The 72089-nt window shown below is 39.1% G+C and overlaps 1 long non-coding RNA gene across 2 annotated transcripts; it reads left to right on the top strand.

Moving 5' to 3' along the window:
• Positions 1 to 30744: 30744 nt before the first annotated feature.
• LOC130607283 (uncharacterized) lies at positions 30745 to 60698 on the top strand. 2 transcript variants are annotated; one of them, XR_008974207.1, is made up of 3 exons: positions 30745 to 30976; positions 31105 to 31203; positions 60547 to 60698. It is a non-coding gene; the product is annotated as an uncharacterized LOC130607283 (long non-coding RNA). The 2 variants fall into 2 exon arrangements; XR_008974208.1 differs by lacking the exon at positions 60547 to 60698 and adding an exon at positions 50152 to 50285.
• The last annotated feature ends 11391 nt before the right edge of the window (positions 60699 to 72089 follow it).

Below are 72089 nucleotides of genomic sequence, written 5' to 3'. Positions count from 1 at the left end.
CCCTTCCAACTGTCCTGGGTTTAGCAGTAGCAGTCAATTTTTCTCCTTCTTAGTAGCTGGTGCAGTGTTGTGTTTTGACTTTCATCCTGGGAACAGTGCTGATAACACCGATGTTTTTAGTTGCTGCTTGGTAATGTTTACTCTGACCAAGGACTTTGTGAGTCTCATGTTCTGCCAGGGAGGAGGGGAAGCCGGGAGAAAGCAGAGACAGGACACCTGACCCAGGCTAGCCAAAGAGGTATTCCATACCACAGCACGTCATGCCTGGGGAGGTAACTGGGAGTTATCCAGAAGGGCATGGGTTCTTCGGGATCAGGCTCGTTTCAGCAGGTGGTATCGTATTCTCTTCCCTTGTTATTTTATCATTATTATTATTAGTGGTAGCAGTAGTGATCTGTGTTATACCTGAGTTACTGGACTGTTCTTATCTCAACCCGTGGGAGTTACATTCTTTCGATTCTCCTCCCCATCCCTCCGGGAGTGGGGAAGGGGGTGGAGGGGAAGGAAAAAAAGAGGGAGGAAAGGGGGGGAGTGAGTGAACGAGCTGCTTGCCTGGGTTTAAACCACAACACCAACCCAAACCAGTCTGTGATTCATTCTGTGATTCTGTGTGATGTAAATAAAGTACAGGCACAAAGTAGGGTGTAGTAGTAGGATTTTGCATTTTACCAAAATATTATCCTTATTTAGGGACTAGAGGAAAAGAGCTGGAGATACTAAAATCACAGTGGAAGTACATTTCATCTGAACTTTTTACTTGTTTGAAATGTCAGTACTTATTCCAGAGCTATCAGCCATCAGAGAGAATACTCACAAAGGTTTTTCTCCATCAAGTTAGTCATATGAAATCGTTAGCTAAGTTTTCACACTTCTTTCTAGCATGTAGTTAAATACTCTAGTTAGATTGAAGTAAAATTCTTTGCTACAGATTTAGTGGTTCCAAAGGTTTTCATTCATTTGAACAGTTACTGCAGCTATCCTCTTCGTACACCCTACGCCTTAGACTTTTTCCTGAGCATCCATCACTGATAACCAGTGGAGACAGTACAGTTAGTGTCTTCGTATGGTCCTTGAATTCTTATGATGGGCTACATCAGTCCAAATACATCTATTTAACATGATAAAACCAACATATTTCTCTTGAAAACTCATGAAAAGCAATCATCTCAAGATGTATTCTTAATGTTGTTTTTTTTCATTCCATGAGACTTTTAAACAAAAACGTATTAATTTATTGATATTAACAAATGCAGACTGATAAATTTCTATATGCTTTGTTTTAAGAAGGAAAGACAACACTGAATTCTAACATGCTGACCTGTAACACAGTACATGGGAATGTGTTGGTATTTTTAACAAGATTATGTTAATAATGATAATAATACACTAGGTCTTTAAAAATATTTTGTAGTCAGGTATCGAAAGTTTAAAATAAGCCTGCAAATCTCCATTCTCTCAGTAAGCTGGACCTTCTTTTCCTTCCTGGCTGTCATTTTCTTTTCTGTCCTTACAGATCCACACACCTGTCCCTGTTGTCCAAGACATTAATGTTTTGCTGGGTTCTTCTTTTTCATGTCTCTGCAGTTACTATCTAAATACCAGGACCTCTTCCTGTTGATTAGTATTGTCTACCCTTTCCAATAGCTGGTAACTAGATTTATTTCAAAGGCCAATTAGTCATTAGTTAAATTTCAAGGACTCTATCAAAAGGCTAATGTTTGTATCTTCAGACCTGTGGTCAGTTATCACGACTTCATGGTCTAGGCATGATAATGAAAAGATAGTGCGTTCTCTGAAGAGCTTGCAGAATAAACTGCAAGTGAAGACAGGAAGAACAAAGTAACAGGGGAATTATTGATTTGCCATATTGTCCGGTTTTTGCAATGGGAAGCACTTGAGTGAAGAGCCTGGTGTGTGTGAGACTCTTTCATTACAAGTGACAGCAGTATGCCTAGCACGCACTTTGTGCCTACACCTCTGAATCAAGCCACTGAGCAGCAAACAGTAGAGAGGCATTGCCACAGTTCTGCATCTGAGCTCATGAGCCCTGCAGAGTGAAATAAACTAGAAGCTATTGACATAAAACTTAGACCAAATTTTTCAGTTCTGGAAATTGCTTAATTTGTATAGCCTAATAAAACTGGTAGTAGGCATTCTCCTTGCCCTTAAGGTAAATGCAACTGCAATGTAGTGTAAAGATAGCCATGCTAGATTTAAACTGACTAGACACGACATTGCTAGCTACCTAACGAGGAATCAACATGGGCCAATTAATTATTTATTTACCTTACTTCTGAGATGGCTTTTGCAGACCATGAAGATATGGCACAGCTGGGCTGCTGTCGGCATCCTGACGCCAGTGTTAATGCTAGAAGGTGGATATGGCAGGGACAGGGCCAGATAGCTGAGAAGGACATGCTGGCCTCTGGGACACCTGTACATGGGACAGTACCCATGAGGAAAGGCTGAAAGACAATGGCCTAGCTTCACAACTCCAGTAGTTGTGGGCTCCTCAGTACCACTTCAGCCATTAGACCTTTCCCCACCTCAACCACATGCTGTTCTTTGCTTCTGTCAGCACTCAGACCTTGTAACAGCCCAGAATATATTTTCCCCTATCCTTTTGAGAGCAGTCCATAGCTTGAGAATTGCTTCAGACCCTCTGCAGTGCTTACCAGGAAGCAGCTGGTTTTCCCAGTTGCCAAGCTAGTTTCTTTAGAGCTTGCATTTCTTCATAGCTTGAGCAGACCCATCCCTTAGCACTGCATTGTGTGCGTAACAAAAATCCCCAGCCAGACCTGTTGAGAAATCTCTTAAGTATTTCAATAAACAGTTGTCTATGATAGTGCAGATAGTGAAACTCCTATTCCAGATTCTTATTTAGTGAGCCCTCTGTGTTGAAATGCTTAAAAAGGTCTTTTATTCTCTTGTGCTTCACTGAATTTTCTTTCTTTAAGGTGGATGCTTATAGAAATGATAAGCAAAACGATTATAATTGCTTTTTTGTATATAGAGACAACGCTGATTTTATTTTCCTCTGGCAGTGAAGTATTATTATTAAAAGTTGCTTGATTTGATTTTTTCTTGCACTTTTAAAAATTTCAGCAAATGCTGAATAAATTTGTTTGCTTTCTGCTGAAACAAACATCTCACCAAACTCAATGAGGGAAACCCTAAAGGTGGATTATTTTATTTTTTCTTTTTTTTCATTTGTTCACTATTGAACCGTAACTTTCATTGGATTTGGGAGAGTTGGACAGTGTCAGAGGGTACGTCCTCATTTTAAAACCTTGAAATCCTTCACATGGACAGCCATTTTAGCTAATGTAAATTGATAGACAAATGTAAATTCCTCATGGGAGGCTTGGCAGAGCCTTGACAGGAGTAACCAGATAATCAGACTGAAAATCTGCTGCACACAGAGATCACTCTGAGCACAAAAGTCTCTTCAGACCAAAATGTTTGTTTGCTGTTCCAAGGTATATGTTTTGAGATCTTCGAGGGGCGGTGCACAGTCTCTGCTTTTCTTGCTCTAGTGGAGTTTGCAGCATTGGTGTGTACAACACATACTGAAAAGTGTTGTATAAAAAAGGCTGAGATCATATGTGACAGAGAATTTGGTAGAACTGGTGCATGTAAAAAAATTGCCCAACTTTCTTAGAAACTAATTCAGAAGTTAATAAATTTTATGTCCATTTGCCCTGAGTTTTTCTGCTTATTGTAATATCACCAATGTTTTAAAAATTCGGTATCCAGCTCTATAGGAGTTGCTTCTCTCTCTCCCTCTCCCTCCCTTTTTTACTTCTAAGTCAGTAAACTATGATGTATGTGTCTCTCCCTGAATAACGTTATTATATGATGCTGCTGGAGCCCTGAATAGCTTGGCTGTGGACTGCTGAACCCTTTGAATGTAATTGTTTTAACACCATGAAATGAAGTAATGCATAAAATTGATAATAAACGGATATCTCTCTGCCTCTGCATGCAAATGAGCACTTAGCACCAGGGCACAGATGCCACCATTGTTTCCCCCCTGAAAATGACAAAGTAAGTGAAAATATCTACCAAGAGCTTAGAAAGTACGGTAGCTGCATTTTCATTATATTTTAGAATTTCACAGAGTTGAGAAAGCAAACTCTCCTGCCAACATTCAGAAAGGGGCTGGACAATGCCCGCCTGTAGTACACTGGAACATACAGTGAAGCAAGGTTTTGTTGATTTTTTTTGAAGATAAAGAATATAGCTATTAGTGACTCTCTTCCACTTTTGTGTTTTCAATTTTACAATCTCATTTTTGTTTTTGAAACAAAGACTGTATTTTTTATCTCAGTGTCTTGCCTCCTCCACCTCCTCCAAAAAGTACAGCTAGAATTAATGTGTAACATCCATTAATCTGCAGTGCATATTAAACAGGCAGATTTGGAATAACTTGGGTCTGGCTACAGTTTTGGGTTTAACCTTCGATTGTTTTCTAATTTATACTTTTAGTTAATAAATATATCCAGGAACTAAAATGATTACTTTGTTGTAGAAGTGTTGTTCAGCTTCCCTTTTTTTCTCTTTCTGCTTTAACGAAACGGTAGAAATCCATAAAAGGGGGGTATTGTTTTATGGATTAATCCTCCCATTTTCAAACAACTGTATTGCTGTTCATTTCATAAAGGAATCTTACATAAAAGCCTAAATTAGCTTATCACATTTTTTACCTTTGCTCCTAGGCTAACAGTTTGAAGTTTCGCATTATGTTATTCAACTATGGTTACATAAAACAGTCCTAAATAGCAATAGATTGTATTCATGTTTGAAAACAACATAATTTTCACATAGGTTTCTTAAGAGTGCAAAATTTGCACTCATCTTCTAGCTTTATGATAAAGTTATCACTTGAGTTGGTGTTCAAAGCTTTGTTGAAGTCCAGACATCTGATATTTGTTGACTCTGCCATATCTGAATATCTGCTGCCTGTTCATAGAAGACTGCCTCCTTTTTCCTTTTTCCCTTTTCCCTTTTCCCATTTTTTTTTTCTTTTTATACATTGCTTTATTCGTAGCTCCAATACTGTGTAATTTCATGTCTACCCCTTCCTCCCTTCTGTTATCTCCTCCCCTGCACCCCAGTATCTCTGTTCCAGTTTGGAGCCTCGCCCTTCATCATTAAGTTCTCAGCATAGCCCTGTCTGTGTGGAGAGCGATTCCAACTCTGTGAGGTACCCAAAGGTGATCTTTTTAAAACATAGTTGATTTGAAGAGCCAAAGTTAAATAAAAGCTTCATTTTTTGTTAATTCAGTCCAACTGTAAGCTATTACTGAAAAGGTCAATCCCATTTCTGATTATTCTGAAATTTCTATATTGAAAGTTCTGAAATGCATTTGCCTAACATTGAATGAATAGATGACATTATTTCCCATTTAGAGCCATAAAGAGGTATTTAGTTAAGCTATACTGGTTTTGAAGACTTTGGCTGAAATATTATAGCATTATTTTAAAATTTAATTTTCATTTTGCCATATCATAAGCATTTCTCTGTGCACGTGTATGGCGTGTCCAGTACTGTTCTCACAATGCAAAATGAGAAATTTGTCTCATGAGAAACCTATAGAGAATCATAATTCTGGATTTAAAGTTAGATCAAATTTCCACATCCTTTCATTTCCAAGAATCACTGAGCAAAAGGGAGACAGCCTATTAATAAGTTTTTTCAGTGTAGAATGATTAATGTAAAACCAGGATCTAATAAGAATAATTAGCAAAAGAAGGTATTTGATGGGAGTTCCTCAAATACCCCAATCTAAACTTAAATGCCAGAGATGTGAGAAAAAAAAACACTTGTGGTCTTCCAATAAGGAATTAAGAAAATATACACAGTGAACAGAAACAAAAGTAATTTTATGAAGTGTTCAAGTAACATATAAATAATGAATCCTTGAACCATATAAATCTCATATCATGTAGTTGATTTATGCTTCAACATAAAAATCATTCGATGCATTATGCACGGCTTTGATATAGAACTCTGTGAAATATGATGATACTTCCTTGAAATTCTGTTGCTTGCTCAAACTTGACCCTCCATGTAAAGCTGAGGGACAAAAAGAAATCATCTGCATTAAAACAGGGAACAATGTATACATAAATATATTCTGCTCCTTCCCATCATACCACACCTGTTCAGAAAATATAAGTGTCCCTTGTCTTATGATATGGCAATCTGGACACCTTCTCAAATAATGGTCTAGGAGTCTAGCCTAACACTAGTTATATCAGTAGGCTCTTTCTCTGCTTTCTCAGTTGTGGATTTGAGAATCTCATCTCATTATTTTAATCACCCTCCACTTTAACCTAGAAATAGTATCACCAGTTCTGATAAAATGAGAACAGAATTATTACAAATTTTAATCACAACTGAAAAGTTATCAGGCTAAAAAACAGTCTTTGGTATCCTGTATGTTGTTTTACAAATATATATACCTTCAACACCTTGTTTGCACAGTGACACCAAATTGTTGCCTGAATTAAAGCGTGGCAACAGTACATATAGCAGTAATGAAGTAAAGAATGCTACACATCTAACAAAATTCAGTTTTACAACTTTTCATGGAGTATTTACCTAACAGTCAATGAACTTTGTTTCATTATGAACTCCAAAATAAGATGCATTCTTCTGTTTGATTCTCACTGGCATTGTTCAGTTCTTCCTTAGAGATTATATTTGAGACAAACTAGTGTTGTTGGCAGGCCATGGACTTGTGTGCCATCAGTGATAACAATGCTTCCTTTGTCTGACTTGGTTGTATGTTTATAAACTCTTTGGGTTCTCTTTTACTTTGCATGCACACAATACCAAGCATAAGGAGCTTTCACCTAAGTGAGACTATAAACTCAGATCTCATCCTCAGACATTATAGATTGTAAAATAGCCCAGTTATAAGGAGTTCTGGTTGGATGTGGCTTTGGAAGAATATTGGCTTCAGATGGGTTGAGGTGGCTATATGCGTTCTCAGGCATACAAAAACCTATGCTCAGGGACGTAAGCATGCAGGTTGAAGGGTTCAAAAGCAGAGATGTGTTACAAGCTGTGCTGGCGGTTACAACTATACTGCAAAAGAAAGCAGAAGGCTGAAAAATGAAGTAATGTGCTCAGCCTTTATCCTACTATGCCTGCTTGACTAAGAAGCCTAATGACAACTCTATGTATTTTAAAAAAGCAGAAGACTGAGACAAAAAATAGTATAAAACAAGAATAACTCAAACTAAGGAACAGTGATGCATATTGTCTTTCCCAGTCTTATGTTCTGCAGATCTGTCTGCAGAGTGAGAATAATGAGAATACAAATAGTAACTCTTTGTCGTCTTGTACCTTTTGTCTTTTGTATGTTTAAGTCTTCATAAACTCACAGTATGCCACCGCCTCTCTATAGATTTTAAAAAGCTGTAGAGTTACTTCCAAAAAACATTTACATTCTTGGGCAAATGGTAGGGAGGATTTTCAAAGCAATTTAAAGGAGCTTGTATCCAAACTCTCCTGAGAATAGCTTCAGCCTATATTAGTTTACATTCATGTTATTTCAGATTATTTTCAAGACCAGGTTGGACGAGACCTTGGGTGATATGGTTTAGTGTGATGTGTCCCTGCCCATGGCAGGGGGGTTGGAACCTGATGATCTTAAGGTCCTTTCCAACCCTAACTATTCTATGATTCTATGATTTTCAGAAGCTTAAAAAGTAGGTATTATCTATTCTTGTCAGTGGCCTAGGAGGTGTCAGTGAAGCTAGTACCATTGATTAGCCAGAAAACATGTTGGTATTTCTAAGAACAGATTTTGCTCTTTTTGAGATTAATGTCTAATAACTGCAGGGGCAGTGACATGTTTTACTCTTTTCCAGGGTACTATGTATTATGCCTTGACAACACTGGATTAATCCTAGCTGAAAGCACATACTTAGCTGAGGCACTAGGGAAAGGAGGCTAGTTTCCCCAGTTTATGACCAGAGAGAAGGATTCCCATTGCAAAATAATTATTCAGCCAAAATATTTGAGTTGCCTATAGAAAATATCCAGCTGTCCTTGTGCATTGGCTGCAGAAGATGTCTGGGAAATGGACTCTCAATTTGAACATCTATTCTAGTGCTTGGATAAGGTTCATCCAAGCCACAGCACTTAGGTCTCTCCCTCTCTTATGGCCTCTACACTATCTAGCCACTTACTGTCCTGTTTTCCTCTATACCTGACCAAAGAGCATGGGCTTTCAAAGTTCATTATCTTGCTTCTGGCAGATGAGCCCAAACAACTGACGCTCCCCTTTCATTACTGAGGTTCTTTTGCATTACCTGTTCTACCTAATGTATTACCTTTGGTTCAATCCAATTTTGTTTAAATTACACTTTACTAAAGTAGTAATTCAGACATGTTCCACTTTGGCTTCACTCCTACATTATTGACATCTGTAGGAGAAGCAGCATTAGATCAATGCTTATCACTCTTCATGGATTTTTATGGCCAAAAAAAAGGTCATTGTGATCATCTCTTCTTAACTGCTGTATAATATTAGCCCATAGTATCTCACTAAGTAAATTGTGTTCGAAAGCTCCTACCCTGTTACAGTCAGTGGGGATTCTGTCATTCTCTTTAAAGCAAGCATGTTCCAGCTTGTTTGGTTTTAAGAATTTGAGTGACAAAGAAACTCACATCTTTTGCAGAAGTGGTTTACTTCTTTCTGGAAATACGGTGCTAGAAGTCTTGCTTACACAACAATCTTGGCCTGAAGAGCCAAGTAATTTAAGCTCAGTTGAAAATACTTTATGTTCATGTGAATTCATTTCATTATAACAAAGCTCTGTCTAAATCCCAGGAATTTTATCACAGCATATACATTAATTAGTATTTTCAGTGACTTTTTCTATATTTTAGAGACCAGAATAGAGTTCTTTGGAAAAAAATAAACATACACTGTATATTTGCATTTCATGTTATTTCTTCCAAACAGGTATTTCAGGACAGTCTCATTTCAAGCACTACATTTTAGAAGGAAAATACACAGAAAAATACAGAGCTTATCGTCCAGTTCTTTAGTTTGGATATAGCTCAATCAATCACGTATTTTCAGCTGGCAATAAACTTTATGCTGCTAGTTTGCTAGCTTGCTTACTGGAATAGGTATTATCATTTTCTCTGATCCAGCAACTGGCAATTTCATGAAGAATATGGTAAGCCCTTGTTTAGCTCCCACCTCTGCCTAAAGTGCTTCATTCTACAGAAAATGGCCATAATCCTGAAGTTTTAAAGACTTCCTCCCCTCAGTCTTCACTGTTGGTGTCAATTCAGTTTGTTCGAATAGCCAGACATTTATTGCTACCCATCTCTTCCACCTTCCAGGTGACTTTCAGAACAGGGAATTAATTTTACTCTCAAACTCGGGGCAATATTTTGACCTAGCTCACCCAGGAGATGGTGAGACTTCATTAAAAGCCTTCTGTGAACCAAGCAGGCAGCAGAAATTAATTGATTCTTCATCTTAAGTGCCTAGTCAACATGCTAGAAGCTTATCATACACTGGATATACAATTCTTTCATTATCATTAAGATAAGGGGGATGAAAGAAAGGAGGGTCCTGGGCCTGGCAGTGTGATACTCTGTTGTGAAAAGCACTTCAGCTGGCTTCCACCAGCAGTTGCTTTTATTTCTACACATAAAGAACTTCAACAGAAAAGCTGAGAGCTTCCTCCCTGCTTTCCCCTCCTTTCATGTCCAACCCACCAGCAGATAGTGTCATCCCTGGGCAGGAGTAGGGAATGTGGTTTCCAGGTCCCTAAGGCATGAAACAAAGCTGAAGCCAGATTTCCTGCAATGCTGGCTAGCTATTGGGTAAAATGCAGTAAAATTCCTATTGGAAAGGGAAAAAATGTGGCAAAATGCACTTTGTGTGGCTTGATTTTTATTAGCCAAACTATGGCATCCACTAATCACCTGGTTTTATTCCTAAATCTACAGTGGACTGACTGAGTCAGAGTTACAGTGAGTGGTGCATCCTTTCTGTCACTGCAGGAAGTCTCTTAAAGTACCTGCTTTCTCTGAAGGTTTATCAGTAAACCTGTTAATAAAATCAGGGTTTGTTGCTTGTCTAGACTCTTAATTTTCATCAGTATAATAACTAATCTCGTTTAAAATAAATAAACCTCATTTCCCCTCATATTTGTATTATGCAAAATGAAATTGTCTCTGGGTATCACCTGTATGTGCTTAAACATACTTTAAACTGCTGTGACTTTTGAATTTTGTGATTAAATGTAATTGTGATTGATTACCTACTGCCAGTCTCACCTGACTTCTAGAAATCTCATAGAAATTATAGCTTTCATCTCAACAAGAATTGCCAGTTAAAATAATTTGTAATAAGCAACACTTTCCCCTTATGTATATTCAGTAATTCTAAGAGAAGGACATTTTATTGAATGCCCTTGATGCATTACTGTAATGGAAAAAAGGAAGGCAGAGCCTACTAAATTTTCCTCTCTGGAACAAGATTGATTCAGTCCAACTGTATGTTGTTTAATACACAACTCATTCCATTCAGTGTAATAACAAGAATGATCTCTTCCAATGAGAACTATTTTCTTGTTGGCCACAAGAAGAGTGTAGACTTTCCTGGTTCATTAAAAATAAAAGTCAAAGAAAGATTATATTTAAATGTGTTTATAGCTGATTACTTCATTTTCTCATAAAATCATATGTACAGTTTTAAGCCACCTGTGTCACTGGTGACATGTACAACCACAATTCTAATGACATGACAAACTTTCCCTCTTCTCCCCTCCTCTTGGCCCTACGCAAAAAGTCTTGATTAATTCCTAGTGCTATGAGGGGAAGAAACTGGGGGAGATCATTGCACCTGGGGGCAAGTAGTGGCAGCTGCACTTCAAGATCATTTCATCTTTAGAGAAGATAGAGTTTAGTCCAGTTTCCTGAAGCCCACTTCATAGCCATTGCAAATGTAGTGAAGAAGTTTATTCTTAAGTATTAAAAAAAAATAAATAAAAAAGTAATCCATTTGTCAGGGTTCTTATGAATAGATGTGGACCTAAATGTGAAAAATAATCTCCTTACACATACAGGTAACTATTGAAGTACTGGATAATAAGCCTTATATTTACCTGATGCCTTCAGCCTCTATTCTGCTACACAGCCAGAGGGACTTGTGTTCTGTCATGATTGCTGAGCCTGTAGTAGTTAAATGGGACTTGGAGCCCTTTGAAAATCTAACTCTGTACTTGTGCATGCAGATCCTGAAAATCTTGATAATTTTTAATCTAAGAAATGTGCTTATACCCCTGACTGGAGCAAGGTTGTTCCCATTTTTTCAGTCTTGCTTTACACTGAAGTCGCTGTTTCTTGAATCAAAAAGATGCCTCTCAAATGACCAGAGTTCCTGATTTAGTGCTTTGGCTCACATGTCAAGACTTGAAGGTCCACTGTGCTTTAGAAAAGCAGGAATAGTATCCAAGTGATTAACCTTGGCTTTGTTTTCCTGCTCTCCACTACTTTTTCTTAGAGGACCTAGGTACACCTAGGTGCGCACTCTGTACAAATGGTGCAGTAGCATTTCAAACTAATGTATGTTTTGCTGTTGAAACCTCCAGACTCTGCCCCATATACACAGTATGCTTGAAGATGTGAGAAAGACCTTCTTTTTCCTATAAAACCATCTTAAAACTTTATTTCTGAGCCATGTCTTTGTTTTGTTTTGCTTTCTGTTGTTTACAGACTTCAACATTTACTCTAACCAGTACAAGACTCTGAGGGTAAATACATCTACAGTATATTTTTTTTTTTAATCTTTCTCCATCTGAAGGGGAGGTTTGTTTGTATAAATTTATTTTCTATGAAAAGTTTAAAAAATGTTTTGACGTACACTAATCCAGGCAAGGTTAGGAGCTTCCATGGAAAAAATAGCATATACTAAAAGAGTACTTGGAGCACCAGAGTATTTACTTAGCACAGTGCTTTAACACAGACAGACAGTAACTAGCATTATAAGTCCAAACAGGGCTGGAAGATCATGGTGTATGTGCAGTTGAGTATAATGAGTGCTACATGATTCTTCTACTCCAAACTCCAATGCAGCTGAACGCAAACAGCTGAACACTTCTTAGAATGCATTGGCTAGTAAGTACATCTGGACTGGGTTTAGAGGACATTTCTTGCTGATACAGGTTGACTTCTGTGGTCTCTTGAGCAACAGGCATGTACAGGAAGATGTGGCTTTCATGGATCACTCTATAGTTTCAACTTTTAGTGTACTTTCAAACAACGGAGGTACTCAGAACAGATAACTATTGCAGAATTTGCCTTCAAAATTAGCTAAAGCCTCTGTATAGACTTTTCAGGATGTGTGACTCTGCGTCATGGGACAAAGGACACGAGAAGGTGAGGGTGTATTGATCTGAGCTACTTCTTTCCCTCCCCCTCCCTCAGATGGGGCACCGTGGAGTCAAAATAGGCTGTACAAGTTGCTGAAAACACTGAGTGCTTATATATGTGGAGATGTGATAAGTAGCTCTAAAAGGGAATAAAAATAGTCTAGACATGGTGGCATGTAAGAGAAATACAAAGTGAAAGAAGAAGAAAATTTGTTCCCATACAGTAAGGAGGAAGTGAAAGTGGCAGGCCTAATTTTACTTTTAGACAAGTCTGCTGATTCCCCATGCCAGGGTACAATTAAAAAATAAGCTAGCAAAGTTCAGCTTCTGAAGAATATTTCAAATTTTAGACACCAGCTTATCTTAACTGCCACTTTTTGTTACTTTCCTGTCCTTTGTCTTTGAAATCTTGCCTTATTTTGCTCTCTGGAACTCCAGCTCTTTTGGAAACTTGAGAATATTTGAATTGTGTATATAGTGCCCAAAGGTTACCATTATGCAATTACAAAATTGAGGTATAAAGAGGTGAAGATAAACTGAGAGATAACTATGAGAGTTTTCTCCACTTTGGGCCAGCAAAGGGATTTTCATGGTGAGTTGTGGTTAGAAAAGTTACTTTGGGAATAGTTCTTTCCTTCAATGAATAGATTTATTTATTAAAAGAAAGAAAATTAAGTGGGAAGAGAATGAGAAAATAGTTCCTCTGGTTTTACTTCTGCGTATCTGAAACTACTTTGTTTCCCTCAGTAACTTTATTTAGAGTAAATCTACCTTGTGTTTGGTTATAACTATCACAGCATCCAGCCTTGATTTGAAGCAATCAGGAGATGGATAATCCACCATTTCCTTTGGTAGTTTGTTCCAACAGTTAATCATTCTCACTATGGCTTATTTCCAATTGGAATTTGTCTGGCTTTTAGCCATTGGTTCATGTTATTTCTTTCTGCATTAGATTAAAAAGGCCTTTACTACCTTGTATTTTCTTCCTGTGAAGGCACTTATGTACTGTAATCAAACCACCTCTCAATTTTCTTTTTGGTAAGCTAAATAGATGAAGCTCTGTAAGTCTTCCACTGTAAAACAGTTCCTTCAGGCCTCAATAAGTTTTGTGGCTTTTTATCTCACCCTCTCCAATTTTTCAATATACTTTTTAGAAAGTGAGCACAAGCTCTGTGTGCAATATTTTCACCTCATCCCCTAGAGACATGGCCCTAGTTGCCCTCATGTCTCTTCTGTTTATTCACCCAACAATTAGATTAACATTTTTCCACAGAATCAAAACAGAAGCTCATTGAGTTGTGTGCTCACCATAACTGTCTATGCCCTTTTTACAATAACTCCTTAAAAAAACACAGTTCCACATTTCTATTTGCTACATATCCCACTTGGAATTGTCTGTATTACAAACTAGACTCAGAATGCCAATAGATTCAGGTCACTTGTTCTAGAGGCCAGCCAGCCTCCTCCTCACCTACTAATTTGCCAGAATTTTTGCTATCCACAAATTTTAACCACAGAAACATTTCCACAAATACACAGTTCTTCAAAGCACTCCAAGGACCAGACACTTGGTCGATTCCTTATGCTCTGAATATGGACTTTGATTAAGGTGTTTGGCCAAATTATACATTAGATTCCCTAAGAAGAAAGCTAGGTTCCTCACGAAAAGTAACGCATAACTAATTAGATGCAACAAATATAATTTCTACTTTTAGTTAAGTTTATGAGGCCAGTAAATATTGCTAATTATTTTATTTCCAATAGCGTCATAGCACTAGATGTCTTTCAGTTTCTCAGACTCTCCTTCAGTATTCTCTCCTTGAATTCTGATATATAAAAGTACTTTTAGAAATATATTAGCAATAAAAGGAGGGCCAAGGAGAACCTCCATCCTCCACCGGATACTAGGGGAAACCTAGTGCCTGTAGATGAGGAAAAGGCTGAAGTACTTAATGCTGTCTTTGCTGCAGTCTTTAATAGTGACACCAGCCATCCGTAGGTTACTCGGTTCCCTGAGTTGGATGGCAGAGATGGGGAGCTGACTGAAGTCCCCATAATTCAGGAAGAAATGGTTAGCAACCTCCTGCTCCACTTAGACATATACAGGTCTATAGAGCTGGATGGGTTACACCCAATAGTGCTGAAGGAGCTGGCAGAGGAGCCTGCTAAGCTACTCTCCATCATCTATGAGCAGTCCTGGTCTAGTGAGCAGATCCCAGAGGATGGGCAGTTGGCCAGCTTGATGACTCTCTACAAAAAGAGCAGGAAGGAACACCCAGGCCTGTCAGCCTGTCCTCAGTGCCGAGGAAGGTCATGGAGCAGATGATCCTGAGTGAGATCATAAAGCACGTGCGGAAAGACAGAGGGATCAGGCCAAGTCAGCATGGGTTCATGAAGGGCAGGTCCTGCTTGACCAATGTGGTCTACTTCTACAGTAAGGCGACCATGTGGTTGATGAGGGAAAGGCTGTGACCATTGTCTGTTTGGACTTCAGTAAAGCATTTGGCACTGTCTCTCACAGTGTCCTCCTGGAGAAACTGACTGCTCTTGGCCTGGATAAGAGGATTCTTCACTGGGTTGGAGACTGGCTGGGACTGAGCCTAAAGAGCAGTGGTAAATGGCATTACATCTAGTTGGTGACCATTTACTAGTGGTGTTCCCCAGGGCTTGGTACTGCAGCCAGTGTCTTTTAATATCTTTATCAATGATTTGGATGAGGAGATTGAGTTACCCTCAGTAAATTTGAGGATGACACCAAGTTGGCTGGGAGTGTTGAGGGTGTGAAGGCTCTGCAGAGGGATCTGGACAGGCTGGATCAATGGGCTGTGGCCAGTGGCATGAGGTTCAACAAGGCAAAGTGCTGGGTCCTGCACTTGGGTCACAACAACCCCATGCAACACTACAGGCTCGGGGAAGAGTAGCTGGAAAGCTGTTTGGTGGAAAAGTACCTGGGGGGTGCTGATTGGCGGAGCTGAACATGAGCCAGGTTTTGCCCAGGGAGCCAAGACCAACAGCATCCTGGCCTGTATCAGCAACAGTGTAGCCAGAAGGACGAGGGTAGTGATCATCCGTCTGTACAGGGCACTGGTGAGGCCACACCTGGAATCCCGTGTTCAGTTCTGGGCCCCTCACTACAAGAAAGACGCTGAGGTGCTGGAGCGGATCCAGAAATGGGCAACAAAGCTGGTGAAGGGTCTGGAGCACAAGTCTGATGAGGAATGGCTGAGGCAGCTAGGATTGTTTAGTCTGGAGAAGAGGAGGCTTAGGGGGGACCTTATCGCTCCTGCAACTACCTGAAAGGAAGCTGTACTAGTGAGGTGGGGGTTGGTCTCTTCTCCCAAGTAACAAGTGATAGGACAAGAGGAAGCAGCCTCAAGCTGCACCAGGGGAGGTTTAGATTGGATATTAAGAAAAATTTCTTCACAGGGAGGGGGATCAGGCATTGGAACAGGCTGCCCAGGGAAGTGGTGGATCACCATCCCTGAAAGTGTTCAAAACCATGTAGATGAGGCCCTCAGTGACATGGTTTAGTGGTGGTCTTGGCAATCCTGGGGTGATGGTTGGACTTGATGACATAAAGGCCCTTTCCAACCTACTTGATTCTATGATTCTGTGATCAAGTCCATCAATTTAAAAACTTCTTTTTGCAAGTAATATTTTGTGTCCTTCTAACTTATTTACTAATGTATTACTTCCTAATGCATCAGACTCATGTGACACAATTTATCTTGATGTTTATGTAAACAGCACCAATGTTCATAATTTAAATTAAAAATTATGTCACTGTGAAATAATAATACCACTTCTTTGCTAGGATTTCTTTCTGGTGAACTTTAGAGCATTCATCCTCACTAGTTTTCACTTCTTCACCGTTTCATCCACTCCTTAGTCCCCAGCATCCTTATTTTCTATTCTAAAATCTGTATTCTACTAATATTTACATTGGGTTTTTTTGGTTTTCCTCTATTTTGTCACAGTATCCTGTTGTAGTCGACACTTTTACCCTATTTTTAAAATAAGATGGGCTTTTCCCATACTGATTGCCATGGAATCTGGGAGATTTTTTTGCCTTCTGATAAAGCCTGTTCTTCAAATTTTGTTCACATTTTTCTACCTATATTTTAAATCCCCTTTTTTTTCTGGTAATGTCCATCTTAGCTCTAGGAGATAAACCACATACGATTGCACAGTGCCCTCACCTCTCACTATCATATTAAAGAAAGCTACAAAACAGTGAAGATAGAGTCTTGTTCCTTTTTCATCAGTACATCTTACAAGTAGATCAAGAGAAGTAAACTACTGAGTCTGTTCTTGGCAGATGCTATGCTGACTCACTACCACATCTTTATACACTTAGTACTTTTACCTACCCACCTTTTACTTGGGTTTTCTCCTCATTACATTACCCAGTGAACAGTAACTTCAGCACAGGAGAACCTCCTCTGTATTGCTGGCCAGCTGGGAAGGGATCAATGAACTGAGGTGCAGATGTGCCCTATAAGCCCCATCTGGTCATTCAAATGGAGGAAATGTGCTTTGCTGAGTTCATTATTACTAAAATATAATAGTTTAAAAATATTTTAAGTTTACCTTTGGAAGGGAAGGTTTTTATTTTCTTTTATGGTTCTGCACATGCAACACTGTAGGCTTTGCTCAAAATGTTCTGTAGTACTAACGATCAATGCTTTGGCCAAACAGCATGAGCAACTCCACCCCTGCCAGCGTTTTTATCTATATGTCATTGAATTAGACACTTCTGTCACTGTAATGACAAAATCCATCCTTTACCTAATGGTCTTTGTTGACTTGCCATGTGGCCACTAATGTCATTTTTTTGTATATGTCATTCATATGAGGAGGCAGGAAGCTTTCTATAAATTTATTTGCACAGGATCTAGTTGTTTTGCTTAAAAGAAAGCATGCTCATTTATAGTTGATGGGTGGTGTTTCTTCTATTTTTGCCACTCTAATTCCATCTCAGGCAGGTGATCGTGCTTCTTTGCCTGAACATTTACAAATTAAAAATGAAATTTACAAAAGCCTTTACTTATTTTTTCTCCAAAGCTCCATTTACAGACGTGGTCACAGGAAGCCCAGAACAAGTCAATTAGATTTAGATGTAACTAGCTCAGACTTGGGATAGGTTTCAGACCTTTTTTCTTTTTTTTTTTTTTTTTTTTGGGGGGGGGGGGGGGGGAATGGGGACGTGAAAAGTTTATTCTTATTTTGAAAATAAAAGTCCTCTGGTTTTGCCACTGGCCGATGATGAAAAGTGTCACCTTGGGATGTGAGAGCTTTTTGTCTGTTAGGACTGTGTATTTCCAAAAGGAAACTCAGTGTGAGAAGGGACATTTGGTGGAGCAGACACATAAACTGTTGAATTTGTCAGTTTTGTGATGAGTGTCCTGGGTTCAGCTGTAACAGTTATTTTTTTCCATCTTAGTAGCTAGTGCAGTGCTGTGGTTTTCCCTTTCCCATTTTAGTTTTATATTCTCTCCCCTTGTTATTTCCCTTATCATTATTATTATTGGTACCGCCATGTCATGGTGGTACCAGCTCAGACTGAAATCTCAAAGAGTAAGAGTTGGGAAGATCTGTTTTTTCTTTCGATTATGAAGGAAGATGGTAACAAGTTCCACAACTCTTTTTGCATTGCCAAATAAACCTGAGAAATCTGTATCATAGATATTCAGCTAAATAGAAATAAGAATAATTACAGCCCATGTAATTATGTATGTCACACTGGCTTACGTTTGGCCTAGTTAGTACAAAAAGTCTATGCTCAGAAATGCGAACCATATGGAGCATGATACTTTTGTCTCCACAAAAATTAGTTCTGACATCTAACATGAGTTTGTTTTCTAAATCTAACCAGCCTGAACATCCCAGCTTAAATGTTGCATATGATTTGGTTTATAGAAACACAGTAATATAATTAGAAATGGACTCAAATCAAAATGATAGAATTGAATATTGCATACCGCAAACTTTGGTTTCATCTGCGTTTGAACTTTTCACCTTGGACCCAACTCTCACTAAACTGTAGCATAGCTGACTTCATTTTATGGGTACAAATTTGCCCTTGTAAAACTCACACTCTCATTCTATCACATACTTAATTTACAGTGGAAATCTGATCACAGTCACCTCTAATTATCTGATTTGCAGCACTACTTATTGCACACAGCTTATTTGCAGCACAGCTTATTACTGAAGGGCAAAAATAGGCTGTAAACCTTACAGATGCAAAATACATATAGCAGCATTCAGAAACATGCTAGAATTTGGGCTTTTGGAAAACCCTCAAACTACTCTGGAGTTTCAAGTGGCTTGTTCAATGTCAAAACCTTGGTTTGTTTCTTTAATTTAAGCCAACATTTTCTTCAAGACAGACTTAAATGGAAAGCATATTTCTCTCACTGTAGGAAATGCTGAATTAAATACCAAGGATGGAAATCTCTCCAGAAAATGGGCTGGCACAGGTGGCTGGTTTTTGGACAGGAAGATGAGTCCAATATTTGCTGTATTTTGATCTAAACCCTCTCAACATTGCAGTACTTCTGGCTTTGTTTAGTTATTTTTTTCAGTGTCTTTGCTTTCAATGTAGCATCTACAACTGTGCTTCCAGGTGCAAAAGAGGACAGAATTCAGTGGTTTTGCTCTTACTGCAAAGCTCTCTGGTCACCCCTCCACCCCCCTGCTTTTTTCCTACCTCTCTCCCTGTCTCTCTTTCCCACATTTGAATTTCTCTGTGCTCAGCCTTTTCTTTAATGTTGCTTTGTATTGTGGCTGGATTTCCACCCCTCATTCTCTTCAGTTTCACTTAACTGAAACATTAAGTAATCCTGAAGTTCTGCTATGAATTCTGAACCACTCCATTCAAAAATCAACCAAAAAAAAATTTGTCTCTTCTCAGCCAGGGGATGTGATATAATTTTTTTTTTTAAAGTTTCTTGGGAGTATATAATATCATATCTCCAATTTTAAGGGATCCTATTTGACCACCTTTGTAACTTTGCAACTCAAGACTTCTCACTAAGTGCACTACACAGAAAACATGCTGAACTTCTGCTGCTCAGTGGTCTTAGGCTACAGTTAGATTTTTAAATTAGAATAAATAAAAGGCCTGATTCTCATTTGTGAGAGATAAAAGGAGGATCAGCTTTGCACTGGTTTGGACAACAACCTTTGAGACCCTGAAGAAATGAAAAAAAATATAAATCCCATGGAATCAAAAAAGGACAGGGATTTTTTTTTTTCTTTACCAGGGTGGTGTGTGCATGTGTGTTCTTGTGATAAAGCTGTGAAGTTTTTGGCTGCCCTTTTCTGGCTTCTGTTGTTTTCTAGGGGCTCAGTGGGGTAGATAGTTTGTGCTGTGACAGGACATGCCAACAAATTGCATCACTTCTGCCTCGGTGGCCGAGGACAATGACATGCCATATGCCCATGGCAAGAAATGAATGGGGCTCATTTACACTGGCACTGGGTGCCTTCAGCCCTGTCAGTCTTCAGAGGCTATCCATGGCAAATTGGAAAGTAGCACTGGAGTAGCAGCAGCATGAAGAGATACAGGCTGAAAAGCTTCCAGCATTCATAACTTTATGAACAACATGCAGCTTTGAAAGGCAAAAAAAAAATCCATGTGACACCTTGGACGCGCTTATCCCATCCTTTTGCAATTTAACCTTTCATTCTCAGAAAGAGAGTCACCAGTTGATTCTCCCTGTGATTTGGGGTGGTTTTTTTTGCATGTCACTAAAAAAAAATAGAAAATTAAAAAAAAAATCTTTGAGTAAATTCCAGCTGCAAAGAGAAAACAAAAACACAGTGGGTGTCATGCTTCATGCATTCAAAATAGCTTCTCCGCTCAAACAGACTGCTGCAAAGATTTGCCCCAAAGTTGACCCCATTGCCTCTAGTTTGCACTCCAGCAACAACAAAACTCATATTTGACCTCTGACCTTCCTGGCAACACATCATTTGTTTCCATGTGTTGAAGCAAAGGATGATGGGTGATGATTAAAGAGCAATGGGTCTGTTGGTCTGAGACGCTAATGAGGATGAAATGAGAAGGTCAGCGATCATCCTCACATGGCAAACTAGGACATGGAGCTAATCTGTTGTTAATTGTCCTTTACATTTGTTTTAAGGACAGTGGCAAAGATAGGTGGCAGTCATATGTCTCCCTTCTTTATAATCTCTGTAATTAGCACATGAAGTAGTTAGGCTTGCCTGAGGAAGCCTGAAATGTGATTGCAAATGGGTTATTTTATTTTGCTATATTTAATTATTCCATTTCCAATTTGCATTACTCCAGAGCTGGCCAAGGGTGACTGACTGGCAAGTGTGGAGACAGAAATTGGCTCTTTTTTTTTCCCTTTCACACAGGTGACAGTCTGTAAGCTGCATAGTGCATGGTTTCTTCTCCTATTTTTCCCACTAGTGGATGTCTGCCTAAATGTGCTGTGGCTGCTCCCATGGCTGTTAGGCTGCTTAGATTTCTGTGCATCTTCACTTCTCTCCATTTGGCCCATTACCATTCATCTCAAAGTTACCTAGATGTGAAGCAAGAGCATCTGGTCTTCCTGCACTGACTGCCTTGTAACTTCTGTGCCCTGTTGGCCGCAGCTGACATTAAACTGAGAAAGCAGGGGAAAATACCCTGCTCCCTGAACCGATCACACATGCACAAGCTTGTCCTGTAAAATCTCAGCAGCCATAAGTTAACGGGGAATCCTAATTAAACAAGGTATTGCTGGTATCAAAACAAATCCATCTTCAGGACGCTGGTATTTTTGGCAGACCCGGCACTAAAGATGTTGGATACAAACACTTTTCCATTACAAATCCATCTGATACATTCCGGTGAAAAAGGGAAACTAATAGCTCCTATCTCCTGTTTTGCTGATTCTTTTAGAGGAAAAGAAGCCTTTAAGTACGTGTTTTACATTTTTTGATGCTCAGAACACAATTCCTCCTTCACTTCATCTGCTGCTAACTGCTCCTGGTACACAACAGCCCTATATATTATAACTTGTTTTGTCAGCTCTGCTGAGAGAACGTGCAATCCCAGTCTCAAGGTGGTGTCATTTTGGTAGGGTTTCTTATTTTTATTTTTTAGACATATTCTCCCCCTGCACAACTGATGGGTGTGCTCAGCCTCTCAGAGGGAAACAAATCTGCTAGCCAAATGGCAATCAGCTGGTGAGCTAAAGCCTGAGAGCTTTAAAGTATTTGTCTAGTGAAGAGTTTACTGCAGTGCTAATCATAACACACTCATTAATTACTCATTTGGATTAAGCAGAAGGGTCAGAGGAGCCATCTTGACAATCCATGCCTATCAGTGTCCTTTTCCTGCCAATTAGTACAGAGACAATTTCAATGGCTGCAGCCTCTGCTTTTACACCTCCACCACCACCTGCTTTCGCCCTTTATCCTGCATAGCACATTAGCCACAACTGACAGCCAGCACATGGGCTTCAGTTTCAATGCAGCACCTTGTCAGGTATGAGCAAAAAGTGGATTACAGGCTAGAAAAGAACCTGGGCTAGGAACCAGAAAAACACTAGTCTCCACTTCCTTCTCCAGGATTTCTGAATGGGAGTCTTGAAGTGGATCTGTTTTTCTATCAGCCTTTGGTACAATGAGAATGGCCATTGTAGTGATGTGATTTGTGGTCATCAGGGCTAAACAAAAGCAGAATCCCAGATGAAAGGAGCTGAACAGCTGTTCTGCTGTTATAGCACACATAGGAGAGGAAGGGTGAGAAAGCTGGCAGGGTGAAATGGCGGATTTCATGTGAGTTGATTAGGCATGTAAGTTGCAAAGGAAACAGCATACCTGTCCTTGCACTTTCCAGAACAAAAAGAACATCCTTAGAGCTGACGATACATTTCAAACTTGGAGGCTATCCAGAAATTCCATGCAAACACCTCTTACAGTCCTGTATCAGGAAGCTCAGCTCTCAAGATCCGTCTGACATGTCAAGAGTGACTCTATTGGTCGCAGGAAAATTATCCTCAATTGGTGCCAATGCAACTGTTCTCCTTTTTTCACATATGTTCTTTTTAGGAAAAACTGACTGGAAATTTAGAGATTCCTGATCCTTCTGCACTCCTGAAATACATACTCCGTTCTTCAGCAAATTCTGGACTCCCTTTGAAATATGTATGTTCTCAAGTGGTCTCAATACTTCATTTAAAAATGCTTCCATCTGAGGAGCAGCTCTGTAGAAAGGGACCTGAGGGTTCTGGTGGAAAACAAGCTCAATATGAGTGAACAGCATGCTGCTGTGGTAAAGGAAGCCAAGAGGATGCTGGGTTACATCAAAAAGGGCATCACCAGGAGAGATAAAGATGTCATAATCTCACTCTACTTAGTGCTTGTCAAGCCACGCCTAGAATACTGTGTGCAGTTTTGGTCCTTGTTATACAAAAAAAGATGAGGACAGGCTGGAGAGGGTCCAGAGAAAGGCCACAAAGATGATCAAAGCACTGGGAAAGCTGCTGTATGAGGAAAAGCTGAGAGAACTGGGTTTGTGTTCAGTCTTCAGAAAAGAAGGCTTAGATGAGACTTTATCACCATGTTCCAGTATTTAAAGGGTGGCTACAAAGACGGTAGAGACTCCCTTTTTACAAGGAGTCACATGGAAAAGACAAGAGATAGTTGGCAAAAGTTACTCCTGGAGGGATTCCAACTGGACACAAGAGAAAATTTTTCACAATGAGAGCAGTCAGCCAGTGGAATCATCTCCCCAGGGAAGTGGTGGATTCCCCAAAGTCAGATAATTTTAAAATTCAGATGGACAGGGCCACCTTGTCTAGGTCATGCTTTACCTGGAAAGATTGGACCAGATAAGCACTGAGGTCCCCTCCAACTTGGTATTCTATGATTCCATGATTAAACTATCAACAACAGATATCCTAACCTAACCATAAATATACTTAGACATATTTTCTTCTGGTGTGTTGGCTGCTTGATCTTCCCAGCAAGCGGTGGGCTACCTTTGCCTCTGGTCAGGGCATGAAATCCAGGTAATTGTATACTGACCTTCTGCCCCAACCTTTTAGTTCACAGGCATTGCTCAGTTCTCATGCACAACTGTCTCACAGTTGTAATGGAAACCGTGATGTCTCAGATGCAGCTGCTAGCGAGTATTGCCAGTTTAATGGCACTTAAATTCTTTTCAAACTTTCTTCTTTCTTCTTTTTTTCAGCCCGGAGAAGAGAAGGCTGTGTGGAGACCTCATAGCAGCCTTCCAATACCTGAAAGGGGGCCGATAAGGATGCTGGGGAGGGACTATTCATTAGGGATTGTAGTGATAGGACAAGGGGTAATGGGTTAGAACTTAAACAGGGGAAGTTTAGATTGGATATAAGGAAGAAAATCTTTACTGTTAGGGTAGTGTGCCACTGGAATGGGTTGCCCAAGGAAGTTGTGAATGCTCCATCCCTGGTGGTGTTCAAGGCCAGGCTGGACAGACCCTTGGGTGACATGGTTTAGTGGGAGGTGTCCCTGCCCATGGCAGGAGGGTTGGAACTAGATGATCTTAAGGTCCTTTCCAACCCTAACTATTCTATGTTTCTATGTTTCGATATTTCTTTCACCACTGAGGAATAGCTTCTTTTCATACACTCTCTCAAAGTCTTACGTGGACTCCAAGTTTGGCTAGAGATTAACATGAGAATTCAGGATATATAGAAAACTATTGTATTTTACTAGTTCACTGATTCAGGGGAATCAGTGTTTTTCTGTGTAAAATGGAGGTGGAGGAATATGGTCAGGACCAAAATAACTCTATTTATATGTATTTCTTTGCATTCATTCATTAATATCCTCTACTTCCTGTCATGCTTTATCCCTATATTTTTTAACATTGAACCTGCGTGTGTTTTAATCACTTAAAAGCCAACCTCATTCTTTTTGTTTGACAACTCAGTCACCTGAAATGTCTGAGCAAATGAATCCCAGGGTTAAACAGTAGGGCACTGGCCTGAAGGCATTCCTTGTAAGCTATCTTTGGCTTTGGAGCTTTCATCCCTTGGTTTCTTCTCCTTGGTTCACAAAAGGATAAGTGTTTTAAAACAAAGTTTCACCTTAGAAGCAGAGAAGTAACTGGGTGATAAAAGCACAGCATAAATACAGAAGCCAGTGAAATTCCTTTGGGATATACTTGAAGATTGTTAGCTTACCATGTTGTCCAGGAGGACTGGTGGAGTCTTGTAAATGTGCATAGATAACAGACTGAGTGATTGGTTTAGTACTTTAAACTAAAACTTTGATTTTAAGCTTTAAACAACTCCTTCTTGAACACAAGTAAAACCACAGTTAAAAAACTGCAAAGCCAAATCCTGACGGTTTAGAAACAAATATACTGGAAGAAAATTACTTGCAGTATTAGCTGCGCATTTGTAAAATACACACAACAGTTCCTTGAGCTGTTTGCAGCAGAACCATGTCGGTGCCTCTTCCTTCACTGAAGAGTGCCAAGCTACTTACTTACTACTCAGATAAACTTTCAGTAACTGGGATTAAACCACAAAGACTTTGAAAAGGTAATGATTCAAGAACTGTAAGCAGTAGATGAATACATTTTGCAAACAAATAACTTGCCTGGGATTTTTTCAAATAAAGAGAGGGAGACTTTTCTTTAGTAAATTACTATCTGAGAACCCTTTGCTCATACCTGCATCAACCGTACTTGCTGTATCCGTTCAAAGCAGTGCTTCCACTCGAACACATAAAAAAACTAGAAGTCACACAGAGAAAGCATTGGCCACTTCATAGAAACTTTTGATAAAGGTAAATCACATGCATATGCCTATCTCATGAACTCTCCTCTGTGTTAATAAACAGAATATCACATTCAAAATAAATTTATGCCTGTTCCAAGCCACACATCTCAAAGGAAATTACAGTTTAACTTCTGTAACCATGTCAGAGGCACATTAAGTGAGTAATCTGCTTCTTTTCTTTGACATAAATCAACTCTAGCCTTAAAAAAAAACCCAACAAAATATAACTTTTGCACCTTTATCTGACAAACAGCAGGGTTTCAAACTGTTGCACCTTTTTTTGCAGGAAACTGAGAAAGGAACAGAATTTGCACATCTCTGGATGTTAGCCTAAAAATACTGTTTCCTTAAATTCAGTAGTTGTTTATCAAATATTTCTACTAATCAGCCTAAATATTTTTGCAAGACATTGGCAATTAGTTCACTTAGCAGAAGCTGGAATTCACAGGAATTGGGAGTTCTACTGACAGCATGCCCTGCTAGGCTTGGTATACTGGCAAAGGTAACTTTAGTCAGTATGAAGTCAAATTAAGTTGAGATCTTCCCTGACACTACAAGGGAATTCCTTAGAGATATGGGAATGTATTTTTGTTTGCTGCATTTTGTGACCTGAATGAATTTCTGTTACTAGAAAGGGACAGTGACTTGGACATCCAACATAAAGTGAAGTAGGCTTCTAGGTCCTAGATACTCAACTACTGTCAAAATAGGAGACATCTGAACTCAAGGTGTTCAGAAAAGTTCTTACCTGCCTGGAGTTCAGCTTCAGGCCCAGGTGATGACAACCTGGGCATCTTAGTGCCTGGCTTACACCTTAAGGTCAAGCAGTCATTTGATAGTGTACAAAAGTGGTCCCAGGAGTGCAGCCCTTTCCTAGAAGAAAACATTTGACCATGACTTTTCTTTTTCTCTCAGACTCAGCGTATTACTCCCTGTGTAGTCATATAGCACATCACAGGAAAGATATTCCTTTTCACTCCTCCACAAAGTATTAAACCCTGAAGAGGTGAAAGATGTGCGCTTTAAGCTTCTTGGGCTTTGATGGGACTCAAACCAGTCTCTGCCCTATTCTAAATAAGAGATTCTGACCAAAAGCACACAAAATAGATCATATCTCAATATTTAACTGAGATGGCACTTTAATGAGAGTCTAAGGCAAAACGCCTAAGTAGGGAAATACTTGTGAAAGAGGAAAAGAATTGCCGTTTTCCCCCTCATCTGCTGCTTACCCAACCCTTAATAAAAAATTGTGATTTAAAAAAAAATCTTAAGAGAACATTGCATTTCACTTTTTCTAAAAGGATCTGTTGCCCATGCAAGTGAAAATGATGCTACCACCACCCTTCCATCGCTACCATGATTTAAAAGAGTGAGCTTGTTCTGTGCAAGCAACAGATAGAGAAAAATATCTTTAATTAAAGTTTCTGGGCTGCAGACCACAGGAAGAAAAAAAAAAGGACTTCCACCCAAGTTAGGTCTCCATTTGCCAGGAAGAACTTTTTAAGACATACCTACTTCTGCAGCATTTCATATTGGCTGGGTCTAGACAGCTCTGTCCTCACTGTGGGGCGATTACTATTCTACCATATAGCTAGCCCAATCATCTAGAAACCTATTACTGATAGTGAAAACAAACATCCCTTGAATCATTAAAAAAAAAAAATTAATTACCAAAACTAAATAAGAATTAATAATAACAGTTTAACTTACTCAGTAAAATTTAACCGATTAAAAATACCTATGCAGTGTCATTGTCACACACGTCACTAGTGGTTTGGATTCTCTCTTGGTTATCTTTGCGTAAAACAGATGCTTACAGACATGATGCCATGACTAGCATCAGGAGATAAAGCAGAAGGGCTGAGCCAGTCTCTCACACCAACACTGCCAGTGTTCAATGAACACAGGTTTCCACAGGTCTTCAGTTACAGGTTATGAAGGAATTCACCCAAGGAAGGACAAGAAGAGTACTAACAGCCCAACTCTTCTATATTTCTTAGTGGGAACCTCATTTTGTTGGAACAATTCTGGACTTACTGTCACAGACCAACCTCATGCAAGAGCAGCTGGTAAATTTGACCCATTATAACCAGATTGACCTCACATGAATACCTCAACTCAAGAAAAGCTATTCAGCAGTTTTAACGCCAGAGACTTAATCCTCCAAAGTTGCTCTGGACAAATGTATATGGCTAAAAAAATTTGTGTACCTGACCTAAAATAGATGGTGTGTATCAATAGTACACAGATTTTCTAGACATTTTGTACTTTTACACTGATATGAACGTGCATTTTTACCTTTTTTTATGCTAGATGCCTACATATGTAGACCAGGGTATGTTTGGTGGAGAAAGAGACAAAGCACAGGTCTGTTTTAACTTCCTTGTCTAGACATTAGGCTTCTATTGAAGCCATTTAGCAAGTCCTTTCAGCTTAATAAGACTGCTGACTTTCATTGTCAATAACTCAATAACAAGCAGGAGCTATAGCTAAATATACATCATCTGTTTTTACAAGCATTCAGGGTGGAGGCATCAATGAATTGCATTTTCAAGTGCTTATCTTTAGAACACTTAACCACCAAGTCCCAAAAACATTGCTGAAGTCTCATCTAGAGACTTCATATCCTCTGGAGACTTCAGAAATACTTTGAAACAGTCCCTAAAAGCTATCTGAAATTAGTTGCATTACAAGTGTGGTTGAAAATTACATACTCTGTGCATTCAGCAAGATACAGAAGCACAAGACTGGTGTTAGACAGTTTTCTGGAAAGATCTTTACAGGCAGTTAGTGCAGACTGCTTATAATTTCCTGTGGTAGGTTCCCATGCATATGTGTGCTGAGAGATACACAGGTTGAAGCAAAGACAAATTCTAGAATAAGCAAATATCTGATCTGCATCCAAACCCAGACTTAAATTGTTTTGTAATAAGCAAAACTGTAAAGCAATTTCATTCTCTTAAACTTCATGTCTCAAACTTTGTGTTCACACACAAGCAGCACAAGCTCTCCCTCTCATCCCCTTTTTTTTTGCTGTGCATTGGGTAACTAGCTGCACACTGCTCGCTTATTTTCCACAGTTTTCTTGAGACCAGCACATCATCCTTCCATCGCTGTAGAAAACCTGGTGTACCATTAATCAGGTTTGCCAATCAACATGCAGGGATGAGCATAATGTACAGACACACTTAATCAGGTCTACTATACTGTTAATCATGTGTATGCTAATAGTTATGGAGGATGAACCATTTAGGACACTGGCTTTCTGTTCTGATTGGCTGTGTTTTCTATCTGTTAACTTTCCCCTCTTATTTTGGTTTTTTTCCCCCCTCTTTATTCCTTCCACCCAAAATTTTGACTGCTGAAATTATTTCAGTAAGGCTACTCATATAATTAAAGATATATTTAAGTAATGGGGGAAAAAATAAAGAAAAACAGCGAACAAAATCATGGACAGATTAAAATGTTAGATTCACAAGCTGATAGACTGAAAAACTATTATTTTTTATATAAAAGAAGCATACTTTGCTTCTTCAGAAAGTGTTCTTGCTCTCAAGAGCTATGAATACAAATTACAATTTAAGCACCAGACTATGTTAATTTCCAAGATAGATTCTGAATTTGTGAACTAACTTTTAATGGCAAAGGATCTGAATGTATTCCCTTTTGGTAATCAAAAGCAAAATATAGCAGTAACATTCTTTGGCCGTTCACTGGAAAGTGGTTGAGAGAGAACAAGTAGCAGCCAAAAGTAATCCCTCAAGCAGCCCTGTAGTTGAGAGTTTGCATACAGTCAGGGCTATCTATGGCAGGGCTGAAGGATTCAATCAGAAGGAAGTGTGAAGTGCTTAGGAGAAGGGGTGGGGAGAGAAGCTGAGTGAGAGGCACAGAAAAAATGAGCCTGCCAGTGGTTAATTGAGCATATAGATTCCTAATGTGTCAGGCACTACCCTCTCGGATGAAGGATGACACTTTTTAGGGAGCATCTTCCTTTGTTACCATTTTAAGACTAATGAAGCCTGCAATTCATAACCCTGATGCTGGGTACTTATCTGCTGCCAGGGCAGTCAGTACAGCAGAAGACTATAACTTTGTGTGTACAGGTTTTAAATATATGGTTTGGGGGCACATAGCACAGAATTGTTGTGTAAACAGTTACAGCTCTAGATAACACTTCTATAAGGGAAAAATAATTTGCAAATGCAAGAACAGATATCTGTCATGTAGATAATTTCTAACATCGGGAATCTTAAGTGTTTAAGAGAGTATATTTTGTATTTTTTCTTCATCTCTTTAGTTTTTTTGGGTTTGTTTTTTGTTTTTTGGGGGTTTGGTTTTGTTTTGTTTTGTTTTTTATTATTATTTAAGTGAACCAGGCCTGTTTACTTTTATAGTCTCTACGCAGCAAGGCTCCATTATACAAAAGTTGTGGGTTTTTTCCCCTGCCTTCAGGTCACTTGTTAATGAGCTGAGCACTGGGAGAGGATGGAATTGATTACAATGGGATACAGGCAGAGACATTGCCTTTAAATTTCCATAGAATTAGAAGAATGAACAAGAGAAAGAAGTCATGTTTGTCAGCAGTCCATGGAGATGCTTTTCTGTGGAGGTTGATGAGAGCACCTTACAATCGGTTGGATAAAATTTGGGTGCCAGTTAGAGGAGTTCTGGGACCCACCTCAACCCCACCTTGTGTAGTCTCTGACCTCCTTAACCTCCGCAGGGCTTCTTTTATGAGAGTTCCCAGCCAGATGGTCGAGTCATCAAACCTTTATGAGCACAAACTCCTTTTACCACTTCACAGCTTCTTCCAGCCTAAAAGCAGGGAGGGTAGACGTGTGAGGGAAAGAAGCTAAAAGGTGTTAAGGATAAAAACAAGACATAGGGGTACCTTCTTTCTGGGTTGGTAACTTAGTGTGATGTCTGTGGTTTTGGCACTCCCTGCCTGTGTTGATGTTATTATGAATGTGTTTACATCTTCCAGTACAAAACACTTAAATGGAAAAGCACAGAATTATTTCCTACCATACACGTTCATTTTATTACACTGCTAAATGAGCATTTAGATTTTTTTTTTTTTTTCAATTTCTTCAGTTTCTGATTGTTTAGGACATTTTAAATCCATTTGGTTTTGGTGGGTTTATACTGCTAACAATCACTGCTCTGGTTTCAGAGGAGTGATCTGTAGTGGCAGAAAATGTTACCTACCTTCATTGGCAATAGGTGACTTAAATTACATGAGGCCTAAGCCCAGCAAAGTGACCTTGTTAACTTTATGAGAACTATACTCTGGTTTCCACCTGCATGCAAGGGAAAAAACCTCACTTATGAGGAAGTCAATTTCCAAGCACTTCTCCAAGAGGAAAGTTAACTCAGTCACCGATTCCTGGATTTAAGGGTTACACTTTTCCAATTAGAGAACACACACAGAACAGCAAAACGTGTAAAACTGCAACATTGCCAAGACATGCTATAACCATCCTTTGATGCACAGAGCTAATTTTAGAACCTTTGAAATCAATTCTTATCAGTAGCAGGTAAAGTCAAAAATAGAAGACCCATGAATCTGGGTGAGGTCAGACTCCTTTACAGGTTCAGGTTGATTGGTTTGCAATAAAACCACTGAGATCTGCCAGTTTTTAATGAGCTTTTCTCTGAAGAGGTGAACTTGTATTTTCACTGGGGGTTACTCTTGAGGGTATGTTTCACATGCCTGTCCTAAACATTCCCTCTAGACCTTGCTGCTTTCCCACATTAAAAATCATCAGGTGAGTTGGTGGGTTTTCACCAAGGTATGATATATTATATCAGACCTTCCACCAAGCCTGCCTTAGTGAGAGAAGGGTAACACTCCCTGGATGTTGCTCATTTTATGTTCATTTGATTTCACTTGCAGATGATGCAGCCATAATAAATAATTCTAGCAAAGGATCTACCCTCTAGTTGTGAAAATGGATCTTGACTCAGAGGCCAGTGAATTTCTTTTGAGGAGAAGGTAAGTAGGATGTACTGTAGAAATTTACTCTGCCACTTTGCTGTACGAATAGTAGGCACCTAGATGCGACTGAAAAATGTTTAACAAACAATAGGAAATCACCCTAAACACAGATGAGATGTACTTTGTAGAAGCGTTGTTTCCAGACACTAATACTAGCTGTACAGTTTTGGTTCAGCTTTGGTTATTGTTCTTTTTAGATTTGACGATGTGCAGGTGCTGTATGTTTAAATACCTTTTATCTGCTGTTACAGGAGAAGAAATAAAGGGTCTGTTTTTTGGTCTTTCCACAATACCACTAGGTTTACATAGAGTTGCCCTAGGAAAATTCAGTGTTACACTGACAACTTTAGTCTTCTCACCTTCTTGCAGATTGTTTTATGGAGTTTCTATGAGGATAAATTTTTAATCTGAAACTTGTTTAATACATAGCAAATACATATTTGCTAACAGGCTTGCCAAGAAGAAGTACAAATCTAGCACAATTAGTATTGATTTTTAAACTGTAAGCATCTCATTAGAGAATGTATTTTGCAGTACTATCTAAACTCTAGGCTGTGTCCTGGAAGATGCTAAGAAATCAAAGACAATATAATTAAAGTAAATGGCTTTAAGAACTATAAAGTTCATGTGGAAACAGTATTTTTAATATAGCTTTATTAGACACCTGGATTAAGTTAATGTGTTTGAAAGTTGCATAAATGTTTGTAGAATATCAACATGCCCATGCTATCATTGTAGATGGTTGGCATTGGATACCTACTTTCATCTTTTCTTGAGAAATCACCCTCACTTGTGCACTGTCCTTCACAACATGTTTTCTGTTGTTGATTTGTTGTTTTTTTTAAAGAGGAAAGTAACTCCCCAGACACATAGAATGCTTTCTTTTTTTTCTTTTTTTTTAAAAAAAAAACAACATTAAGCATGGGACTAGCAGAACCTAAGAAATTCAGAGTTAAGTCTAAAACTCTGTCCTTAACTCACCCCGCTGTGCTTAGGTATTATAGCACATATGGTATGAACCCCCCACTGCTCTGAGGCCCCCTGATTAAGTGCTGCAATACTGTACCTAGACACAATGTGGTGACTTAAGGAGAGAATTTTAGCTTTAACCTGAATGTCCTGGTTCATGTGAGACTGTTAATGTTATTAGAACATAAAGTGGGTGGTTTAATACCTTATATATGGTGCTTAAAGTCAGCAGCAGCTGCCAGGGACTGGGTTCCTGCACTGGTTTTTGCTAGGGGGAGGGGAAATCAGTTGTTTTCCTTGCAGTAAAAATAGAGCACGAGACCTCTTTTTAAATTAAAAGAAAGTTTTATTCACTGTAGATGAGCTACAAGAAAGTAGTGTAATCAGCAAAACAAAACAAACTTGGGAGGGTAAAGCTGGATCCTTTGAGAGTCTGAGCAGACGCCAGTTTTGCTATAGTGAACAAAGCTCATTCTTTGATCTTTGTGTTTCTTCTCAAGGCTGCTTGTCTGGTAACATCTTAAGAGATATTCCTAGCATTTGGCAAAATCCTGGGGTCCTGACTTCAGACATTTTAAGGATGCTACTTGTGAATATAACAGCAGATTGGACAAAGAAATAGGCTACACAAAAAAACAAGTAAAGCTGTAGGGATTTAGCCACAAAGTTATCAATAACATGGTTTCTAAGTCCGAAATGTTTACTTGTGTAAACCAAGACATTGTTTCACAAGTAGGCTAATTTAACTGACTATTCTCAAAAGAATATGCTACTCAGTGCTAGATTATTACCAGCAAATTTCACTAACTGAAGATTTGTAAATAGAGTTGGAAGAATTTTCCATAATAAGAGAGCAAACATCAGAGCCTGCTCCCTGCTTGGTAAATGAGAGATTCAGATGTGAATAATTCAAGTAGATAAAGATTCAAATGTGAAATTTCTGTCTTATTGATCGGAGGTGATTCCTAAAATTGGGCTGTCAGAAGTGTTCAGCTGTCCAGAACACTTCTGGCTCCCCATTAAGACATGCTAACATGTAAGCTGCATCCCAGAAACACAAAGAAAGGGTTTGCTAGGACTCTTCTTCCTTAGTCTGGATATACACATCTTTTCTACATCTTTGTAGGGTGCAGAGGAATGAAACACCCTGGCAGTCGGTTGTTGCTTTGGCGTAAAAGACTAGGAGACATCAGCTTAAAGCAAACAGGTCTCCGAGCATTTCAGCATGTGGTGACTGTCCTGAAGCCCTTGTTTAGAATTAACTCTGGGAGTGTTTGTGTATACACAATTTTTGTCTCGTGTTACCTCTCCCAAGTGCAAGTTCAGGATGTTCACTGATACTTCACTGGAAAACAAAGCCCCTGTTGATAGGTGCTCGCTTGCTGGCTGGGGTGTGGGGAAATGTAGAAATTCAAACTATTTCACTTCCAGTCTTTCACTCCTTCCATGGGGATCTAGAGATAGCTCCAGGTTAAAGAGGTACACTTCACACACACCCTCAGCAGAAAGTTTTCACTTCTGCTGCCTTGACGTGTGCCTCCCCATATTTACGTGGTGAGTATGTTTTCCTGATGAGGTTTTCTGGAAAGTGCAGCGATCCCTGCAGGGGTCTGCACTCACGCTTCTGAAGGGCTCTGAATCTGTTTGAGTGGGGCAGAAGGTCTTTACCATGTGTGAGAAAGCAATGTTTGCTGAAAAAAACTTGAGGATCCTAGGTAACTGAAAGCAATTGGGAAAGTATATTTACGTTCTTCATGTTAAAAAGGTGTTTAAATGGATATTGGTAAAAAAATAGAGATTTGTGAGTCACAGAAACATGCTGTAACAGTAACACGTGCACACCGAGAGTGTCTGGAGAAAGCAAACAGAGTAAGTTTTGTTGAGTTTTGTAGATTACGCTTAGAAATGCAAAATAGAAACATTGAAATAATACACGTGAGCGAAGAAGATTACGTTGTTCATTGTCTTTGGGAAATACCTGCAGAAAACAAGAAGTTAAAAGAGGGGTGGGGTGGGGGGTGGAGCTGAAACAGTTTGAGTTGCATCTTTGGGGCTTTAGTAGGCTTCTGGCTCAACAGTTTACGCCAGCCTGGCCTGGATCCTTCACACCAGGATAAATTTCATGTTACGAAGATGAATGGCAATGAAGAGCTATGTAATTATTAGTTTTGCTGCGAGCCGATCAATCATCTGGGATGAACTGCTTGCAGAGGTCACGCATGACCTTTCGGCAGGAGCGTCACTGGCACAGCGACCGCAGTTTGCTGGCAGCAGCCGTCCCCCGCTGGCTGCATTATCACAGGCCTGGCAGCGCTAAAAGGCGGGCCCGCATTCCTTGTCACTGGGACTCTTATAATTATGACAAATGACTAAATGTGTTATTTTCAGCAAAGCGATGGCAGTCAAAAGGGGTACTTAGGGTTTGTAAGAGGTGATGGCTGGCGTGGCTTTGAAGGCTTTTCCTTTTCTTGACTTAGGCCAGACTGAATCATACATGGCCACCCCACTGGTAGCTGAGCAGCGTGTGAAACCCATTTCACACGTCTGCACTGCCTTACAGCTGCGATGCCCTCTTTTCATCCCCAACAAAACCAGAGCCGGTGGCTGCTGCCTCTTCAAAACAGGCGCAGTTTGGTGGGGGAAACTTTGCTGGCTTTGTTTTAATCGGGATGAATGGGAAATCCCAAACACTGAAGTGTATTTTACTGGAGTCTGGGATGGGGGGGGGGGGGGGGGGGGGTTGCTGAATGAACAAAGCCCAATAGGAAATGTAGCCCCAATGGTATTTTTGACAGCAGAGCAAGCTTCTCCATCCATAAAGACAATGGGCATGGGAGTTGTAAAATATATACAGAAAAAAAAAGTGCTTTTCTGGAAAGTCATTTGAAAAAAAGAAACATCAGCAGCGTGTTTAGGACCTGAATCTTGCAATTTCCCCTTGCATCACTGAAAATACCAAAACTGAACATTCCAGAGAGAATCTAAAAACTTCTCTAATTAAAAATTTTTAAAATGAGATAAATATTGCTAAAATATATTACTGTGTGAATGAATAGTAGAGGGTGGAGGAAGGATTGTAAATGCAGAGTTCGTACCATAGAAAATAAGGACTAAAACAGCTCTTAAACTGGTGCTTGCCTGCCTTAAACCAATGCAACAGTCTTGCTTTTGATATTTGCAGATATGACTCATGTTTCATTCCCTTATCTAAAATGATACACATGCATGCAAAACCTGACATAATTCTGATTTACAGAGCCTGAAGTGAAAACACTTGATGCTTCTTTAAACAGCAGAAAAACTATTTTCTGATGGGTTTTTTTTTAAGTTTTGTTTTTAAACTTTTTTCAGGGACATGCTGTATTTTCTCCATTAACAAATAGTATCAGGCAACAGAAGTATCATGAGTGAATCTGCCCCCTCACAATTTACTTTGTCTTCACTAGAGGTTGTGTAATTTGGATGGCATGACTTGGACAAGAGTAAATACTTTTGGGCTTTTCAGCTCTCAGCAGATCAATGAAATATCTAGTAAAAAAAATTAGCCTGGTGGACAGTCCCTGATTCCTGGAAGATTTGCCCAAGCAACAGAGCACCAGATAACCAAATGACATGTCATGCAGCACAGCTAATGCCCAGCAAGACAATCCACTTCCCTGACATGCAGTACCTGTCTTATCACACTTTGGATTATCTCTTTTTCATGGTTTTTCCTGGCTCACCTGAAGTAGAGCAGCTGAGCAGCTGGCATTCTCTGTGCCCTGCACAGCAGTGGCACAGGTACAGCTTTGCCTCACATTGCACAGATGTTGGATTCCTATTACTCCAGTCAGCCGGGAGCAGAGGAGCTGCTGAGGACCCATGGCAGAAGTGACAGGAAAAAAGGGCTATTTACCCTTTTTCCTACCCCCCGCCTTTGCCTCCTTTCTATTTGATTATGTGCCCATTTGCAAAGCTGGGCCCCCAGGCGGAGGGCTTGAATTACAAACAGCTTGACAGTGACACTAATTTCATACGCCTGCCACCTCATCCTGTGCATGTAAGGTCACCTGTTACATCTAGCAGTTATGATGAAATATCTTTTCCATAGCTTATTCAACTTGTGAGGCATCGCTCAGTAATGGGTCTGGACTGGCTCAGCAAAGTCTTAGCCATCTTATTCCAAAAGGTAAAACAGGGCCTGGTCAATTACTTGTTTGTGGCAGATTTCAGATTAATTCAGTGGAAATGCAGATTGCATTTAATATTCTTTATTCCTAAATTTAGTGTTCTGTGAACACCTTAGGTTGTTATCTTGCTTTTGTTTCATAAGGAGTATCAGAACATGAGAGCTTGATGACAAAAGAAGTAAATACTTGCACTGAGAAACTTTTTTATAACCTACTATTTTCATATTTTTCATACTTTTTGTACTCTACATTTTCATTAATCATGCTGAATCGTATGGACTACAGAAATCACACTCTTACAAACTTACTTCAACATTTATATTACCATGGTTGTATTATTGCTGCTACAGCTTACTCTTCCCTTCACTCAGATCCTAACCAACACACTTCTCCAAAACAATGGAAACAAAAACAGCTAATGAAATCATTGTAGCCTTTAAATAAATAACTTACTTTTGGTGATGGGCTATTCAACAGGCTTATAACTAATTTATAGACAAAAAATTTTTGGAAGCCTAAGATTTCCCTACTTCTCTCTCTCTCTCTAAAACAAACCACCAGAATGAAGTCAACAACAAACAACCCTCAATACTGACAAAAAATGGGGTTTATTGCATGTGCTGTGACTGGTGGGAGCTGTATATGGATGAACCTGTCCCTGCTAGTACAATCACTTTTCTTGCAGAACAGATTAGATCCATGCAATCTGGCCATCGGGAAGGGTCCCTATCCCACAGCTGTTCCCAAGCTACATTTCAGAGGGGTTTAAGTCCATGCTAGATATCCTGGGCCAAAAGCTTGCAGGCTGTGGTAAGAAAGGATTAATATCTGTGTCTGATAGCTGAGAGTCTTCCCTGTCATATTTTAATTTACTAAGGTAAGACAAGACTCGTGTGTCAAGGCCTTTTGGCAATCTCACAGGTAGACATTCACCTCTCTGATGATAGTTGCCATTTTGTTCCCCAAAGCCACTCCTGAACTCAGGGTAGAACATAGGCACCCGGTCGTCACACTGTTATGGTGTCTATGGACTTTACAGACTGTGTCTGCATGTTGACAATAAAGAAAAATCTAGACCCAAACTCAAAGACTTAAAAAAAACACAAAACAACAAAAAAACAGATCTCTGACCATGATGTTTTCTTATTTATGGGTTGATCCCCACAGCAATTGAGGAAGCTAAGTTGGCAGCTCTGTGGCTTTAATGTCTTCTGATTTTCCATCTGCACATTATTATTTCTTATTTTTGTTTAATGGGATATCTGCTTTAATTCTGTGTTTTTTTCTGATAATGGCATTTTCAAGGAAAACAGTCATTTTTTCTTTTCTTCTGGTTTCCTTCAAAAAAAGCCCCACAAATGTGACAGTCACCCAGAATATAGCAACTTAATTTCATAAGGAAATAGTTTTTCAAAGTTCCTCTAAGATCTGGTGCTTGAATATTCCCATTCTGTTTATATTTTACCTTTTCATAGATTTCATTTCTAAGTTATGCATTCATTGTGCCATGTTTTCATTTCTTAATTCTAAGAATTTAAACCCTTTTTTAATTTCATTCTTAAATGTAATAAAATAATTAGAGAAAGACAGACACTTTAAAGCAGTTTTTTAACCTCCAGAAATTCTTGGAAATATCCTGTTCTCTGCTTGTGTTAAAGCCCAATCCCTAATTTCAGCATGCTCACAGTAAATAGAAAGCCTATTAAGTAAATGACAGAGAGTTTTTGGGGTTTTTTTCTTTTGCCAGAGTTTACAGCTGTAGCGAACAGTTTGATGCAGCTCTAATTTCTAATTATGACATACTGGGAGTGGAGGAGGTTGTCAGTTTTGCTTGTTCCTTGGTGAGAGACAGAATGATTTTATACTTTGCCAACCAATTTATCCTCCTCTATTGAAAAGCTAAGAATAATCACTGCATATTAATTGATAAACAGATGTGATCAGCATTTCAGAATTGCCACTAGCTTGTCATCAACATGACCAATCAAAAGCCCAAGAAAATAAATACTAACCCAGTTCAAGATATGTGTACAGCAATGCTTTTAATTTGGGGCAATGATCTCAATGCAGTTTATTATAATCTGTTTCTGTTATGGGCAAGTTGCTTAGGATAAATGTGTCTCTTTCTGTCTGCAGCTTCTACCAAAGCAGTTATTACAAAGACAAAACGAGGCAGGGAGATTGGATGTGTGGAATACCTTAAACGAAAAATGAAATTGCTAATGTGTTTTGAGGGCATTTCTTAATTCAGAAGAAGTGATCCAAATGTTAGAAGAGAGATGCTGCAGCAAGAACAGTTTTGTTTGCTAATGCAAACAGATGTGAGGATAAACTATTGAAACTAACAAGTGTATTTAATTCACTTCAAACATTGAGGGCTAAAGGCTGAAACCATATAAAGAGGACTCTTGAAGTGGACCAGCTGCCCAGGCCTTTTAAGTAGTCTGTACCAGCATCTTCCCCCATTTGTCCTGCTGATTATTGCTTGATTGATGAGCTGGTGTGTGCAAAGTGACCACCTGAAAGTTCTGCAGGCTTTAAGAGCTTGGTCAGTGTGTATTTGACCCTTAGAGGCCATGGATCAAATATCAGGGTTATATGCATTTCAATAACTTTGTTTTGATACTTGAAGGGGAAAAAAATTATTCACACTAGGGGGAACGAAGGAGATTAAATATTTATGCTTGAGAGCATCTCTGAAAGGATCTCAAGTGACTGCTGTCACCAGCCTCCTGGTCAACTTTTCTTAGCTTGAGCCCCTTCGTCTTTTCATCTCAGAAGGGTAAAATATATATTATTGTGAAGAAGAATAGCAGAAAAGCTTTTGTAGCAGACTGTGAAGGGATTTTCAGTGAGTGGCCCCTTCTGAGGGAGGAATGGGGGTTTCCTGAGAAATGGGTATTCCACACTGTCACCTGACTCAACAGGGCTCCAAGATGGCCAATAATTAATCAGAACAGGGCAAATGTTTCATTTTCTGCAACTTCACACAGCAGAATAAATAAAAGAAGTCTATTAGTTCCCCCCTCCTCCCAGTCTGAAAATAAAACTTAAGGGAGGAAATTGGGAAATTTTGAAGCAATTCTGATGTGATTAACACTTTCCCTACCAAAAAAAATAAAAACAAACAAAAAAAAAGATCTGTTTCCTGTTGTGATATAGAAAAGATTAAAAAAGGGAAAAAAGGGGCCATATGTGAATATCACATTCTTTTTGAAATGAATAATATCTCACCTGCATATTTCAGAACACTGTTCATGAAATTCACATAATCTGTATTTGCTGATTACCCACATAAATACTTGGCTTGTATGCTAAGAAAATGCCATGTACTTAGGAAAATCCCTAAATTTATTGATCTATTTTTCAAAGTGTAGTGTTTGAAGATGATCTCTTAGATCCCAGTCAATGAAAACACATGCTTATACAAAAATGCATTTCAGTTACAGCATAAGTTTCACTCTAATTTTGCAGAGACTTTTCTTCTGACAGCGCATCTTCTGGCTAAGAGTAAACCGTATTGTTGCATAAAACATGTAACCTATACTTTGATACGCATTTTAATATGGTGCGTGGGGATGCAAAACCAATTTACTCTATAGAGATTGTTTGTATGTTGATGTTTAACCCACATATACACACACAGAATTGAGAGAGATAATTAGCACAAATGTGGCATGCACAGCTCCTTTCTTGCCCCTCATTACCTTCCCTCACCCTGCCAAAAAAACCCAGGCCCTCAGCAAGCCGGAACAAGGACAAGATTCCTGTGTAACAGCCTTATTCTGGGAAGAAAGCTAATGTCATTGGTTACTTGTGGAAAGAAAAGTAACAGGGTGGTTGAGTTTCATCCCTGTCTACTTTGACTTGAGCACTGTATATTTCTGTACTGAGTGTGCCAGCTGGCTGTGAAGGGTGATCCATCGTATTCAGCGCATGCAGAAGTAGCGTCTGTGCCAGTAATTAACCTGATACTGATTTAGAGAACTGCTAGCAATTTGAGTTGATGGAAGATTCAAAGGCCCACTTGCATCACAAGGATTATAGATATTTTATTAGTTAACCATCCTTGTTTAAAATCTGTGTGGAATAGCCTGAATTTGTTTTCCAGACCTTAAGTCATTTTTATGACTCTTTTCTGAACCCTTTCAAATTGATCAGCCTACTTTTGAAGTGGATTTAGCAGAATATGCTGGTAATGGCCTGCCAAAACATAAGTAATGTCCCTTGCCTACTTGTGTTTAAAGCCTACCTTTGTCCACCTCTCCTTTCTCAGTATTTTACATTAAGGATTTGCATTTACTATAGGAATCATGCAGCTGAACAGAGAATATTTCTGTTCTCTAATATGACCTCCAGATCTTTTTCAGTATTTTGTCTTTTCTTCCAGGTTTACTTTTTAAAAATCTGATAAGATTATCTTGTTCCCAAGTGTGCCAAAATTTACTGGTGTGTTAGTAGCTCCTTAGACAATTCTTATAAGGCTTTTGGATTAAATTTGCGTAGAAACTCAAACTTTAAAATATTTACTTCTAGTTAGAACTCATTAACAAATGTAGAAAATGGAAAAGAGAAAATATTGTCTTTGTTTATTAGATATTATGCTATCACTACTTTTTAAAAAAACAGAAGCATACACATTTGTAATGTAGAATTCTGCCTTTTCTGCACTCATATTGGGAAACTTCCCATCACTTTCTATAAGTGTATTCCATTGTTGTACCCTACATAATGCATAAATGCTGTACTGCCATTACTGTTTGACTCCCTCACTTTCTTTCCTGCATTTCTAGTATATTTTAAAATGTTACTTTCTCACCTTTTCTTTGATGGAATAATTTTAAATGAAGCAGATTTGCTGCATGATTACACTACTGTGCAGTTTGAAGAGTATTGCATAATTAAGCAATTTCTAGTTATACAACCATTACATATCTGTGTTTCCTTTCCCATTCTATTTTACTTAAAGCTGCTTTCAGCGTCAGCAAGTGTCCCTTTTGAAGTACCACATGTACTTCTAGTTTACAGTTGTACTTACATCCACATATACTGTGGGACAGCAATAGATTTTTTGTGTAGATCACTACTGACTATTTCTTTAATATATGCTCTCCTTGGCCTTCAGGAGTTATTTTCCTTGGCTTCTTAATTTATGATGAATCAGCTTACATTAAATCATGACCTTGCTTGACATGATGCATCATAAATGTTGAACTCTTTTAATGAGTGTGTTTGTGGTATGGTCAATTTGGATAATCCATCTTGAACTGAAAAGTAATGAGCACAGAATGAATTCTTGAGACTATTTAACATTTAAATGTGTTGCAAAAAGGTGCCAATATGTTTTGACATATAAAAACCTAACACAGTATTCCAAGTCAGGGTATTACTTTATGGAAAATGTAGTAAATTCACATATAAGTGTCCCAAGAATATGCAGTGTTACAAAGCAGGTAACTTCTGCTGCCATAAAATTCTGAGTGTAGTTACTGAGATGGATGACATTTTATTGTTCTTGTAATGAAGTCTAATATAACAGATTGAGTTTGAATTAGACTTTGTATTTGTGAACATCTATGTTCAAAAAAAAGTGATACTGTCTTTAGGTAGTCATTGGCCAAAGGCCCAAACCATATGATGGTTTGCAAAGAAAGCTTATGTTTGATGCATTGAGCTGCAAGCCGTTGACTCAATACAGACCACTAGGGCATTCACATGGGTTTTCTCATTTTTATGGTCTGAGTTCAGTCCGAGCCTGTAATGTCAACAAATGCTGACTATTTCAAGCATCTATGGTATCTTCAGTTTAATTATGAATTATGTTAGGTAGATAATATTTTTTTCTAGAGCAATATATGCCACCAGACAACTTACCCTTATAAGGAGAGAAAACAGCTTCACATTGTTACTGCTCCACCTCAGGGCAAGGAGGGACACTAACCTGAACTGTTCCAATCAGTGCAAGCGCCCTTTTCTGTCACAGTCGATGTATTTTGTCTTTAAAACCTGCATGCAGAAGGCTACAGCTAGAAACATTCAAATGGTGAATCTTTTATTATTTTCTCCGGTGATCTAAATCCACCCTTTCTACAAAACTACTGCTTCTGACATATGCCCTCATTGGAGGACCACTCTTCCCTTTTTCCTGCACGAGTATGCCTTATGCCAAGTTACATAGCATTTCTCCCGCGGCAATGATGATTTAAGCATTCTCTATCTAATCAGTCCTATAACTGTGTCAGCACAATTGTTGGCTCAATCCTTGACCAACTTACAATCTACAGAAGAGGAAATCATCTCTTTGGGCAAATGTATTCCCTCAGCTACTGTGCCATGTAACAGAGCAGTGAGCTAGTGGGCAGAAATGAGAATATGGTAGCACCGGTGACTGCAGGCTTCTTAAATAGAGCTATGCAGTATTGCAACCAACCATGTAACCTTAGCCTGAATAAACATGGAGGCCTATGGAAAAGGTGCTACATAACCTGCATGAAATAGCATTCTGAAAAATTCTTCAAGTATGTGCTATCCAGAAATATGGAGGATATTTTAAACACAAATGAAATTACTGCTTCCAGTGAAATGCATAAACAACATTACACAATAGTTTTTAGAAGCTGGAAGAGTGACATAACCAATTGAGACTGCAGAGAGAATTTCAACAGATACAGTGTAATCACCCAGGCTAGAGTTTGGCCAGGACACCAGGATTAACACTGTGAGGCATGCTGCAAGGGTTTTGGGAATGAATCTTCTTTAAACTTGTATTTCATCTGGAAAATAGCAGACTTCTGCCGCTCTGTCATTCAGGCATGTGGGAAGGAAAGAGGGCTACCTTATGAATAATCTCTGCTTCCTGCAGCAGCATGACTTCTTGGCAGTTTCACCAAAATACTGAGCCTAAACCTACTTAATGAATGAAATGAGGGGGACATAAGACAAGGCAGCATAAAATACATTTTAAACCCTCCATATCATTTCTAATTTACACACTCTTTTTTAGAGAGAGGATGAATAGGACAATTACAGTGAATGCTCTTGAGAAATACCATGGAGGGAACCCCGGTTTTATTAAAGCCCTAGAAATGTGCCAAAAGACTGAACTGGAGCAGGGTCAAGGCTTGGTGTGTTTATTGATGACTATTTACAAAGAGGTTTCCTCAGTGTTGCATATATATTGTGCAAAGCAATATATGCAAGCAGAAAGTGGGCTGCCTGAACCAGCAGATATTTGTGCACATGCATGAAGATCTTGAATGTCTAATTTTGTACTACCAGTTGAAGGCAGTAATTCTGAATGTCCTTAATATTCCCAGTAAGATATATGTTACAGACAAAAGAAAATCTATGTCCAGTTTTTTTCAGGGGTTAAATCTTGTCTTCTGTGCTAAAAAATGAACTGAAAAAAATGAGCAGGAATTTTATACACCTAAAGATACAGTCTGTGCCCTGTGGGGCTCTCGTTCCAGTAGGTCTGCTCTAAGTATGAGAAAGTTGTACATTATCTCCAGTGTCTGATGGTGAACTGTGATGTTTTCATGACAACAATCATGCATTATAAACTTTGAGAGATCTGAACTACAATACAAGAAAAACTGGCAACTTCTGGTCACGTAAAGTATCTTTTAATCTGACCCATGCTTTTTAACCTTAGGGAAAGAGTAACCTGGGGACCCAAAAAACCAGAAAACAACTTGTGCTAAGAAAACTTTCTTAATGTTGGCACTTTAATTCCATCATTGTTGACCCCTGGCTTAAATGGCGAGTTGTATACACGCTTACGTGCTATCTATCAGCACTTGAGTGGAGGGTGGTGCCGTGCTTCATGCTTGTGTATGGTACTCACTGGCCAATAAGGGAAAGTTAAGACTTCATCTGTGTAATTTTAGCCTTTCAACTCATACCTGTTTACAGTTGTTAATTCCACTTATGTGTCTATGTTGTAATGCTACCATCATCACTTACCTGAGACCATCGTGCACCATGATCTGTTACATTCATCTCTGGAAAACCTGCCCCTTTAAACGCTCTGTCTGGATTTATTTCAGCTGCCTGAGATTTGCTGTTATGCGTACAAACCAAAATGTTTATAGGCCTTATAAGAGCAGAACACTGAATGTTTGTCACTAATTTGCTTCATCGTGTTTCAAGCTAGAGAAATTTGACAAAGCTGCTAAATTGAAGTGAGTCAGAGCTTCAGCATTTCTGCAGGATTCTTTTGTGAACAGGGGCTTTTAAACAGTTTACAATGTAATCATGGCAACAGTGGAAAATCTGGTTTAAAAAACGTAACAAAAAGGAATAAAAATGCTAAACACTTGAGCAGAAAGTAAGCCTCCCCTATGTGCAAAGTAAATGATTTAGTGATGTTCTCTTCACGTTAAATGAGGCAGGAGATCACAAACTAAAAAACACTTAAATATGATTTTAAAATTAATTATGCTTCACCCCCATAATAGTATTTAAATTGCATTTAAATTGGTTATGCATGCATTGGGTTTGCTACATCGTAAATGCATTTTTGTTCAGAATCTAAGTAGATCTAGGCTTCATTTGTGAGATAGACTCGGAGTGATTGAGTTCAAAGTGAAGCCATAGAAGTGCCCACAGAATCAGGAGCATATAGTATGATAACTGTTATGTGAAGAATGTTAATTCTTTTGTGTCAAACACATTTTTTTTATCATTTGCTACACTGCATTATTACTTTAGCTCTTTTAAACTAATTATATTCAATGCAAATTTTGATCAGATTGAGAACATTGAAATAGATCGTGGAAATTCAGTTATGAAGTAATGCTGGCCATCATCAGAACAGTCTCTGTCAGTGAAGAGGAAACTCCAGCTTTCTGTTGGCACAGCTGTTGTTTTCTTCTGCAGGAGAGATACCCCAACTATTTGCCTCACTGCTTTTTCACAAATGAAGATGAAAGCCCAGCAGTCCTGATACAGGGGCTGGGATGCCCGTAATGTAATGCGATCATGAGATGGTCAAGTTCAAGATCCTCAGGACACTGAGAAGAGTGTGCAGCAAGCTCACTGCCCTGGACTTCAAGAGAGCAGGCTTTTGCCTCTTCAGGAACCTGCTCAGTAAGGTTCCAGGGGATACAGCCCTAGACGGCAGGGGGGCCCAAGACTGTTGGTTAAGATTCAAAGATCACCTGCTGCAAGCTCAGGAGTGTTGCATCCCAACCAGAAGGAAGTGCAGCAGGAGGGCCAGGAGACCTCCTTGGATGGATAAGGAGCTCCTGAGGAAAATGCAAAGGAAATAAGAGGCTTATAAAAGGTGGAAGCAAGGACAGATGACATGGGAAGGGTACAGGGTTGTTGTCCGGGAAGCTATGGACCAGGTTAGGAAAGCTAAGGCCCAGTTAGAATTAAACTTCACTAGGAATGTTAAATATAACAGGAAGGGATTCTATAGGTATATTGCAAGTAAAAGACAGACTAGGGACAATGTGGGCCCTCTCCAGAAGCTATCAGGAGAACTGGCTACCCTGGATCTGGAGAATGCTGAGGTTCTTAATGACTTCTTTGCCTCGGTCTTCACTGGCAAGTGCACTTACCGCACCACCCAAGTCTTGAAAGGCAGATGCAGGGACTGCGAGAATGAAGACCTTAGGCCCACTGTAGGAGAGGATCAAGTTTAACTTGCCAAGTGCAAGGTCCTAGCCCTGGGTCGGAGCAATCCCAGGCACAGCTACAGGGTGGGCAGAGAAGAGATTCAGAGCAGCCCTGCAGAGAAGGGCTTGGGGGTGTTGGTTGATGAGAAAATGAACATGAGCCGGCTTCAGTGTGCGCTTGCAGCCCAGAAAGCCAACTGTATCCTGGGCTGCAGCAAAAGGAGCGTGACCAGCAGGTCGAAGGAGGTGATCCTGCCCCTCTCCTCTGCTCTTGTGAGACCTCACCTGGAGTATTGTGTGCAGTTCTGGTGTCCTCAACACAAAAAGGACATGGAACTGTTGGAACAAGTCCAGAGAAGGGCCACGAGGATGATCATGGGACTGGAGCACCTACCGTATGAAGACAGGCTGAGGAAGTTGGGGCTATTCAGCCTGGAGAAGAGAAGGCTGTGTGGAGACCTCATAGCAGCCTTCCTGTATCTGAAGGGGGCCTATAGGGATGCTGGGGAGGGACTCTTCATTAGGGACTGTAGTGATAGGACAAGGGGTAACAGATTAAAACTTTAACAGGGGAAGTTTAGATTGGATATAAGGAGGAAATTCTTTCCTGTTAGGGTGGTGAGGCACTGGAATGGGCTGCCCAAGGAAGCTGTGAATGCTCCATCCCTGGCAGTGTTCAAGGCCAGGCTGGACAGAGCCTTGGGTGACATGGTTTAGTGGGAGGTGTCCCTGCCCAATGGAACTAGATGATCTTAAGGTCCTTTCCAATCCTAACTATTCTATGATTCTATGTTCACCACTTAGATATGCATCCTGGTGGGTTTGATCCCAGTCAGGTTTTGAGTTGAGGAGGGTGAAGTGTGTGTGCTCAGGTGCTGTTACTACCAAACCAGTCACTAGAATGAAAATATTCAGGAATACAAGATGAAGTAAACACAGACTAGTTGTTACTAAGTGTATGGTGGACATCTACTGCAATAGGTCCCTGGTCTTCTGTGACTAGTAATGCTAGCACATCACTTATATCTTCTGGGTTTAAGTGTTCAGTTTCAGGAACAAATTAATTTATTCTGTAAAAGATATTTTAAATAATTGACTTACAGTTACCACAACTTTAAAAGTATCTCTGTGGCATTGTCTGTGCTGTACTTTCCTCTCAAGTCTGATCTACATGGAAACTGTTGATTTCATCTAATAGATCAAGTCTGTGGTTTTAGTCCTGCAATAAATCTTCATTGATGATCTGTAATGAAGGCCCATAGTGTATTCAAACATTTGGATTTCAGGAATTTGGGTTGCACTTTTTCTGTGAAGAAACATTTATTTTGCATTCAGTCTTCCGCTCATATCAAGTCTGACTGCCATATGACTTTGGGAATGCCAGGAAACATACGCCATATGTTAAAGGGTCTGTTTCTGGGCATACCTAACTCTTGACAGCTCTAGGTGTGCGCACATTTCCCTGTTTTCTGAGACCCAAGATAATACACAAAATGGGCATTTCACTACAGGGCTTAAGCCGGAAGACGTTCTTGTTTCATACTTGCTGCTACCAGGTCTGAGAGAAGGGGTGTTGACTTTTTCTTCTTTAATTAAATAACTGTCACTACACAATGTATGACAAAGGGGAATTAATTTTCTTGTTCTGCACTTCTTCCTGTTTCAGGTAATGTTATTAACAGGTGAATTAAGTAAAAATCTAGCTGAGTTGCCTTCTGTAGATGCTTCAAGACTGTAGATTTTGGTGGTCAATAAATGCCTACACCTCTCACCTTCTGTGCCTAAATACTTTAGAGATTGTCTCTAAATCACAACTTTCTCCTTGGACTTTCCACTTAGCTTCAGAATGGCTTTTGTAGATCATGACTGTAGCTCTGTGTAGCTCACTGTCACCCCTGCCCTGTCCTGCTTCCTTCCCAGCAGGACCCTGATATGCTCCAGCATCGGGTGGCACTGAAAGCAGGGGCAGGAACTGATCAACCAAAAAGAAGAACTGGAGTGAGGAACCTTGTTTGCCCCCATATCTGCACATTGTCCAGTGATCCCCCTCAATGACCTTTTCCTTCAATGGCTTTATGTTCAGGAAGTACCTCAAAGTGTTAATTATGATTGATTTGCCATGCTTTTAGATGACTGTTTATATCATCCCTTGTCCTTAATGACCTTTCTGAGACCACTCCACAGAGCACTCCAGTCTTTACACTCCTATAGAAGAAGGAAAATACTAATGACTGTCGCAAAATTCGCCACATTTGCTATTATTTCTTGCAAAAATCAGTCTCAGTTCACTGATGTCAACTGGGAAGCTTTCATCTCAATTTTAAAAGGAATTTTACTTAAAAGTAAATAATAATAAGGCATAATTTTCAATATAAATGACAATAAATATTTATCTGATTTATGTAACCTCTATTCCCTTTCTTTTGAAAAACAAAACATTAAAATGGGGAGTGGTCAGTTCATAGCATGTGTAAAATGTGTAATATTTGAGGCAAGGTGGAGGACTTGTTATGGTTTTGATTTTTCAGCAAATGGGGAAAAATAATCTGGCAGTTTGGAAAATAAAATATAAACACCAAGTGTTAGATACTGATAACAAGTATCTAGCATTTTAGCTTTTTATCATACCCATAGCACTGATTTCTAATATTGATTCAGAAATCTGTTTTGCTGCTCTGTTTTCTTTTTTACTCTCCAGACAAAGAAGGAGTTATTCTTAGTAAAGGAGCTCTGAATACACTGAATTTTACAATGCAGTTGCCAAGCATCTTAGTTTGCCTTCATTTAACACTCTGAACTCTGTAGGTCTAGCTTGGTGGTTCCCTGTATCTGTCCATCTGTTATTCAAATACAGTGCTTACTTTATAAATGCATTCTTGAGTGCTAAAAAAGTAAAATTCTCTACCTCACTCTTAGTCTTCAGTCAGGCTGCTGGCTTCTCTTTACTGGTAATATGTTATATTTATTGCTTTTATGACTTTAATTACAGTATCTGATAGAATTATTATTATTATTATTATACTACAAAATCAATTTCTTGTCAAGGTAACATTTACCTCCTAAAATACCCTACAGAAACTGCTGTCAGAAATGATTCCTTAACAATGGCAGAGAGATTGACAGGACTTTTGCTTTCTTAATGTAAGCACAGATAAACAATTAGAGTTTTCTATACAGAAAGGCTACAGTCAAAATAATAATCATGATAACTATTAATTACTGGTTTAGCTATGTGCAGTACAGCTACTCATGCAGTACAGCTACTCTTGATCTAGATTTCATTGTTAGAATTCAGTCTTTAGCAGTCTATAGCAGCTTGAACAAATGACATGCTTCACAGAGGCTTTGGAATTTTTACATCTCATTTCTTGCATTTTTTCTAGAATTTTGTATACAAGTGATGGGGCTCTGCAGCTTTGTAGTTTTACCTTCAAATATATACAAACTGCTTAGCTAAAGGCCTTATGACCAATGATTAATCTCACATGAAAAAAATTTTACCACATCAAGAAAGCCAGAGTTTAAGAAACTTTTATCTCTGTCCCAGACTTTAATCTCTTCAGCCACTTGTTTCATTTCTTGTACAACAGTTAAAAACTTTTCAGCGACGATAATCATACTGTTTGCAGGATGTACTGCTTACTGAAATAGTCTCTTGTTTCTTTGAGTGTACTTTACATCCTCCATATCTTGACTGTTAAAATAATGTATCTTTTTCCTTTTTTGATTAGAAATGGATCTAAGCTAACATCTTCCAGGAGAATAACTGTGGACCCTTGAAAGTGTTTATATTCTTATATTCTTTATATTAGTTCTGAGCTTTCCTCTCACCACCCCCACCCCACCCCACTTTTGACTTGTACAAGCAGCTGCAGCAATTAAGATACAGATGAAGGGGAAAAAGTGAACTGGTGAAATGTGAATTTGAACACATGTCCTTGAAAGTTCTTGTGGCTGGTCAATAATAGTAGGAAAAATACCATGAGCTAAATCTTAATTACTGTTGAGCCACAGAAAATGAACTTGCATTTGGACCCAAAAGGTCATCTTCAGCTGCCATAAAGGCTCTGTAGTTCCCATAACATTGGGCAAGAGATGTACATGGGTGAAAAACAACAGTAAAGGTAAAGGAAAAGAAAAAAACTAACCAAAACACACAAAACCCTGTGTCTTCCTCACCACAGTGTGCCTTCCAATATTTTAGTTACTGGTACTGGTCATGGTAGCTTCTGAAGGTCGAGCAAGAAGTTTGGGTCTGGTCAGCTCCACCTGGCCATGAGGCATTGCAGCAGCACACTGGGGGACAAACTGTGGACTCTGACAGGCAGGCAGACATACAGATGGGTCCAGCTTATGCTTACTTTGGGTAATTCTTGCTTGAATTCATGCAAGCAGCAGATGACCAATAATGTCTCTAAATCAAAGGTGAATAAAAGTTTGCATCTAGGGAGCATGGTCTTGTGCCATAGCCAAAAGGCAGTGTAGGCAATAGTCTGTGAAATATTAGAGATAGATAACTTGGAGCTGTCAAAAATTGTTCTTTTTTGTGCCACCAGCATCAGAGCCTTGTAGCATCAGAGGACCAGAACAAAGCTCACTGCAACCTTTCCTGCTCTGCTCACTTCAGACACTAAACAGTCATTCCTCAAATCTGCTTCAGAAATAGAGTAAAATTCAGGCCTTTGCTAAAGCTAAAGGAATATTTGCTATATCAACCCATGGACACCACGCTTCACCTAAAATACAAAGTTTGTCAGGTATGGATGCAGTGGTCTAAGGGATCCTACATGAATTTACCTCAGTTGAATAATAAACAGTTTATTTCAAAAGTGCATATGGAATACTTCTGGGTAGAAACAGAATAACTAAGAAACTGTGAAGGTATATTTGGATGTGGGCTTTACTGTCTCATGAACCAAATATAATCATTTTTACTCTTGCAAAACTTCCACTTAAGTTGCTAGGAGCTTTGCCTAAGTAGTCACTAAGTAAGGTCTGCAGGATTTGGTTCTAAGTTTATGTTTGTTGCTGGTTTCCAGTGAATGGGTTTTGCTGAGATACATCACCAGTATCCAGCAATTTAACTCATTTACAGAAATGTGTAAATTCCACCAAACAACCTGTATTCAGCCAGGTTATTTTTTTCTCCTTTTTTTTCTTTTTTTTTTAATATAGCCTTTGTTTGCACTTAATAGGCAGGCTATCTGTTGCATTACAAAACAGATCAGACTCTAGGACTATTCTCACGGGAGAGAGGAGCTGACACTTGCTGCCTCTGAGACTGAAATTCCCAGCCTCTCTCTGCCCCCTCCCTTTCTCCCCTAGGTTAAGCAGCTGTGAAAAAGCTTAAACCATTTCAGTGAGGCAGACCTGCAGTAGAGCCACACTGTACCTGATGAATCTGTCAGTCTCCTTGCATAGCTGTTTCCAAAGGCTGTCACTATATTGCTGGTTCTAAGAGCAGTCTCCCTGGATTGCCTTTGCATTCCTTCTCCCTTAAACAGGAAAAAAAAAGGGAAAAAAATAAAAAAAAAAGAAGCCTATAAAGGTCAGACCAAGGACACTTCTGCAGCAGACTGCTTGGCTCAGCCTGGGAAGTTGCCTTATTACTTCTCACTTCTTACCTTGTCATTTAAAAGCAGAGTGAACTTTATATCCTATCAGAGAAAATATCTCCAGTGAATATACCTGAAGTAGATGTACTGTCAGGTATCAGGCTGGGAAGGAATCTGCAGCTTGACAAGATCCCTCCTGGAAACAATGCTTTATCCACTCGTATTTACTGCTGGGAACCATCAACTACCCAACAGCTGCCCAGCCTTTGCCTTTGGGCAATATGAACCCCCTTTCAGGAACTATTTTTATTATTATTTATTATTGCTATAGTGCCATAAGTGTGTGTGATGTTTTCCAGACTAATTAAGAAGACAGTTCCCCGCTCCAAGCAATCTGCAATCTCCTTTGAACAATAGTTTACTGCTAATGCCCTCGAAGCCAAGCTCTAGTTGTATAATTATAGATAGATGGAGAGATAGAAACTGCACAAACACATATGGAGATAGCACCACAAGAAATACAAAGAAAAAGATTAATTGCTTTGTTCTGACTGATTCTGTTTCTGAGAAATATACAGGTGTAAATCCAGCCATGAAAACTAAAAACTTTCCTAATGGGAACATTTTGGGCCAGCACTGCGTGTCAAGTAAATGAGAGTAATCCTCTGGAAATCAATAGGGCACTGAGTTACACAACTGGAGAATTTATCCCTTGGAAATATCTGTGGCATTGCTGCTTTGCATTTCTTCCTCTAACACATGGTGGTTGCTGCAGGACTGGGGCTGGGGGGGGGGGGGGGGGAGGCCTTGAGAAGGGGTGCTTTGGTGTTTTCAGGACTTCTTTTGGCAAAAGTTGACTGTAGTCTTTAGGTAGACAGCAAAGGTTGATGTATGATCTTGCATAAGACAAGTTCCCAGTTTAAAAATAAAAACACCACAAAAGCATCCCCCCCCCCCCCCCCCAAAAAAAAAAATACTGCAGCTAATCTTATTTGCATTAGAGATTGCTTTTGTTCAACCTGGGGAGGAAGCAAGTTTGTCTGAGTGCCGCTCTTTAATACTTTCATCTCATAATGGAAGATTTACAGGTATGGACCCAAACCAGTGTCGACTCCCCACTAGTTTAATGCAAATTAGGAGATGAATGCTCATGGGAACAATACAGAAATGCTTCCACATGACTTCCTCCCACTGAATTGCTGATATAAGGCTCCTCTAAAGGGTATAATACTGACAGCAGGGAAGTTTCCCCTAGCCTCTCCCCCCCCCGTCCTTCCTTCTGAATAAAGTTATTAAAGTAGATCAGACTAATTAACAGTAGCTTATCCCTATTGATTGAACCAATCCCTGTTGTGGAGGTGCTGTAAGAATGCCTTTACTTCGTTGTGAAAAAAGTGTGTTAGAGAGGACAGTATCGAAGGTTGTTTACTGTTTGCTCTCAGGGATTTTATCCATTATTCTTTATGTCTCACAGGCATGTTGAAGCCATATGTGAAGGTATATAAACATGCACATAGAGGTATCCTTTGATGAATAATTTTTAGTTAATGTCTGGATATAACAGGGGGAAGTATAAAAGCAAACAACAGCCCTTACAATGGCTCTACATGATTTTCTTTTTTAGTCTTGAGTGTTTAAAATTAGTAGCATGAAACTCACCTGATGATTTAGTTTAACTAATATATTCTAAATCAAATATATTAAGGAGTATTAGGAGAAAGCTTGGAAGTAAAATGGTCTTGGTTAAAAAAATCTTAACATTGTAAATGATTTTGTTCTAGTACCACTACAATCATAATCTAATTGCTTTACGTAACATACGTCTCCACAGTCTGCTTGTAACCTTGTATTGGTTATAAATTTACACTATATTATTGCTGCTTATATTTCTGGCTGTAGGATGATACAAGTGGCTGTATGTTTTCCCAACTAACAGCAGCTTATTGTGGAACAAAAAAGGAAAACCGATCTGCTTAATGGTATATTAGGCTTTTTTCCTCTTCCAAACAGTATCACTAAACTACTTGGACACTGAGTATTTCAGCATTTGGGTAATGTAAAACCACTTTTCTCATCTCAGCTCAAAAGTGTGAGTAAATAGATACAAAAGGATTTTTAAAAAGAATTTTAAAAAAAGCAAAACCAAACCAAAGAACACCACACTCACTGTGCAAGCTTATTTGTTACAATTTGTCGTTCAGTTTACAAACCAGAATCAAAACATGATTTTTCCTGTTTTTTTTTTATTGTTTTGATGGTCTTGAATAATAAGATCAGAAAAAATAAGTAAATAAGAAGTATCTATTTTGAATCTAATAAAAATAATAATACTAATTATTAGAACTAGTCAAATGCTGTTGCTGACTGAGACAACTTATTCACAGGAATAGCTGTTCAAATTGTAGGGAACTCTCCCTCCTCCAAGTATTTATTTGTCATAAACACTTAAGAGTGTTAGGTGGCTGTGGGTTTCTTCTTGTTTTTTCATGTTTGTTGGCTGGGTTTCCTAATCAAAATGCCTTCAGGATGGGGATGCAAAGCTACGTGTGCTCCTTAAGGGCTGGGTGTCCAAGGCAGGATGTGCTATCCCCCAGGGAAGCTGTTTGTGCCAGCCCAGGGGGTAGGCAGGAGATCACACTGCAGCTGCCTGGAAAAGGCCAAAATGCAGACATACCATTAGGTAGTGCTAATGAGCCCCGAAGACTGAGGAGAATGGTACAATATCCTGGCTATGGGGTCAACACAGCCCAACACTGGGAAAGGATCATAATATCCTGCCTACACCAGGGCAGAGAGAGCTAATAGCTAGTAGGGTAGATTTTGGTCAGGGGGGCAGCCAGCATGCATGCTTCAGCAAGATTACAAACTATTTGGTAATCTGTAGTTCTCTCACTACTTCATTAGTTGCACATTGCACTAGGATAAAGTGTTTCTGGTGCCCAAACAGGAGACAGGAATGAGTCCATATGGTTTGCCCAACAGCTGGATGTCACAGGCTGAAATCTGGTGTTGCAGGCAAACATGCAAATAAGAGAAGGATGCCCATATATCAGGGTAAGCATAAAACAATTCACAGACAAATTTAGCCTTTTGCCTAATGAACATGAATACAATGATTTGTGAAGATTTATAGGGTTGAACGCAAGCCTATTTCTGTTTCTAACACTACGTCAGACCTCTCTACGCAGGGATTTAATAATTTTCTAACAATACATAGTCAGAAGCACTGCACAAGCCCAGACATGTCAAACACAAGCTGCTCATGCCTTGGTCCTATCCTGGTATCTATTCCAGGTACTCTGAATGTGGTGTATTAGCTGATGTCTGCTTAGAAGACCTTGGAGCAGCAAAGTGCTGGCTAAAACTTTGAGAATATGCGCTATTAAAGCTTGCCGAGTCTGACCGTGCTGCACTCCTCTGTTCATTTCTCTGTCGCTGTTCCTTTATTAATCTTTTTTTTATCTGTATTAAAATATTTCATCAGAGACTGTGCTAGAAGCTTGTGTTGTGCATGAGTCCCTTGCTCATCGTCTTCCAGTATTACATTAAGAATCTAACTTCTCTCATATGTACCTCTTCCTTTTGTCTTCACCCCAATAGGAATATAATCTGCGTAATCCAATGTTTGCATTATAAAGTGTTCTGCCTATAGTCAGCTTGTAAACCAAAAATAATCTTTAAAAAATTAATCTCTTTGCAATTCAGATTGGCCATCCGAACAAGCTCATGTTTAAAATGTATACGCTGTCTTATTGCAGATGAGGTCTGGATTTAGACAAGTTTAGACATGCCTTTCAAAACCTCTACATCCCTGATACAATTTGCCCCTCTTCAGCCAAACCCATGAGTCTATTTCAGAACTATCCAGACCTCTGCCTAGCTGGAAGAGGAACTATTAAACCTTTTGTTTCATGACCACCCTCTTTAAACAAAAAAAAGCCCTAAACAACCAAAAGGAGGAAAATTAATAGGCCAGAACATCGTTGTTGAAAAGACAAAACAGCAGCAGCCAAGCAAGGAATGTGTGGACCACACGGCCAGCAAAAGAGATACTGTAAAAAAAAATGGTCATTCACTTGAGCTTTTACTAGAGGGAAACTTAGGTACTGCAAATTTTGTGCAACCTTATGCTTCCTGTCAAGCATTTTAAATGGGTTGAAAGGCACAGCAGACACCTTTGCTTGGATTCATAAATAGGCTCCCACCTCATATTAAAGGCCTAAGTTTAATTTGTTTAATATTCCCACCACTAACGATGCCTCTTTAAGACATCCTTTTAAAAGTTTGTAACATTAATTTAATGGAAAAATGCCAATACCGCTCTAAGAACTCTATTAGATTTTCTCCCTGTTAAATTAATGTTACTAACTTTTAATGGATGTTGTAATTAGATGTTATTATTAACGGGAATATTACCCAAATTAAAATCAGACCCTGAGAGGGAGACAACTTACGTTTACAAGTGCATTAAGCATTAGTATCTGGACATTATACATACAAACTGGTGGAGCCAGATGGCCTTTGCTTTGTTTTTCCCCTGTAACCTGCTACAGAACCAGGCACACATAGTTTTGTTAGCACATAATGTCTGCAAGAACAGCACAACTATTAATGCACCCACTTACAAAAGGAAGTGATGGTTTCTCCACCAGCTCTGGAGTAGGAAAGGGGAGCTCCATCTCCCAATTTCACACTCAATTTAAAGGGTCACTCTCAAACCAGCCTGATTGGGTTCAGCAGCTTGAAATTGATTGTTTTGGTTGTAAAGCTTGCCTGCCTTCCTAGCCAATTTAAAAAAAAAAAAAAAAAAGACTGCTGAGCTACTGGCTTATTATGAGCTGGAGAGTGGTGTGAGAAGGAATGTCATGAATTCAAAGCTACTGAATCCAGTCTATTTAGGGCGTGTGGAAAATGACAAAAGTGCCATTGTTCATGAAAGGTGAGAGAGACAGTCTTCCTTTTTCTGCTTTACATTTACAGTTCTGGCCCACTTCACCTGCAAAATTTCTGCCATGTGCTCTTACCACATATGCATGGGTTAGGAGTTAGGTCTCTGCTGAGGAAAAACAAGGCCACTTTTACCAGCAGCTCACAGTTATCTCAGAAGCACCCTCCTGCCAGTTTTGGGAGTGTTCTGTGTTGTATTTCTGTAACAGCAGTGGACTCTACATTGCCAGGTGGGAAAGCTCAAATGCTGTTGACATTACAAGCATATTCTGAGCTTCTGCCCTTGATTTTAGGCTCCTGTTTATTCTTCTTCTAAGTAGCCTGGTTGCATTTTGGAAGAGAAATGTATTTCATTATATATGTTGTGAACAAGCTGAGTTGCTGTTCAACAAATATGGGCTGAAATACTTGTTGCTTTAAAAACTAAGAGTTCAAATCCAGTAACAGCTGATCGAACAATTTGATGCAGAGAAAGGAAACAAAGGAGTAGAAAGCAAATTCAAGAAATTAGAGCAACAATATATATACTGAAGATGATGAAATTTTATTTTTCCTATACTACAAAGCATATAATACAAATCTTTCAAATAATTTAAAACTAAAATTGCAGACCTTGGGCATTGCCCGCCAGTGCTGTGTACTCTCGTTACACAGGCAATTCTTCCCTTGTGTCAGATCTGCAGTGGGATTGTTCTTCCTAATCTCAGCTCCAGAGGATATATCCGTGAGATAAAAGGCCCAAGTTTCAATGAACAAATAAAAGGAGTTGGGTTTTGTAGCATTTTGCATGCTTGCTAAACCTAAATAGTGGCAACAGTTATTATTTTAGAATGTGTTGCTGCTGGCTCAGAGCTGAATCTCCCAGAATAAGGATAAAGCCAGTTAGTTATTTTCCTTCATAAATGCATATTGACAAAATATAGTATATTCTTTCCAAGATGCAAAAAGGTTGCATGTTTCAATATGTACTTTCAGGGAAAAAAAATAAATAGGCATTTCCTTTTTTCTGTTTGGGTTGGGCTTTTGTCTTTTCTTGGCTCCACCACCCTGGTCTTTTAGTGAACGAAGCAGAAAACATGTAGTGGCAGAAAATGAAGAAACAGCACATGAGCCACTCACTCTCCCTGGTGAAAGAGATTTTACTTTTAGATTACTTAGTCTTTCTTTTAAAAATTGTCAATGATTGTTAGGAAAAAAATTCCCTAGTTAAATTAGAAAGAGCAAAAACCTCCCATAAATAAAGGACCTAATGTCAAGAAAGTGTAATTATATCATAGACATCCTGTCAGAAAAGAAAAAAACAGCCACCTATATCATACCCAGGAGTTCCTTAGTACTTGCCATTGTAAGCCTGGCAGCCATTTTAGTGCTAAACCGTGACCCTTAGCTCCCTCACCCCTCCACATCACTCCCGCATCAAGGAAACATTTCCCTTTTACAGTAATCAGCATCTTCCCCTGGCAGACTTGAGAAGTAGGTACTGATGCTGATGCTGTCCTACAGTGGCCTTGAAAACGTGACAAGGCTGAAACTTTTTTAAGTAACAAAAAAATCTGAAGAAAAGTTTCACAGACAGCAGCAGTTTCCACAGTTCCTTGACCACCAGCACTGCCAAATGCCTGTAGTTATAAATAAACTTTGTGCAAATAGGAAAGTGTTTCAGAAAAGGGGCTACACTAGACACACTAGTCTAACCATAAAGCCAGAATCAAAGTGATGAAGTTATAGTAGTCTTATCCTAATCATCATAGTATTAGTGTCATAGTAAGTTAGGTGCTCTTGCTGTTTCAAAATGAGATTATCCATAGATATCTACAAGATAAAATTTAGTTTAAACTTCTGTAGTTATTCCATATTATCACAGTAGCCACAGCTGTTAGATAAATCACTAAACAGGTGTAAATTGAACAGCATTCACAAAACAGCCTGGAGCAAAAAATCAGGTCTTCATTTCATATATTTTTTAACTTTCGTCTCTCAAGTGTCTGTTTGTCTATGAATAATGTGCCAAAGGATTCTTAAAATGCCAAATACTACATACTCATAAATCCTCAATAGACAAAGGTCCTCTGCATTCACATCATGGGCTTTATCTTTGCTGCTGCTGCATTTTGGCTTTCTATCATTGGAAGGCTGGTACATGTTGAAGCAAAATATGACAGATTTTTCAGGAATAAATAAAAATAATTATATAAATAACAAATGTTATATTATTATATAAATAATAAACTTTCTCCTCCACAAACTGTGTACACATTGAAATGTGCAGGGAGTAGAGGATAAAGAACAAAAAGATCACCCTTTCCTATGACATTTCTGTCTCTGAATATAAGCTAAGCAACCCTGTGCTATGGTAGCAGATTGTGTGCATAAACAGATACATTTTCATCAGTCCTTCATCCTTTCTCTTTCAGATATCAATTATTACCATTTTTGTTTTTTCCTAACATTTTGGAAGGCAGACACAAGGACTGGGAAAATGAAGACCTAGGGCCCACTGTAGGAGAGGATCAGGTCTGATATCATCTTAAGAACCTGAACGTACACAAGTCCATGGGACTTGATGAAATCCATCCACGGGTCCTGAAGGAGCTGATGAATGAAGTTGCTAAGCCACTGGCCAGCATATTTGAAAAATCATGGCAGTCTGGTGAAGTTCCCGATGACTGGAAAAAGGGAAATATAACCCCCATTTTCAAGAAGGGGAAAACGGATGACCCGGGGAATTACAGACCAGTCAGTCTCACCTCTGTGCCTGGCAAAATCTTGGAGCAGATTCTCCTGGAAGGCATGCTAAGGCACATGAAAATCAACAAGGTGCTTGGTGACAGCCAGCATGGCTTCACTAAGGGTAAATCCTGCCTGACCAATTTGGTGGCCTTCTATGATGGGGCTACAGAACTGATGGACAGGGGTAGAGCAGTTGACGTCATCTACCTGCACTTCTGCAAAGCGTTTGACACTGTCCCACACGGCATCCTTGTCTCTGAACAGGAGAGACATCAATTTGATGGTGGACTGCTCGTTGGATAAAGAACTGGCTGGATGGCCGCACACAAAGAGTTGTGGTCAATGGCTCAATGTCCAGCTGGAGACCAGTAACGAGTGGTGTCCCTCAGGGATCGGTGTTGGGACCGGTCTTGTTTAACATCTTCATCGCTGACATGGACAGGGGGATTGAGTGTCCCCTCAGCAAGTTTGCCAATGACACCAAGCTGTGTGGTTCGGTTGATACCCTGGAGGGAAGGAATGCCATCCAGAGGGACCTTGACACGCTTGTGAGGTGGGCTGGTGCCAACCTCATGAAGTTTAACCATGCCAAGTGCAAGGTCAGAGCAATCTGGGTCAGAGCAATCCCAGGCACAGCTACAGGTTGGGCAGAGAAGAGATTCAGAGCAGCCCTGCAGAGAAGGACTTGGGGGTGTTGGTTGATGAGAAAATGAACATGAGCCGGCTTCAGTGTGCGCTTGCAGCCCAGAAAGCCAACCGTATCCTGGGCTGCATCAAAAGGAACGTGACCAGCAGGTCAAAGGAGGTGATCCTGCCCCTCTACTCTGCTCTTGTGAGACCTCACCTGGAGTATTGTGTGCAGTTCTGGTGTCCTCAGCATAAAAAGGACATGGAACTGTTGGAACAAGTCCAGAGGAGGGCCACGGGGATGATCAGGGGGCTGGTATGAAGATAGGCTGAGAAAGCTGGGGCTGTTCAGCCTGGAGACCTCATAGCAGCCTTCCAGTATCTGAAGCGGGCCTATAGGGATGCTGGAGAGGGACTCCTCATTAGGGACTGTAGTGATAAGACAAGGGGCAATGGGTTAAAACTTAAATAAAGGAGGCTTGTATTGGATATAAGGAAGAAGTTCTTTACTGCAAGGGTGATTTGGCACTGGAATGGGTTGCCCAGGGAGGCTGTGAATGCTCCATCCCTGGTGGTGTTCAAGGCCAGGTTGGACAGAGCCTTGGGTGACATGGTTTAGTGTGAGGTGTCCCTGCCCATGGCAGGGTGGTTGGAACTAGATGATCTTAAGGTCCTTTCCAACCCAAACTATTCTGTGATTCTATGATTCTGTGATTATAGCTGATCAAGCTACTCCAAGAGTGACCACACCCCAGCCTGCAGTCTGAATCCAGATTGCTGGACAACGCTCCACATGCTTCTTTTTTCTCCACGATTGACTAGATTCTATACAAGGCAACATTTTCAGAAGCTTATTCTGTACTGTAGCCTTTAGGGATGTGTGGTTTTTCCCCTCCTTTATTTGACCAAACGTACATCTGTTGTACCATAAAAAGGTAGGTTCTCTCCTTTTGTGGTAGTTGTGCTTCCATCCACATGATAGGAGTGGAGTGTTGATACAGCCTGTACCTTCTCTGTTGATGGTAGTGGGGATATATCTGCCACAATAACTTCTCTGAAATGTAGGTGCACCCTTGTTATGGGCACTTGGCACATGAACTGCAGACACCTGATTTTGGGTATGTGATGAATGAGAATCTCATTACATGATTGTGATATACAAGCCGAGAGGGTCCTCACTGAATGACATCTCTGGGCGTCTCTGAACTTTGCATGTTTGCAATAATCTTAGTGTGAATATGGGCTGTTTTTTCTCACTTCTACACCCTACAGGGGAAGAGAAAAACAAAGAGCAATGGCAACGGGAAAAACCTTACAATAGGGGGCTTCCGCTCTTTTAACTTTGCCTCCAAATGACAAGCTGCCTGCAAATCTTTTGCCATGCTTTTCACTTCCTCTAGCTGTCTATCTGCAATGCAAAGAGAGAAAGATTTATGTGGTTTTTAAAGTGAGCCTACATAAATTTCTTTAAACTGGGTGACCTCTGACCCTACCTCATCTTAGCCCTCCCCTTTCCACTCAAAGCCAAACTCCTCTTGACTTGAATGAGAGCAGGATCTACTCCTTCAGTTAATTAAGTCTGTTAATATTATGTGACATACTAGATTGCAAGTAAAATGCACGAAGATCAAAAAGGAGCTAGTCAGCATGGGTAAAGGAAAAGGCATTGACGTGTAGAAATCGGTGTGACTGGAGCATCCCCCTCGTTTGTGTTCAGGCTCGGAAAGCGTGGGAGGAAGTGATTTCTCAGAAGTGATGTTGTGCAGATCCCTTTCCCTACTTCCTCCATTCACACGGATTCAGTGAGAGGACATGTGCAGGGCTTCAGGGCTGCCTCTTGGTCTACCAGGCATTCCCAGCCAAGGGTCAGGAGCTAACAGCTACAGCTCAGAGAGCATGGGGAGATATCATCCAAGGCACAGCAGCATGAGCCAAAGCTAATAAACACACCAGTATCTGAAGAGGATACCGTGTCACTGATGCTCCAACTTGTACTAAAAGAAAGAAAAAGACTGGTCAGCAATCTCATTTTAAACCTATGGCATTCTTGCAGAATTCAAATATTAGGGAGAGAAAAACTCCTTGTTTCATCAAAATTGCCATTTTAAAAACATATTCAAAAGAAAGCTAGGCATTCAGGTGAACATCTTTGCATTCATGGGGCTCTGAGACTCTGGATTTTTGGTCCGCATGGGATATTTAGCTTTTCAGCCACCTTTTTTTTTCCCCTCACTGAAACCAGAGGTTAAATTCTTTTGTTTAGTCTTGTGTCTTTCAGTTTTGTGCTTATTCATACATATACAAATCAGGAATTTTGTGAGCAATACCAAGCACCAGAAAAGTTAGTTTGATCCACTCTGAAGCTCTTGTGCTTCTGTTGGAGCTGGCATTTGTAGTGGTTGAAAGGATTCCAATTTTTTACTGTGTAACTAATGAGTGAGTCCGCAAGTCTGTCAGGGAAGCATATCAACAAATCTGGGTAACTTTTGAAGAACTCAGTGCTGCTGTACTGTATTAACTGTTGTGCTCACTATAGGTGACAACCATGGAGTCCGAGAATGCAAGAACATGTCTTCTACTGCCAAGGACCAGTTGACACCCACAGAGCGACAGAATGGCAAAGGCTGCATGCACTGAAAGAGAGGAAGTTTATAAAAAGATTTTTGTTTTCATTCATGCTGTGACCTAAGTAACATCCCAGTTTAAACATTAAACGTGAGGTCATTAACTTGTCACAGTGATTTCTAGCTTAAAATTTTATAGTAAAATAAGAACTAAGAAGGCATGAAAAGGATCATTAGTTGATATGACAGAGCCTGCTGAAATGTAACCCTTTCCATACTTCATATATTTAGAGACAGTGATTTTAAGTTATATTATTAGAACTACATACCCCATTTAAGCCAGTGACTGATTCATACCTTAAAAATAAGACTATGTGAAAAATGCATTTCCGAAAAAATAATTATCAGGGGGTTGTCCTGCTTTTGCTAAAAAGTAAAATATTTTTTAAATTATAGTTTGAACTTAAACAATGTAGGAGAAACAGGCTATATTGTTCATTGAGTTGCAATCAGATGTCTGTAGCAGATGATTTACAGAAGAAAAATGACCATGTCTCATGCATCATTATTAATTTTTACCCTTTAAAATAGGCACAATCTAAGCTGAGGCCAACATACTCTTTTCGTATTGGTTTTATATTACTGCCAGTCTCAGTGTTTTAAAGTAGGTGAAATTACTTAATTTCATTTTTATTAAAATTCTGAATGCGGCATGGTTCTAGAGCTAGTAAAATTCATTCTAAATTTTGTCTGAAAGTAATAATTTGCATTTTCTGTGGGGTTTAATCTTTTCTTCTAATTGAGCATAGTATTTTTCTTTCATCTTTGTATAGACACTTTCAACCAGCTTAATTTATTAACGATCATATGTTAAACATAGCATATATAACCTATCTCATACTTAAGGGAAAATGGCTGATAACAAAAAGTTACCATTCACACAAATTCACCACAACCTGTTTTCCTTAGAACAATCGAGCATAATGGTACTCGGGTTTTGAAAACTGGACAATGCCAAAGTAGATGAGCTGGAGTATTGGTCTTGTTAGCCCCTATCACTCTCCCCATAATTGCCCTTTCTGTCCTAGAGTATCAAAGGTTTTGTTGAGAAATATCTGGATTTCAAATGAATCACTTACCTTTGTCTCAATTTTCCTGTAGGACAGCAGCAGCCTAGAACAGTGGGCAGTCTGTGTCTTTGCTGTTTGAGAAAGAGCTGATAACTGCCAGCATGTCTGTGCTTTGTGCTCAACAGTTTGTTATATACATTACCAGTGTAGGACAGAATCCTGATATTTTTTTCCCTCCTCATTCATGCTCTTTATACCAGTGATTCGCAAGCAGATGTTGCATCTACAGGGTGGTCTTTAATCAGATTTTATTAATTGGCATCTATTGTTATGTAGGTAAAACAATGCCAGATATGAAATTAAAAGGGAAACAAGTATATCATCAAGGTTTTTCTCTCATTCTGGTGAATTATTTGGATTTTCTTCTGCAAGTTCAGTTTATAGTGGGCAAATGCTTTAAAAATTAAAGTGCCCTTTTAAAGTTAGAATGTGAGTACACTGGTAATACCTCTTCAATGCTCCTCAATGTTTGCATAAAAGCAGCCAAGTATTTACTTCTTGCACATTATTCTATCATCTCAATATCAGGTCTTCAGCTACCGTGGCTGCAAATATTGAGTCCTACTATATTCTGATTAGAGAAGGGGAACATTCCTCTTCCTTCTTGTAAGGAAGCAAGTTGTCATCACTGTAAGCAATGGGTAAAATGTCTGTTAAAAAAAAAAATGTACAGTCACCCACAAGTTCACTTTTCTGCTAATTCATACATGTTTTTAACTAATAGAAGAGCAGCTACAAAATAGTGCATTTCAGGAACATAACAGTTTCGAATCACTATGGGTCAGACTAAATTAAAGGTATCTTTTCCCTCGACTGTAACAAGGGTTTGATTTCACCAACAAGGTTTAGGAGTCTCTCTTTCTAAGTAAAAAAACTCTCCAAAAAGCTGCTGCTAATGTATTGTCTAATGGATTACTACGGGATGAAGGCGTCTAGCAGAAAACAAAATACTTATGATGAAGGGAAGTATGGTTTTCCTTTGCTAATATATAGTAGTATTTTTGTTCCATGACACTCATTGTCATTTTGCCATGATTAAAAATTATATGGCATATTGCTTAGTTTTGTTTCTGTGTATACAGTATAGGCAAACTGGCAAATACGTACTGGGTTATTACAGTATATTGAAGATAGATAAAATGGAAAATAAATCATTTATGTTTCAACTGAACCTTAAAATAACATTTGTGTACCTAATAGTGACACCTAAAAATGGGCAATAGGATTAACGCTGAGAAATGTACATATTCATTACTAGCTACAAAAGAAGACGCAGTAAAAAATAAAACATGATGATAGTAAATATATTTAACACTGATATATGCCACCTAGCTTCCACACTCAAGAGACTAAGATCAGCAAAACACTGGAATATGCTTGAAATTAAGTTGAAATAAAGATGTATTTCAGCCTACAATTAAGCTGGACTCTTAAAGGAAGTGTCAGGCCCTTCTTAATTCTTTTCCAAATTTCTCATTACACTGAAGAATTGCACTGTACTGGAAACAAGCAAACTGTCTCTCCAGCAGAAGTATTTTCTAAATATAAAGCTATTTATTGAATATAAGCATTTCAGATGTTCATTAGCTTTATTGTATCTTCCTGTTTATAATTTTCCTAAGTTTGCAGAGTTCAAAATGAAAACTACACTTTGTGTCACATTAGTAGCAGTTTTATGCACAAACACAGTGAATTAACTGTTTTGCTGTAAATCAATTTAATGGTTTTCACTATAAATGTAATTGTTTTGTTTGGTTTTTTTTTTCTTACTGTAACTAACACTTTATAATACAGTATTTCTATATATAGCAAACAGTTCAAGGGACTTAATTACACAGTGACAGAGACTGTTATGTTCTCACTGTGTAATTTTAAAAATTGTTTTTAACAATAAGGAGCAATTGAAAATTGTCAATTTAGGAGTGACAAAAAATGTTTTTGACTGTAAATGTACTTAAATTGTTGTTTTACCAGTAGACTTGTCACCTTGATGCAGCTGGATGTCATAAAAATGGTTTAAAACTGTAAATTTAACTGTTAAATCTAATGGCAAAACTATTGTTGGCTAGTACTTGCTAAAATACAGGAATTAAAAAATAGATGAAAGCATAAAAAATGAGCATTTAAATTGTATTTTGGGGGCTACTATAAGTATATAGCAATTAACACCAATGGAAGTACTGTAAGGAAAGTGATATGATTTTATGCCACAGAATTATTTAAAATAAACTCAATATTTAGGATGACATATAGAGAGAAGCAGAGCTCCTTTTCATGCCTAAAAGTGAGGCTGAAGTTAAAACCATTTATAAAAAATGGTATTAACCCTTTTCATTACAATCACAACACTAATTTTAGTGAGCAAATCATTATTCCCTTGCTTGTGTAAAACCTTGGGCTGCAGCTGAAGTAGGAAAAGCACTCAAGGGCTGCCACAGAAGCAAACATGAAGTAGCCCTCACTTTCTGTTTAGTCTTTTCACATCCAACAGTGCTCCAAGAGCTGTATCACTTTGCACTTCACTGATGCTCAGGCATGCTGTGAACCATGCACATATGCTTGCACTGGTTATGGCTCATCAACATCAAATATCAGACGTGGGAGGCTTCGTTAAACCAAGGCTTACAAACACAGAAAAAAAAAAAATGCCTGTGGGTTTCCTGGCTGGGAAAATCCCTATTGATTCATAAGGAAAAGTGATGATTGCTGATTGTGCACAAAACTATCCAGCTGGTTTCCTAGCTTTTCACTCTGCCAAGCACAATGCACTTGTGTTCGCTGGAAATGCAGCAGCAGGAAGTGTAAAGGAAAACGTGTAATACTAAATGTACTCAAGGTGGAAAAACCTAAGCACCATTGCAAGTGAGAGGAACACAGAGGACAGGCAGAACTAAACACTACCCACTGTTGGCTGGCTTCCTTGCTCCCATGTCAGTATAGGACTGCAATTCTTTTTCTACCCACTGCATTATTTTGATCTTTTACAGTAATAATGAAGAATCCTTCCAATCTGCAGGCACTGCCATTGCTTTCTAGCTGTCAGTCAGGATGGATGCACCAAGAGGAAAAGCTTTCCAAGGAGCAGACCTGCGCCCAAAATCCTGGAGCTCTAGTGTTACACATTGCTCAGGAGAGCTGCTTGTCACTCTGAGACAGCCCTGCCATTCCCTGGCTCTGCTCTGTGTGTGCAGCGGAGGGGTGAGCAGCAGAGCCAAGAGCAAAAGTCATGTCATCCAACCACCACTAACTACTCCACTGTCACTGGTGTACCCACCTGACTGCAAGAGAAAGGAAAGGAGCTGGGCTAGGAAGATGGAAAGCAAAGGGCAGAGATGGGATCTAAGAGATCTGGAAAGATGTACAGAAAATGCACTCATTGCACATCTGCATCAGTTCTAGATCTGCTTCACCTACTCCAACACCTACCTCATCCTTATTTGAGCTGTTCTGTCATAAGTGAGATACCATGCCTCTGCTACATGTATGACAGTGTCGTTTATGACAGGGGACCTTAAAGGCTGCCATAACAATTATATTGTGTTTTGCTTAATACTAGGATCAGATTATGTAATAAGAGAGGGTAAAAATTCATCCCATTCTAGCTTATCTGTCTATATCAGCAGTAAATTCCTATACAAGTAAATTCAGCAACTGCTTTGCCACTTTTACCGAAGCTGTGTAAGAATTAGTACGGTCTTTCTAAGATAACTGTCCATAGCCATCACATTTGAATCTATTGAGAGCAATGCCTTCAATCGGAGGGTTAAACTGGGGGTTATGCTAGCCTGTTCTCTCTTAAATGAACACTAAAAAATGTCTGAGGGCCAAAATTCGCTGCCAACTACACATAAACAACTCCAACTGACTTCAATAGGAGTTTCCTGTGTGTATCCAGGAGCAGATTTTAGAGCTAAGAGTATGCATCAAAGTCTAAATAGCAAATGTTTGTGAATTGGCATTCTGTTTATTCATCATTTTCAAATGTCGATAGGGGTTTCTCTGTCTAATATAAAATGGTTTGGTTGTCACATTTTTAATGAAGGCTTTTAATTACTCTTGATATACAGTATTGTACTGGTTGCTTTGCACAGTTGCTTTTGTGCATTTAACCAAATCCCCTGTCTACAGCAAAACCTGCCTGCATCAGGGTTTTGGTCAAATGCAGCTTTTGTCATTGCTTTTGTACAGAAAAGGCTTTCAACTTTCAGCAGAAAGCACGAAAGGGAAGACCTATATGAGATCTGTGGTACAGATAGAGGAAAAATGGACTTTGCTTTATTGGAAGATGTATTTTTAGCTGCTTTTGATAAGAGTAAGTGTGGTTATACTGAGGCCCTACATGTGTCATTGTCTAATATCTTGGGGAAGGGTTTACAGTTTTAAAAAATTATTAGAAGGGGGGCTAATCTTTGTCACAAAATGAGAGGGCCTGTGCCTCACCGTGTGTTTAGGAAGGGTAGTTTTGGATCAGTCCTTTTGCTGCCCTAAGAGCCTGGGTTTTGATTCCTGTGGAAACAAAGCAAAGGAGGCTGGAAACGATGGCATTCTCAGGTCTCACCCACCACGGTAACTATCACAGTGTAGACCATGAGCTCTCAGGTCAGGTGTAGGCTTCCTGCAAGCATTTGACCTGGGTCTCTTGCTACACAGGGCATGGATGTTTTCCAAAGGACATCCAAACATGTGAGGCATTTGCATATTTGCAAAAGACTGCAATGCCCATGTAATGAACTGCAGGCCCATGGGGTAAATGACATTTATGGGCATTTCATTTCAAACTGTTAATGTTTAAGCGGAGAGCAGCAGGGACAGGACAGGCTCTGGGGAGGTATTGACCAAGTGGAGAGAGGCAACAGAGGACACCAGCTTCCCTTCTGCTTCCACCTATAACCACTCAGAAACTCTCCAACATCCTCAGCCTCGGTACATTTAAGAGCCACAAGCCTTCATGCACCAGGTACAAAAAAATAAAGTGACATCTCCCTTCCCAAAGTCAAAACATGAATAATGTCTGTCAGTGTGATTAGCAAGCATGTGAAAGAAGCAGCAAGACAATCTTGGAAAATGAAAATAATTCCTTTTTATATATATATTCAGAAGTGCATGGGCATATCAATGAATGCATGCATGCAAATACGTATCTATGCATGTACTATATGGAAAAATTAAAGAATGCTCAAAATAAAAAGGATAGAAAGCAACTTGACACCTGTACTGGTGGCTTGTTTCTTAGAGCCTAGATAATGTACCTCAAATATTAATCAGCTTTTATGTTTCAAATTCTAGTACTCTTCAATTGCCTTAATACAGAAAGTCTCCTACTATAGCATCATGGAATGGCTCACACGTAACAAAAATAAACACATTAAATAAATAAATAAATTAATAAACCCAATCTCCTAGGTACTAATTTGCCATGGATTGTATTTAAGTCCTCATCCATTATCTGAATTAGAAGTGAAACAAACACTGGCATCAATACTCTATTGCAGGCAGACCAGCCTGAGATCCAAGTGAGTGTGTGTCCTGGACAGTTTGTATTGATGCTGTCCTGAGTATCATGCTCATCAATAATGGAAATAATTGCATTTTAATAATTAAAAAAACCCCATCATTTTCACAGAGGTAGAAATGATGACTTTGTTCCCTCCCTGCAGTTTATCTACCTTCTAATGACAAGAATGATTCACCAACCAGCTCATTTATGAGCACACACATGCACACAAAGAAATCTGCTTTTATTCAGGTCAAAGAGTATCGGATATCCCTTAATATCAACTTAGCAATACACTGCATTGGGAGCTTCGAAATGAAAGCTGAAATGTATGGATAAAATTAGCTGCTTCCCTACTGGCCCTATTTTTGTTACAGTCCTGATAATGGGTCAAGGCAAGACTTTAAAATACTTATTCAGATTATTTTGTTTTGAACGTTTTGGACTTATTCAGTATTCCAATACTAAAACCTCCAAAAAAATCGGGATGCTTAATAATGCAATAATGACTTGCTGGATACTGAGTCCCTACATCATTTTAGTGTGGATTCAGATAAAAAGTTTTGTCTGTTAGTTCTCACACAATTCTGATTTTGTAGTTATTACTTCTTTAGTAGTTGTCTTCCTCTTCCCCTCCTCCCCCTTAATTCTTTTATGCACAATCTGTGCAGAACAATGTTAAATTTGTTTTGTAGACTTAGGTGTGCCTTGTGTAAAACTAAATCACGGAACAAACATGGTCATAAGATAGCTCCAAGTTATCTTCGCACTAATTTTTTTGCTGCTAGACAAACATAAAGGGTATTTTGCCCAGATCATAACGTCTATCTGGGATTTTGCAGAATAAAAATATTCCAAACTGACATACCCATATACCTTGGAGACCCAATTTCCTGAAAGTGGAAAATAATTAAACTACTAGAAAGAAAACAGTGGTGTTATAAAATTCAATTTACTCTCTGGAGACTTTCTTATGTTGATTTTTAAAACCGCATAATGAGGAATGAGTGGATTGCCTGGTCCTCTGCAGTAGCCAGGGTAGTGTGGATTCTTGCTCACTTGCTCTCTCCTTTTTGACAACAGTCCTGATTCAAACTGTCCTGATTATGTTCGATAAAAATCTATGCATGAAACTTAGAATAAATCAAAGACCAACTTTAGAAGCTTATAGCTGTCTTTATATTGGCCAGCATCTGAATTAACATCTAGTGAAAAATTCTTTAAAAATGTGAGCTAAAATTTCCCACTGAAATGGCAGGTTTTTGAGATGTCTGTTACTATTTTTACACATTTGAAGACAAATATATATTTTATAAAACATTTATAAACTCTTTTCACTACAAATCAATAAATTTATGACAGGTGTGTCCTAAAGATAGCTTATTTTTTCTCTCCTGAAAAACTAACTCAAAAGTCATACACTTCTAATAGATCAAGAAAACAGAAATGATCTACCCATATGCCTGAAGCTAAGTGGATGCATTAATGCTTTGCCACCTGACACTTTTAAAAACATACGCCACTAAACCTGTATTTATTTGTGATTTTCTATTTGTCTATATGAAAATAATATATTAAGAATACCATCACCTTTATCTCAAAAACAATAATAAAAAATGTTGTTCCTTTATGTTATAAACATTTTCTATTACATGCAAAAGTAAAATCTAGATGAATAAAGCCTGTTAAGCCTATTCACCTAGATTGCTATAAAGCTTATGCTGTGGCTGTATAATCTATACTAAAATTTCAAGTAGGCATTTAAAATTTTAAATCCGTATTGAGATTAAAATTAGGAATACCAGATATCAACATAAATATTCACTTGCAAGCAAAGGATATTCTTTCTCTGAGCAAAAGATGTCCTTCCATTATGCCAAAATGAATAACCTAAACCCTTTTTTGTTTCTTTACACTCACTGTTTAGCTTTGTGTCATACCTATTTCTTTCCTTAAAGCTACTTAGCAGATTAATTCAGCAGAAATAAGCGCCTTATTGTTGATTATATAAATGATTCAGGATGTTTGACATATTTAATTTGACAGAATGGCACAAATTGCAGCTTTCCCCAGCATTTTGCTAGCCCACATGCACCAGGACCACCTCTAGGATCATTAAAAGTTCAGTTAATTCAGTAGCACTTTGCACCGAAGAGTTTTACTGCAGTGATTAGGTTTTCAAAGATAGCAGCAGGCCCTTCCCTCCCAGCCCAGCTTCTCTTTCAGGCTGTAGTGAAAGTGAACAAATAAAGCAGGGAGGGGAAAAATGAAAATACCTGAAGAGAATAAAGAACAAGGGTGATGGGGTAAGATGGATTACTTGAATTTTCCACCAATCACTGAACAACACATTGGCTAAAGCATTGATTGATGAAGTATTTAAGTCGTCAATCTCACATCACAAGCCTTTTTACAAATGGCTGCAGAAAGGGGCTGACATCGAGGTGGTATCAATGGAAGTTGGCTTTGCTACAAAATATAAGAAAGACCTCTAGTCCGCAATTTGCTCTCTTGCAAGACGTTCAATAACCACTTTCGACGGCCACTTTGCCAGCAAATGTTTCACTTAAAATGTCGGTATTCTTTACTCAGGACTGCTGTCCACCTCTAAATTTATAGGCCTTTACTATGTGAAGATTTACTTTCCTTTAGTTTTCAGTTAGATTATTTTTCCCCCATGCAGACTGCTTTTCAATTTACATGGGGGTTTTCTTGGTGGGTACTTTTTCCCTTTTTTCCTATTCTTCAAAAGAATTACAACCAGTTGTTGTGTTTTCAGGTATGTTTTAAAACAGTAAATCAGTCATTGCCAGAAATCTGTGTTTGATTGAGAAATCAGCTTGTTCTGGCTTTTTATTTCTTTCCCCTCCTTCACTTTTCTTGTTCATCAACATTAACCTGAAAAATAAATGACTGCACAAGACTTCAGTTTAGGATCTGCAGAAGCTGTTGCTGCAGAGACAGGTCACTTCTTGGTTACCATCAGCATCACACCATTTGTTCCCTGCAGTCCCCTTTTTCTTTCAGGGGAATATGATAAATGTAAGAAGCTGCTCATATCAAGGGAAAGACAGC

The sequence above is a fragment of the Pezoporus wallicus genome, unplaced genomic scaffold, assembly GCF_028554395.1.
Source record: "Pezoporus wallicus isolate ANWC-B61680 ecotype Strahan unplaced genomic scaffold, APGP_CSIRO_Pwel_v1 contig_5485, whole genome shotgun sequence".
NCBI lineage: Eukaryota > Metazoa > Chordata > Aves > Psittaciformes > Psittacidae > Pezoporus > Pezoporus wallicus.
The sequence above is the reverse complement of the archived record's forward strand: the minus strand, read 5'-3'. Positions and strand labels throughout refer to the sequence as shown.